Here is a 72,089-nt window from a genome sequence, read left to right as displayed (position 1 = left end):
GTAAATGTATCCCAGCACGGAATACGGACGTAAATGTCCGGGCTTCAAGTAATCCACGTAGGGAACCAAAAGAGACGCAATAAACACAATTGTGTTTTAATCGGCCTTCTAGGGGTAAAGCACGATTATTTATTGGCTCGATCACAAAAACCATGAAAGGTAACAAAAGGTAATATGCTGCACAAGCCGGCAGGAACTGTCGGCCACAGACGCTCCAACTGGACGCAGGTAAGATCCTCGCGGCTCCAATCGACGAGCTCCGGGACTCGAAGGATACCAGGATGGAATACCACACAAGGCCGCCAGGAACGGTCGGCCAGGAGCGCCAACACGAAGCAGGCAATATAGGACTCACAGTTCCAATCTACGATCTCCGGGAATCACTCGTTCTCTTCCGGAATCACTCACTCGTACAATCCATAACTATAAACGATCAGCACCACTCGCTGTCGTGAGGCGTAACGAAAGTCCCCTCGCCTCCAGGCCTCGAACCTCCGAGCTGCGTCCGTATCATGAGATGGCGGCCGCGCTCTCTGACCCTCCACCAATCACGTCCCGACTCGCCTCCCAATCGCGTGAGGCTCCAACGAGGTTACGTCAGTGGTGGGCGGGGCACTCATTTGGGTGAGAACAAAGGTGGTTTCACCGGGGGTTTCTCACAATATATATATATATATATATATATATATATATATATATATATATATATATATATATATATATACACATATATATATATATATATATATATATATATATATATATATATATATATATATATATATATATATATATATATATATATATATACATACATATATACATACATATATACATATATATATATATATATATATATATATATATATATATATATATATATATATATATATATATATATATATTGATACGGTTCTGAGATTTGTATGTATGACATCATTAAAGGTTAAAGGTTTGCCCCCCATAGTTAGTCCACAAGCAACACGTAGGCCCACTTAGAGTATTAGTTGTGTCATAGTATGTGTAAGAGTAGGCCATTTCCCTAGTAACATCTGCGTTGTGTAAAGAAATGAGCTTAGGTCCTTTTCATTTTGCGGCCACCCTCTAATTCCACCGATGGGCAAACTCGATCCCGCGTCCCATTTTGGCCCATCCCTCCGTGCATTACGCTTTGGCTGCCAGCAGCATTCGCTGCCCTTGGTTTGCTCGAAACTAGCCCAGTAACACGAGGTAGGCCTAAGAAGAGGGAGGAGCGCGGGGTCGAGGAGGGGCGGCGACAAGGAGCACGTCAGAGGCGATGACGGTAAGGGCACCCAGCCAACCAGGGCTCTGAAGGCATGGCGTGATAGGGCGTGGTAAGGGCGAGTCTGGCAAATTCCAGAGAGTTCACTGGGCAGGGCTATAAAAGGCAGCACACAAAGCCCTTGAAGAGGACTTGCTCCCAGAGGACTGACCCAGAGTTATGAGAGAGGACTGATGAGAAAGGACTCGGGGCACTCGTATGAAAAGGACTGGCGTGCACACGACAGTATTGAGAGGATTTGTCGGAGGACTTGAAGGAATTGAGAAGCGCATTGTTAGCGCCTATTTGCTTATTACGTACGCAGCCACGCGAGTGATTAACCGCCAGAGCCCAGCCCTACAGTTCGCCCGTTCGCCCCGTGTTATCCCGTGCGCGCCAACGACACGCGGAGAGCTCCTGCCGTCTACTATTCATCTACTTCGCGGTGCGAGCTGGGGACCGGAGCGAGCTGCCTGGACGCCATCCCTGGACATGCTGACCTGTTCGTCTGCATTCCCCGTGTGAGTGTCTGTGTGTAAGACGGGCCCGTTTGTCCAGGGAATAAGTTAAGACTGTGATTAAGGACTGCACTGTGTCTCCTTCTTCTGATTATTGTACATCGTGTAAATAAATCTTGTTATTCCTTATCTTCCAATTAGACCGTTTCTGTGATTTCCATCATTGGGTAAGCGTGGCACGAATAAGAACCGCTTGGATCGGGGTCTGGTCATTGATAACGGCTCGGGTCATGGGTTCGCTACCACTCGGCGTATCCACCTACACCCGTGATTCGGGCGAGGCTTATCTCCTCGTTTCCGAGCAGCGCGAGTAATTAGGTATTAGTGATTAGTCCTACGACCCTATTTCGCCCTGTCCGGGAAGGACGTCATAGGTCCCGGGTCCCGTCGGCTCGTCAAAGACAAGGGGACTAATCCCCCCTTGGTAAGGGGAAAAGGCCGGTGCTGAGATCCGCAACAATATATATATATATATTGTAATGGTTAGAGCATCCGCTCTGTTTTAAAAAGATCAGAGAGGTCACAGTAAAGTTTCGTTCTGGGACTGGGGTCCTTAAGAGTAGAATAAATAAAGATCTGACAAAAAACAGGTGAAAGAAAAATGGAAGGACAATACCGAAACTCTATGCAAATGAGATAGAAATATGATTGCAACCTTTGAAGAAAGAGAATATGAGCATGAACCAATAGTGATAGAACATGAAGTACGTAGAGCCCTGAAAAATTTGGCAAATGGAAAGGCACCAGGTGCCGATGAAATTCCAATATAACCCTAAGGTAGTTGGGCAAGAGGCAATCATAATTTTAAGAGGTCTCTGCATACATCTGGAGCATGATTGCATGGCCTAAAGATGGAAGCAGTCGGTCTACATACCATTGCCAAAGAAAGGGGAAGAAAGAGAATGTTCAAATGACCGAACCATTGCGTTCACTTCACATGCCAGAAAGTCTTGTTGTGGAAATGACCTCTCGGGGCTAATAATTCATGTATAGATTAGAATAGTTACTTCCAGTCGTGTATGTTTTTGTGTATGAATGAGGTAAACCAAACTGTAATAGGAATATGCGTCGATTATTGTATAGACAGCCTGTTGTCTCTCCTCCCAATGTCTGTTTTTAAAACCGCTTCTTTTGAAAGTCCTTTTTAAAATGTTTTATCTTCTGCAAATCTGTCCTTTATGAGCATTAAAAAGAGAGGCCGAGTGGGGCAGTTTTGGCATGCAGGCCAGGCCTGGAACATTTGGACAGCCCGAGAAGCTAAGTGGTGGGGCTTCACCTTGAGTGGCACTGGAACCACGGATGGGAGCATAATGGGCAGTCCTCGGTGACATCAAGGGACAAGGCATTGGCCAAGATAATAAAAGGGCTGACAGTCTGCAGCATCAATCTCATCTGGTCTTGGATTCTGCTGGAGAGAACATGCCATATTGGAGAGCCCAAACGTGGAGTCTGTACCTTCCACCAGCCCAGTCTGTTTTTTGTCCGCCCTGAAGAGGCTGCCACAGCTGAAGCTGGCTCTCCCGCAGATGCACGGGAATGGTGTGAAAATATCGTGATGTTTCAATGTGTTGAACGAATTTGGTTTATAAATGATCCGGGTATTTAAATTATTAAACACCCTTATGGCAAGTCCAACTACAACTACAACAACAACGAGAGAGAGAGAGAGAGAGAGAGAGACAGAGAGAGAGACACAGAGTGAGAGAATGAGTGAGTGAGGGAGAGAGAGAGGGAGAGAGAGAACAAGCAAGCTCCAGTACAATGCACACTCATCAGTGTCTGTCAATGGGACAAGCAGAATGTTGTTGTGGTTCTGACCTTTATCTTGAAAGGATGATTCATCTACAAATTCAGACTTCACCTTCACTTCAACAATAAAACCTGAAACAAACCCCAAAAAAAATAATCTAATTTAAACAAAATAATGGTATGGATTAATCAAAATACTTTTTCAAATTCATCTCGGAGATTATAATAAATCGTCGGACAATAAATCGGAAATTTTAAATTATAATAAATAATAAATCGGAAATTATATAAAACTCAGGAAGTGTTCATTAGAGCACAAACTTTTAGCTCACACGAGCCTCCATTTTGTATACAAAAATAAAATAAAATAAACCCACGTCCCAAAGTGCTGGATATCACGACGAAGTTTCCTTTTCAGGATTTTGTTGAAACACAAAATAACACAGACGGGCCCACACATTAAAGGCTTACACTCCATCTCCACATAGAAAATCATTGTCATGGTGCTGTTGTGTGTGTATGTATGTATGTATGTATGTATGTATGTATGTATGTATGTATGTATGTATGTATATATATATATATATATATATATATATATATATATATATATATATATATATATATATATATATGTATGTATGTATATGTGTATATATATATATATCTATATATATATATCTATATATATATATCTATATATATATATATCTATATATATATATATCTATATATATATATATCTATATATCTATATATATATATATCTATATATATATATCTATATATATATATATATATATATATATATATATATATATATACACTGTCTCATCCCTCGCTATATTGCGCTTCACTTTTCGCGGCTTCGGTACATCGCGGGTTTTTCTCGCTAGTATATGTAAAATTATATATCGGATTTTTCATTATATCGCGGGATTCTGCGGCCTATAGGTATTTTTATTTTTTTAGATTTTCATTATTTTTGCGGTAAAATAAGCATTTTCTAGCCTAAAAATTTAATAATAATATAAATAAAAATATAACACATTAATTAAAACCTATATTAAAAGAATATTACAGTAAATCGAAATAAAATACGCATTATAAATGAGTAGACAAAGAATCGCGCGTATGGAAAACCAAGCTTGGGTTGCTTGCGCTAGTTTGCCCAGATGATTTCGTACGCGGCACACTATTGGCAGATGGATGAGACGCGACCAATCAGAGCATGCTGTTCAGTATCCTGCGGTGTTGTGTTTTTGTGCATTTTGTGTAAAATTGTGAAGTTGTTTCAAGCCCTACGATGACGGATAAACGTTCTGCGTCTTCTACGGGTTCTGGCACTGAACCTAAGCGCCAGAGGAAGATGCTTAATATCGTAGAGAAGGTGAAACTCCTCGACATGTTAAAGGAAGGGAGAAGCTTTGCGGCTGTAGGCCGCCATTACGGGCTCAATGAATCTACGGTCCGGTACATTAAGAAGGACGAAAAGAATATAAGGGCGACGGCAGCAGTGTCCTTTAACCAGACAGCGAAAAGGGTGGTAACTTCACGCAATAAGGCCATTGTAAGGATGGAGTCTGCATTGGCCCTTTGGATCAGTGACTGCAGGAAGAAGAATATCCCACTGGATACCAACGTTATCCGTGAGAAGGCCAGGCAGCTTTATGCCAAGTTTGCTGAAGGCGCTGGCGACGACGACCCCGAATCCGAACCATCGACCGCATCTCCCACCAAACCAACCAAATTCAATGCCAGCAAGGGCTGGTTTGAAAAATTTCAAAAACGATTTAAGCTAAAGAGTCCTGCATGGTCCTGCATGGAGAAGCTGCTTCTGCTGATAAAGCCGCCGCCGAGGGGTACGTGAACGAGACGTTCAGGACGATCATCGAGGAAGGGGGTTATAAGCCTGAACAAGTTTTTAATATTGATGAGACAGCCTTATTTTGGAAAGGGATGCCGTCTCGCACTTTCATCATGATTGAGGAAGCCAGAGCCCCTGGATTTAAGGCCCACAAAGATCGGGTGACTTTAGTAATGTGTGGGAATGCTGCGGGCTTTATGATAAAGCCTGGTCTTATTTATAAGTCCAAAAACCCAAGGGTCCTCAAAAACAAAAATAAGAACCTGCTGCCAGTGTATTGGATGCACAACCAGAAGTCCTGGATTACGAAACTCCTCACATCGGATTGGTTCCACCAGTGCTTCATTCCCGAGGTCAAGCTTTATCTCGCAGAAAAAGGACTCGAGTTCAAAGTGCTGTTGCTCATGGATAATGCAGGAGGTCACGCGCTCGACCTGTCATATGATGGCGTACAAATAGAGTTCTTACCGCCAAACACCACATCGCTGATACAGCCCATGGATCAAGGCGTCATTCTTGCATTTAAGGCACTTTATACGTGAAACACCCTGCAGCACTTGGTCAAGGCTATGGACTCGGACGAAAACTTCTCGCTGAAGGCGTACTGGCGTGAGTACACCATTGCAACGTGTCTGCAAAATATTCAGATGGCCATAAAGGAGATGAAGACAGAAGCTTTGAATGCCTGCTGGAAAAAATTGTGGCCAGAAGTAGTCCACGATTACGTGTACAAGGGTTTCTCTCCTGACGAAGTCCACCACTCTGCAGTAGATAAGGCAGTGAAGCTGGCAAAATTACTAGGAGGAGATGGCTTCAACGATATGACTCCCGATGACGTTGAGGAGCTGCTCGAGACCCACTCAGATCCGTTAACGGATGAAGACCTGGCGGAGATGACGAAGTCAGCAAGTGAGGAGGAAGAAGAGGAAGAAGAGGGTCCAGGGGATGAAGAAGAAGAAGGCCTATCACTGGAACGCCTCACAACCCTAGTAAGAATGGCAAAATAACTTAAGGAAAGGGCTGAAGAATGGGACCCCCAGATGATTCGTTCGTTGAAGTTCAGAAATGTAATCGACGGAGGCATTGAAGTCTATAAAAACCTCCTCGCCCAGAAGAAAAGGCAGCGCCAGCAACTGCCCATCACTATGTTCCTCACCCGAAAAAAGAAAGAAGACACGCCTACGTCTTCAGCACGAAAAGAAGTTCCGGACGACGACGAAGATACTGCACCACCTGACGAGGCGCCTGCTGAAGTGGCGCCTTCAGAAGAGCTGTAATGCTCTTCTTTGCTGTGCAGTACAGTAAAAACTATTATTGATATACTTACCCAGTATCTATTACAGTATTTTCAAATATACTGTACAGCTATATATACACGTACAAATATTTTTCTAATACATAAGGATGGGTCTCAAAAGTGTGTTTAAGAGTGTAGAAAGGGTTTATAAGAGAGTGGGAAAGGTTTATAAGAGTATGGGGAGGGTTTTTAAAGGCTTAAAATATATAAAATAATAAAATAAATATATGGTTTCTACTTCGCGGATTTTCACCTATCACGGGGGGTTCTGGAACGTAACCCCCGCGATAAACGAGGGATGACTGTATATATATATATATATATATATATATATATATATATATATATATATATATATATATATATATATATATATATATATATATATATATATATATATATATATATATATATATATATATATATATATATATATATACATATACAGTGAAACCTTGACTTACGAGTGCACCAACTTACGAGTTTTCCGAGATACGAGCCGTCGCTCGGTCGATTTTTTGCTTTGTGATGCGAGCCGAGATCTGAGTTACGAGCGAGCAAGCTTGGATATAAAACACGTAATCGTCGAAAAACATGAGCGAGGTGTGCGTGTTGTCGACTTGGCGAGGCAGTACGATCGTAGTACTTCTATGATATGTACGATTTTGAAGCAGAAGGAGTCGATAAAGGCTATAATGCCAGCCAAGGGCGTTAAGATTATTTCAAAGCTCCGGACCTCTGTCCATGAAGAGATGGAGAAGTTGTTGTTTGTGTGGTTGACGGAGAAGCAGCTCGCAGGAGATACCGTGACCGAGAGCATCATCTGTGAGAAGGCACGAGACATTTACGGGGATTTGGTGCAGCAGACGGCGGGAACATCAACGGACGAGGCATCGGAAGAGTCATTCAAAGCCAGTCGGGGATGGTTTGATAATTTTAAGAAGAGGACCGGCATTCACTCCGTCGTCAGGCATGGTGAGGCAGCAAGCTCGGATGTGAAGGCAGCTGAAGATTTTATTATAACTTTTGCCGAACTGATAGAAGCCGAAGGATACATCCCCCAGCAAATCTTCAACTGTGACGAGACAGGGCTCTTCTGGAAAAAGATGCCGAGGAGGACGTATATAACGGCAGAGGAGAAGAGCATGCCAGGCCACAACTTGTTCAGAGTGCCGGCGATAGCTCGCCTTCTCTTTGTGGAAGACACGGTGAGATCCTTAACATCCAACAACTAATGGGACGCAAACGGGGCGCCCAGTTTAGCGGTACACACATTGATGAATCACCCTGCCTGTGAAACACCGACATGACAGGTTTAGCTGGGTCGGGATTCAAACCCAGGCTGGACAGTTTAGAGTCAAGTGTGCGTACCTCCAGTCCAGGCCATCCTGCCAACTTGTATGCTGCATACAGGTGAAATATAAAGCGCGAGATATTTTTATATATACAGTGGAACCTTGACTTACAAGTTTAATTCGTTCTGTGACCGAGCTCGTAACTCAATTTGCTCGTTTCTCAAATTAAATTTCCCCATTAAAATGCATTGAAATGCTATTAATCCGTTCCAGCCCGCCAAAAACCACACCAATTTTTTTTTAAATATACAGTATATATAAAAATATCTCGCGCTTTATATTTCACCTGTATGCAGCATACAAGTTGGCAGGATGGCCTGGACTGGAGGTACGCACACTTGACTCTAAACTGTCCAGCCTGGGTTTGAATCCCGACCCAGCTATAACCTGTCATGGGTGAATCACAGGCAGGGTGATTCATCAATGTGTGTACCGCTAAACTGGGCGCCCCGTTTGCGTCCCATTAGTTGTTGGATGTTAAGGATCTCACCGTGTTTTCCACAAAGAGAAGGCGAGCTATCGCCGGCACTCTGAACAAGTTGTGGCCTGGCATGCTCTTCTCCTCTGCCGTTATATACGTCCTCCTCGGCATCTTTTTCCAGAAGAGCCCTGTCTCGTCACAGTTGAAGATTTGCTGGGGGATGTATCGTTCGGCTTCTATCAGTTCGGCAAAAGTTATAATAAAATCTTCAGCTGCCTTCACATCCGCCTCACCAAGTCGACAACACGCACACCTCGCTCATGTTTTTCGACGATTGCGTGTTTTATATCCAAGCACATCATCCTCTTCTTCTTCTCAGTTATAATAAAATCTTCAGCTGCCTTCACATCCGCCTCACCAAGTCGACAACACGCACACCTCGCTCATGTTTTTCGACGATTGCGTGTTTTATATCCAAGCACATCATCCTCTCTTTCCTTGGCACTCAATTTCTTAGGACCCATGGTTAAAACTAAGAAATTTTCCAAAATAACCAAAATGCGAAAACAAAGCAGCAGCGATATACGGCAGAGATACTTGCACGGCAAGATAACCACGTGACCGGAACCCACCTGGTGGCGGGTAGCGTAAGCTCGTAACTCAGATCTCGGCTCGCATCTCAAAGCAATAAACCGCCCGAGCGACGGCTCGTATCTCGGAAAACTCGTAAGTTGGTGCACTCGTAAGTCAAGGTTCCACTGTATATTTCAAAAAAAATTGATGTGGTTTTTGGGGGGCTGGAACGGATTAATAGCATTTCAATTCATTTTAATGGGGAAATTTAATTTGAGAAACGAGCAAATTGAGTTACGAGCTCGGTCACAGAACGAATTTAACTCGTAAGTCAAGGTTTCACTGTATATATATATATATATATATATATATATATATATATATTACGGTGGAGCTTAAAAAATTTAAAAAGACGAAATTTTTATTTTTGAAAGTCGTACCCCCTTAATCTGTTCCATATAATATAGAAACACTGTATAAAACGTTTGAGCACTAAATTATTATGTTTAGGGGTAGCTCAAGGGCCGCAAAGATTATGAAAATTATAAAAATTCAACGAATTACGAGTATATCAGACTATATCTTAATTTATTTTAAACAACACACTTGAACACAGTATTTATTTTTGAACACGTTAATAGTGAATTCTTTGTTCAGTTTCTGACAGAGTTCATAGTATCAGTCTGACAATGTCCAGCAAACCCCAAATTTATTATTTTCATGGCATCATGGCTTCCATTTCATGGAAGAGAGTGACATCACATACACAGGAGTACAGTGTATGTTTTCTGCTATCAGGGTACATTCTGCGATGGTCCTCGACAACTTGCAGCAGGAATTGCAGCTGAGTTTCATCGCGGGTTATCAACCCACTGTACTCCTGAATGAGTGCCACTCCACGTTCAGCGTAGTCATTGACAACTTTTAGAGAGTTGACTGTTTCTGCAGCCTGCTTGTAGTCGTCTCTGTCATCCCACAAGTCCGGATCAACCGCGAGAAATCCATCTGGAAGTTCCATCATTCGCAGAAGTTTCATTGACCTTGCTGTGACGAAATCTTCCAAGTTCTTGTCCTTGAATGAATCAAGAGCAACAGTGATTCGCTTGGAATGATCCTGATCTTGGTCTTCTTCATTCTTCATGGCACTCACCATCAGTCTCTTGGTTGCCGAACTGACCCGACTGTCGAAGAAAGCCAAGCTAACAAGTTCCTGTGACAAGTACCACACGTGATTGGAAAACTTGCGTGATGTTGACTTTGAGATGGCTGGATAGATTGATGAGTATTCAAGCAGTGACTTCAGCAGCAGCAGGTCACTGTAAGGAGCACCTGATGCATGAGGTGCAGAGATCCAGGCTGTCAGGTAGACACGTACTGTGAATACACACACATCACGTAATCCTCTCTTTTCTGCAGGAGTCAGTTTGAATTGAGCCTTGAACATCCAGATCTTGAGACAGTATATTACTTTGGACATCCAGCGGGCATGGTGCATTGCTCCGGGTGACATGAATCACACTCCTCTGGCAGGAGCAGCACCGAGAAAGACAATCACAAGTTCCAAGAATTCTTTATAATCATCTCTCGGCTGACTCTGTTCAAGATGCTTGTTGGCATAATCGATAGTGCCTTGCTTTATGTCTTCCACTAGACTTGCCACATCATCAGCTGCAATCCCTGGTTCATATTTGGCCGTGTCTATGAATCCCCAGTATTCCAGGAAGCGTTTGAAGAGTGGAACCTCGGGAGAAGATTTGGCTCCCAATCCCATACACACTTGGAACACTGCACCAATTATCAATTCCATAATGTGATGCCTGCAAGCTAGTGACAAGAGCTCCTTCTCAAGCTTCTGCTCTAGGAGGACACAGGCACCAGCGATCCGACCAGTGTTTGAGCTGGTCGTGTCAAAACACATAGCTCGGATGCTGTCGGCTACGCCCCAGTCTTCAATGGCTCCAAAGACAGCAGCAGCCTGAGCCTCGCCTGTTCCAGATGGAAGCTTGGCAACTGTGAGTAGCTGAGAAACTCCTTTCCCTGAAACCAATACTGGCAGGCGATCAACCTTCTCTTTTCCAATTAGATCAAGGATCAGTTTGCCGTCCTAGTGAACAACAAGGGAACAACAAGGGGAACGTTACCCTGAAACTCCGCCTTTATATTTGCAGATCTCTGGACTCGGTGTTGTACTCTTTGTCGGCGAATTGAGTCTCTGTTTAGAGCAAGTTCATCAATGTTCTGTCTCAAGCTTTTGGCAGTTTCTGTTATAACAAAAACGGCTTTGCGGTCTGACACTTTTGTGCGATCTAGAGCGGCTGCGAGTTCTTCAGTAACGACAGTTTTTCGCCCCCTCTTTCTTTTTCGTGTCTGAAATGTGATGCCTCCAGCAGCTCCCTCACTTGCATTGTCCCCAGTTTCCATCTTTTCACTATCATCTGCTGAGCTGTTTTCAGATTCAGAACCAGATGAAATCAGTTCAGCTGTAGAAGCTGCTAACTGTTTCATTTGCTCCATTCGCTGTCGCCTGGCAAGCATTTCCTCCTCTCTTTTGGACGCCGTTTTCTCCTTCGCAGCAAGCTTTACATCTACTCCAGCCAGCGACCCCCTTCTTCCCTTTTCTCGCTGGGCTAACAAGAAATCCTTGTCTTCTTGTAATACTGACGTATTGGTCAGAGCATCAGCGTGAGCGACATCAAAAAGGTCTTCAAGCCTGGAAACAAAAGCCGACTCTCTCGCGAGTTGAGTTGGTGACGTTCGCGCTTTGTTCTTTTTCAGAAGACGCCATTCTTCAAATGTCTGCTCAAGCTTGGTTTGGCAGTTTTGATGAGCTCTCATCAGGATTCTAGCTTTCTTCCAAAAGTTAGCTATTTCCGTGATGGTAACATCCGACGATTGTCTTACGGTCTCCTTCAGATCGAGATGGTGATGTAGGAAGAATCCAAGAGCCATACGCAATGATGGCAACTTGCTGCCACTTAATTCAGTCACAGAGTCGCCAAGGAGATACAACTTGGTTTGAGATCTTGTTGCTTTTTCCACAGATGACATTTTCAATCAGATATGAATCTGAAAGAAATAGAACATAGCATTAAGAAATTAAGAATCAAGAAAATTCAAACAGTTCTATTAATAACTGAGCAGTGAGCACAATGCCTCAAGCAATTACACAAACATACTGCTGCAACAGTGTTGCAGCTGTTGCTTAGTCAGCATAGTCAGTCCATTGAGTCCAAACAGTAAACAAGTCTGAACATGTCTGGAATATAAATTCATGGAAAATTTGCATTATCAATTTATCAGCAAAACAATGGGATTTGGATGATTGGTTGGATATAATAGATATGAACCAGTTTTTTTTTTTTTTTTTTTTTTTTTTTTTGTATACAAGATCGAGGCTCGTGAAAGAGCGAACATTAATCACACAGAAAGACAAACAGACACATAAAACAAATAACATCGGGAGCGGTAGACAAGATGGGGAGAGAGTGGGAAGGACACAAACACAACATTTGAGAGCAGGGACCGAGAGACATGGAGACATCGAGAGATCTGTGGGAGGGAGAGGGCTTTGGGGGGGAGGCATGAGAAGGGGGGGGGGGGGGTTGGGAGAGGTATAAACATATGGACACTGCCAGGACTTCCAGGAAAGAAGTTGGAATTTCAAACAAGGTGGATCTGGGGTGAATTAGCGGGGGTAGAAAAGATCAAGGTTTTGGATGGGGGAAGATAAGAGATGGTGGTGAACAGCTGTTTTAAAGACCTGGAGGGAGGAGTGGGATTGAAGGGAGTGTGGGAGTTTGTTCCAGAGGCGGGAGAAAAGAGGAATGAAAGAGTGAAGGTGAGCAGAAAGCCGAGATTTCGGCAGTTTAACCATCAGAGGGTTGCTGGCAGATCTTGTGCGACCTGTAGGAATATTTGGAGGACAGAGCACAGAGAGAGCTGGGGGAGCAAGGCCGGAGAGGAGTCGGTAGAAGACAGAAAGACCACCTACCTGCCTGCGGTGAGTGAGTGAAAGGCCCTTAGAGGTAGCTTCATCGCGGGAGATTCCAATGATTTTGAAAGCTTTGGATTCAACAGCGTGAAGCCGGGCCAGGTGTGAGGCAGAAGCACCAGCCCATAGGGGAGAACAGTATTCCATTGAGCTGCGGATGAAAGCCTTGTATGTGGTGAGGAGCTCAGGTGTGCCGAGGAAGGACTTCGCACGACGGAGGATGCCCAGTCGGCGACTGGCTTTGGAGGCCAGCTTGGAAATGTGGTTTTCCCAAGAAAGATCATGGCAGATAGTGAGACCCAAAAGCTTGAGCGACAGAACTTCTTGGAGAGGATTGTTGAGAAAGTAGATGGGAGGGTTGTCCAGTCGTTCTTTTTGGAGAGACATAGTAAGAGAGTGAGATTTGTCAGGATTGAAAGACATGTTCCACTTGTTTGACCAGTCTGTGATTTTGTCCAGGTCTTCAGAGAGTGAGGAGGCTGCAGACTGCCGATCTGAGGGAAGAGGTATGGAGCGGCAGAGAGTGGAGTCATCAGCAAAGAGATAGAGAGGATTTTCCAGAGAGTCGGAGAGATCATTGATAAAGACCAGAAAAAGCACAGGGCCCAGCACACTGCCTTGGGGAACTCCAGCCTGAACAGGAAGGGGAGATGAGAGAAATCCATTCAGGGCCACACGTTGACTACGACCAGAGAGGAAGTCCGCAAGCCATGCATGGAGATTTCCATGGATACCATAGGAGGAGAGTTTGGTGAGCAGAGCTGGGTGCCAGACCGTATCAAAGGCACGTGATATGTCAAGGGAGACAGCTCTGATTTCCTGTTTGGCATTGAGGACCTCCATCCATTGTTGAGACAGCAGAAGCAGCATGTCCAGAGTAGAGTGACCTGGTCTGAAACCAAATTGATGATCAGAGATCAAGCCATTGGAGAAGAGGAAAGATTTCATATCCGAAGCAATGATGGATTCCATGACTTTGCTGATAATTGGGAGCAGGCTGATTGGTCTGTAGTTGCAAGGATCTGTTTTTGCACCTTTTTTGTGTAAAGCGGTAATGTTAGCTGATTTCCAGGATGCTGGCAGATGACCTTGAGCAAAAGATAGGGTGAAAAGAACAGCGAGAGGGTGAGATAGAGCGGCAGAGCAGGATTTTAGGACCCGTGGGCTGATGCCGTCTGGTCCAGTTGCAGAATCAGAGTCGAGGTTTGACAAAAACTCCTCCACCTTGTCAGGAGAGAAGGACACAGAGTTCAGGAGCAGTTGGGTTCGACTGGGAAAGGTGGGAACAGAGAGAGATGGGTTTGGGACTAAGCATTTTGAGGCAAACACAGAGTTGAGGCATTCGGCTTTGTCACGTGCGATGTCAACTGTGTGGCCATTTGAGGTAAGGGAGGGGATGGAGGGGGAACAAACACCAGAAACGGATTTGACCAGACGCCACCAGGATTTGGAGGAAGGAGACAGGTTTGAGAGTTCATTCTTGAGTGAGGAGAGATAGTGCTTCCTGGCACGCCTGAGGGTAGACACACACTTGTTCCGAGCTTGGTGGAAGGAACTGAGATTGCCTTCAGTTGGATTAGCCTTCCAAGAGGCAAAGGCAAGTTGTTTCAGGGCAACTGCCTCCCCACAAGATTCAGTGTACCATGGACGGGAGGAAGGGTAAGACAACTGAAGGCGAGATGGGATAAATCTGTGCATGAGAGAGATCAGTTTGCTTTGGAAGAATTCCCAGGAAGAATTGATGTCAGAGGCAGTGGAGATGGGAGACCAATCCAGACGATTGATGGCTGCTTGAAGACCGTCCCAGTCGGCCTGAGTGAAATGCCAGACTCGTCGACGCTGAGGAGGCTCTCTGAGAATGGCCAGAGAGATGTCCACTTTGACAAGCACATGATCAGAAGAACCGATTGGAGCAGAAGAAGAGCAGCAGACATTAGCAGGGAAGTTTGTCATAACCAAGTCTAGAAGAGAAGATACTCCATTGGCTGAGATCCGGGTCGGGAAATTGACAGATTGTGTCAATCCCAGTGAGTCACAGAAGTCCTTTGCTGAGGTGCCATGACTGGTGAGAGAGGAACCCACACCCAACCAGGTGGCATGATGACAGTTGAAGTCACCACAAATGAGGAAGAGAGAGTTGGGATGAGTGGATAGAAGTTGGTCCATGTTGTCAGACAGTGAAATGTAGATGGAGTCATCACTGTTTGGGGGACGGTACAGAACACATATGAACAAAAGGTGGGAGCGGAGAGGGAGCCGTAGCCAGAGGTACTCCTGGGGGTGAGGTGGAAAGAGGGCAGTGCAAGGAGAGTGAGGAAGAGAGTTTTTGATAAAGATAGCCACCCCACCACCAGGCCGAGGCTCAGGTCTATCATACCGGAGGAGGGAGTAACCAGGAAGAGATATTAAGGAATCAGAGACATCTTGAGGGAGGAAAGTCTCTGTTAAGCAGATCAAGTCTGGATTGTCAGAAGCAACCTGTATGGAGAGATCAGTCAGGTTTGAGCGAAGGCCCCGGATGTTTGAGGTCCATACCGTTAATGAGGAGAGAGGGGGAGCATCAGGTACAGGACAGGGGAGGGGAGGAGTAGGGGAAGATGAAGGATGAGAGGGGGAGGTAGGGAGAGCAGTTGATAGTGTGTCAGATATTGCAGAAGAGTTCCAAGAAAGGGAAGGATGAGGAGGATGAAAGTTTTGATGGTGAAGGGATGAGGCACAGTGAGGGGTTGTTTGAGGGGGGGGGGCAGAGGAAAGTAGAAGGTTTGGGGGGGTGGAGGTATGAGATAGAAGGGAGACGAAGTGGGGAGGAGGCAGCTTGGAGGAGGAGGGGGGAGGAGGGAGAATTGGAGAGGAATGGTATGGGGGGAGAATTGAATGGGAGGGGTTGGGGGGGAGTTTTTAAGGGGAGGAGTGAGGGGGGAGTTTAGGAGGGGAGGCGCAAGGGGGGAGTTTTGGAGGGAAGGGGCAAGGGGGAAGTTTAGAAGTGGAGGGACAAGGGGGGAGTTTAGGAGTGTAGGGGCAAGGGGGGGGATTTGGAGGGGAGGGGCAAGGGGGGAGTTTAGGAGGGGAAGGGCAAGGGGGGAGTTCAGGAGTGGAGGGGCAAGGGGGGGGATTTGGAGGGGAGGGGCAAGGGGGGCGTTTAGGAGGGGAAGGGCAAGGGGGGAGTTCAGAAGTGGAGGGGCAAGGGGGGAGTTTAGGAGTGTAGGTGCAAGGGGGAGGATTTGGATGGGAGGGGCAAGAGGGGAGTTTAGAAAGTGGATGATTAATGAAAGATGAACATTGATAACAAATTGGGTTTGTTGTGATTTTCAAGTTAGCAATCCGATTCAGAACGATGGAGGAGGGATGGAATGAATGTGAATTTAGACCATGTAGTGAGGGAGACGTATAAGATATTGAATTTCTTTTTTTTGACGTGGAATGAGTTGGAGAGGAAATTGAGAAAAGCCTTTTAAATAGGAAGAAAAACAGCGTGTTGTAATATACCACTGAAATAAACACAGAAGGGGAAAGGTTAAACATATTTAAATAATATTTAAACAGAACTGTGAACAATCTTCTATGCACAAAATACCAACGGGGGGAGAGCCGAGAGGGACCACCACGAGTCACGTGAACAGGGCAAACGGTGGATGGCAAGGAGATAATGGGGGCGGGGCGAACAGCACACCTGGACAGAAAATACAGGATGAGACAACAGTACACGTGGAGAAAGGAAAATAAATGTTTTTGGTTTTTTTTTTTTTTTTTTTTGGGGGGGGGGGGGTGGGGATTTAGAACGTTAGACAGAGTATTATGTTCGGGGTAGAAGGGAAAAAACTAAGAGCCAAGCAAAACACGCTTAAGTTAACAAAACACCGACGGGGGTACAACTACAAGGCCACACACGAGGAGCAAACACGATTAATTAATTACGAGTTACAGGAAATTCAAACCAAAACTAACTATAATCAAACAATTACGCATGGACGATAAAATAACGAGTTGAAATTTGACAATCTATCTGGGGAAATGGGGGAGAAACACGTGGTCGAAGAACGAACGAACGAATAAGAATGAATAAACGAATGAGCACAGAGAAGGTAATGTCTTATTTTTTTTGTTTTTTTTAGTTGAGATTTACATAAGGAAGTAGGCTATGGGGTGAAAAGACTGCGAAAACAGAGAACGAAAGTTATTGGTTTCACAAACGACGGACCACTGAGAGAAAAACAAAGCCTCAAGGTTGTACAGTGTTCACTGTACAAGGCCTCAAGACACGACACGAATTAACACGATTTTCAATACAGGTATGAAAGATTTGCACCGAAAATCTTCGTCGGGACAATATATGTACATACACCATAAAATAAATACAGTTATAACGAAAATACAAATGGGAACAATTACTGAACTTCGATTTCGATGGAGAGCGTGTAGAGCTGCGAATAAACGAACCCTCGCCAGCAAGACCAGAAACGGAAGTCCACCACAATGATTATGCTTCTATAATCTGTGATAATATTATACCATGTTTATACACCCATTGTGTCTGTGATTCTCTGCAAAGCCTGTGATAACTTCGTTTTTATTTTCAAATAGTGTTCTGTGATACACCTATGTACAGTGTTTACTTTTAGATACTATGGTGATAAGCGTTCCCAGGTCAGCGCTACATCTCATTTTAGCATATATTGTCTAGCAGACTCTAGCTCAACGAACATTTTACTCTTTTATTATAACAGATATTGTGTATGTACAATGTACATATTACTACTGTAATTATTTATTTAATGGAGCACAGAGTTTTATAACTTAAAGGTTTTATCTGTGTTCCCAGTAATTAATTTTACCACAATGATTGCATGTTGTGTGTATGATGATAGGAGAGAGTGTCAATTTACTTAGTAGTTAAAATTGGGTTCTTAATTTATCAACAGAATTAATCTATTATCAGTAGTATGCGAAATAAAAGGGCGGCCGCAGCTTTGGGGTATCAGAAACTTTACCATCATTGAGTTACCCCTAAATATTGTTCAATTGTGCTCATATTTTGCCTGAATTTTTATTTCATATATAGGAACAAATTGAGAGGGTAAGAGGATCATATTTCAAAAGTTCAAAAATAAGCTCCACCCTGACTTTTACACACATTTTCAATATATTTGCCACTTTTACACACATTTTCAATATATTTGCCACTTTTACACACATTTTCCAATAGATTTGCCACTTTTACACACATTTTACAATATATTTGCCACTTTTACACACATTTTACAAGAGATTTGCCACTTTTACACACATTTTCCAATATATTTGCCACTTTTACACACATTTTACAAGATATTTGCCACTTTTACACACATTTTACAAGATATTTGCCACTTTTACACACATTTTCAATATATTTGCCACTTTTACACACATTTTACAAGATATTTGCCACTTTTACACACATTTTACAATATATTTGCCACTTTTACACACATTTTACAAGATATTTGCCACTTTTACACACATTTTCAATATATTTGCCACTTTTACACACATTTTCAATATATTTGCCACTTTTATTATATATATATATATATATATATATATATATATATAAATATATATATAAATATATATATATAAATACTGTATATATATATATATATATATGTATATATATATATATATATATATATATATATATATATATATATATATATATATATATATATATATATATATATATATATATATATACTGAAACGCAAAAGAAACTTACCACCTTTGAAACCTTTAAATATCAACAATAACACTGCGTGTAGTAAATGTGTGAACTTATTTGTGGACAATAGTGTCCTCACTGTCAGACAAAACGGTCACGGATGGTCACTTGAACCTTCAATGGTCACTTCATAGCACAGCTGTTTGAACAGCCGTTTTTGACTGTCAGTGATTAGCCAAGGGGTACGGGATGATTTTAATGAGCTGCACGTGATGTCTTGATATTGGCTTTAAAAAGGCCAGTGCAAAATGGGCATTTCAATCAACATGCCACGATTGTCAAGGGATCAACGGCAGCGTGCCCTGGGCATGCTGCAAGGCGGACTGAGCTACCGTGACGTGGCACGTCGCCCTTGGCTGTTCACACCAGACGATATCGGCCCTGGTGGACAGAGACACCCTCCACAACTCTGCAGATGATAGACCTCGATCAGGGAGGCCAAGAGTCACCACTGCAAGGCAGGACAAGGCAGATGGTCCGAAGTCACCTGCGGGATCGATTCCGTCCAGCATCCCGCACTGCGGCAGAAACTCTGGGGCGTGCAAACCCACGGATCTCCAATGATACTGCACGAAGACGACTGCATGACTATGGTCTGACTGCCAGAAGACCATACAGAGACCCCGTGATGACGGCTGCCCATCGCCGCAACCGACAGAGATGATGCCAGCAGCATCAGCGGTGGACCTTGGCGCAGTGGAACGAGGTCGCTTTCAGCGATGAGTCAAGGTTCTGTGTGGACAGTCCTGATGGGCGTGAGCGTGTCTGGAGAAGAACTGGCGAGCGATATGCCGATTGTTGCGTGCGTCAAGCCAACAGGTGGGGTGGCCCAAGTGTGATGGTGTGGGCCGCCATATCAGCCGTCATCACGGGGCCTCTGTATGGTCTTCTGGCAGTCAGACCATAGTCATGCAGTCGTCTTCGTGCAGTATCATTGGAGATCTGTGGGTTTGCACACCCCGGAGTTTCTGCCGCAGTGCGGATGCTGGACGGAATCGATCCGCAGGTGACTTCGGACCATCTGCCTGTCCTGCCTTGCAGTGGTGACTCTTGGCCTCCCTGATCGAGGTCTGTCATCTGCAGAGTTGTGGAGGGTGTCTCTGTCCACCAGGGCCGATATCGTCTGGTGTGAACAGCCAAGGCGACGTGCCACGTCACGGTAGCTCAGTCCGCCTTGCAGCATGCCCAGGGCACGCTGCCGTTGATCCCTTGACAATCGTGGCATGTTGATTGAAATGCCCATTTTGCACTGGCCTTTTTAAAGCCAATATCAAGACATCACGTGCAGCTCATTAAAATCATCCCGTACCCCTTGGCTAATCACTGACAGGTCAAAACGGCTGTTCAACAGCTGTGCTATGAAGTGACCATTGAAGGTTCAAGTGACCATCCGTGACCGTTTTGTCTGACAGTGAGGACACTATTGTCCACAAATAAGTTCACACATTTACTACACGCAGTGTTATTGTTGATATTTAAAGGTTTCAAAGGTGGTAAGTTTCTTTTGCGTTTCAGTATATATTGTTACGGGTTTTTAGAACCTTCACTTTGTAAATTTAGTATTAAAATTCCTGTGTACATTTCCCCTTTTAATTGGCTGTTAATTGAAATGAGTGCACCGTAGCTAGTCCATATACATGCACGTAGAAAATCATATACCCTTCGAAATAGTTATTTCCTTATTATGTGTATTAGCTTCAGGCTCTGTCCTCCCATTAATTGACCCTGCATTGCACCGAATTGAAATAAGATTGGATCCCTCCGACGCCCCCATGGCCTCTTCAACGTGCCAGTAACTTTGGGTGGGGTTATTGGCATCCCCATCGCCCCAAACTCCATTACACACGCGGTCAAGCCCCACGAACAAGGGCGTTGCCCGCCCCTCGTCATCAGAAGGTGGAGCCAGGAAAGCCCCCGAACGACCAACCACAAATCAGTGGGTATGGCTTGGTAGGGCGTGTCATATAACCCGTGCCGTGGCGCCGACACCCCCACCTCAGATGATTGAGGGAGAGAGATGCGTCAGGGGACAGAGGAGAGAGCGAGTTCTGAGTGAGGGAGCACACACTGAGAAGTTCTGTGATAGGGAGGTGCATGAGCAAGGAACACCAGTGGGGAGGATTGTTCATTTGCTTGGCGCGAACGTCCTGTGACGAATGAGAATCGGCACACCCTGCTCGCAATACCAACCAGCACTGACGGCAACTGCCGGAACCTACCTCCAAAAGAACAAGTGCGTGCACGCAAACCCCGACGTCGTGCCGTGACCCTCGGACCTCCCTGTCGCCCGTTCTGTGGACCACCTGAACCTCTCATCCCTCCAGCCAATCCTACCTGCAATTCCCCAGTCGTGTGAGTCTGCTCATCGTCTGTCCTCTGTGTTGTCTGGGGTATAAGTTAAGCCTGTGTAGATAAGCTAGAAATTGCTCTGTGTCCTTCTGACCCTTCCATTTTCCTTTATATTACTTTGAGTGCTTTTCTTCTTTTAGTCTGGTGTAAATAATAATAAATCCTGTTCTTCCTACCTTGCCTTCTTTCCTTCACATCCGTTCGTCCTTGTCTTTTCCATCATTGAATACCTGTGCACGATTTGGCCAACGACTAGGAATCGGGTCTAGTTTCTGTTAATGGTTCGGGCCGCGGCTGCTAATCCGCTCGGCAAATTAACATCTTGTCCGCGGTCTCGAACGAGGTTGCTCACCTGCCTCTCTGGAGGGAGCTGGGCAGCTTCAGGACTCACGTCGGTCAGTTGCAGACAAGGGGACTAATCCCCCCTTGGTAAGGGGAAAAAGGGCCGACGGAGAGATCCGTAACAATTGGTGTCAGGAGCGAGATTCGGACCTGAAGTGCGCTTAGCGCACTCAAATTACGAGTGGCATGGATAGTCAAGGCGATCGGGTGCCGGTGGGGGTAGAGTTAAAGGGGGTAGAATCGACCCAGGACCCCGGGGAGGATTTGGGAGTAATGGAGGAGCGCAATACACATTGGGTTGTGGGGGTATCAGGTGCACAAAATGGCGACGCCGCGCACGAGGTTAGAGGCGCACAAAATAGCGGCGGCTCGCTGGTGGCAACAAGAGCCAAGCCCGCGGTACCAGCGGGTTGGGACCTGCATTTACTCATAGAGCAATTACGAGCATCTGTAGAAATGCAGAGGGCCAAATTAAGGGCAGAAATGGGAGAAGTGGGGGACAAATCCGCCCGGGAAATAAAAGGGTTAAAATTAACCCAGGACCCCAGGGAAGGAGAAGGACAATTGGTAATGGAGGGAGCCGATGAGAAACAGTAGAGGGGGTTGCAGAGGGACAAAATGGCGGCGCTTTGCACGCGGCGACGAGGGCCGCACCCGCTGCGCAAGTAAGGGCTGGGGACATGCAAGCGTTAATGGCACAATTCATGTCGGAAATCAGGCAAATGAATGACAAGTCCACCAAAGAAATTCAGGAAGTGAATATTGGCATGAATAAAATGAATGGTAAAATAGATATCCAAGGGGAGCAATTGGGAAACTAAATTAAAGAAATAACTGAGGGACTGGCGAGGGACAGAGCCGCATACGAGGTAGGGGAAGCTGAGAGGGAGGTTGACCGCAGGATGGGCGAGAGGGTCCCAATGGTGCACGACGAGGTAACGCGGATCGAGAAGCACTGGTTGAGCGAAGCGGAGCAAAGCGCGGGTAAAATGACGGGTATAGAGATCGCGACCTGGGGTATGGGGCAGCCAGCGACCGCTGAGGTAGAGAAAATTTTATTAAAGCCAGCGGTCGTTGAGGTGAATAAAGAAAAAGTAGTGGTGGGTATAGTTGAAATTGAAAAGACGACGGAGGTAGCCCGGGAATTGAAGGGAGAAATGGATTATGTGCAAAGTCCGTGCTCACACCTTGATGCTGTGCTTAATCCTTATAAAGATTTGCAGGTGGTGTTGGAGCGAAGAAGAAGAAGCGCCCAGGTGAGTCATGCTGTGTATTGTGCGGGGAGATTTTGCAGGAGGATGTTTGGCGCAGAAAGAATTTTCTGCGCGCTTGGGATCGAGGAAGCATCCGGGCGTTGGTGAAGGGTCCCCTGTGAGTGGAAATGGCACGCATGTGAGGAAAAAGTGTGCGTCAAAGAGCGAGCGTGTTGTAAAGTATGGGAGTGATACCGAGTGCGAGAGCGAATGCACGTCGGAGGGTCTGTGTGAAACAGAGTGTACGGAGTGTGACATGGAGAGTGAGTTGGTGGTGGAGCGGGTGCGAGAATGCACACCTGGAATGGTCGAACGTGTGCAAGAGTGTACACCTGAGTTAGTGGTGGCGCGTGTGCAGGAGGGCACATCGGAGCGAGTTAGTGGGTGGATGCAAGAGTGCACGCCCATGGTGAGTGTTACGGAGGACATAACGGAGGAGAGGTGTGGAACGAAGTGTGCAAACGGCGAGTGTGTGCAAGAGGGTGTGCGAGAGGTGTGGTGTGTAACAGGGAGTGCGGTGGTGGAACGGACGGAGTGTGTGGAATGTACGGGCGGCGTTGGAACGCCGGGTTTTGTGAGTGTGAAACGGGTCGCGTATGCGAGTGAAGCATCGACGTTGACCGGGGCAGCGTTTAGGGCGACGGATAGCGTGCGCAGTGCGCTTTGTTGGATGCGAGGCCCCGCACGGTCGAGTCCGGGTCTTGTCGGGCAAGGCGACCGGTCCGGTTCAGGGACAGGTTGGAGGAAGCGGAACAGTGCCCCCAGGCGGGGGCGGGGTTCCGACCGGGCGAGATTGAGCCATCGGGCCGGAGGCCGCAAGGTTCCGCGCCGAGATGGTGTGTGGAATCTCGGCCCAACCAAACCGCCTCCCTTGAACCAAATGCCGGACGGATTCAACCTGCAGGTGACCAAACCACCCGAATTCATTGCTCGGCTTTGCGAAGCCGAGTTTTAATGATGTGACGACACAACGAGGCTCAGATATAGCGGACTGTGATGATGATCGTGTTGTGGATTCGAAATTTTGGGATAGGAAAATTTTTGATTGGCTGGAATTTGATGAGCAAAATTTAGAGTGGAAGATGCCCGATGTGGAGGGATGGCAACTCTGCCATCCCTCACAACGGGGCACATGAGCAATAGTTTTATGGGGTTTGGCAGTGAAAACTAGCCCGGGAGGGTTAGGATAATGTATAGGGACCTAGAGATGACCATAGGTAACGGTAGAGGTAAGTAGCAACATTGGACAGGTAGTCAGGGACATAGAGAGGTTAGTATGGTTGTTAATGATGTGGTATGTGCTTAGTTTAAAGGAAAGACGGGGAGCACCAAGTTAGCAGGCAGGGCACCAGGTAGGTCAGATGATGCCGTGTGTTTGAGAATCGAAAGTGTATGAAGCAGCGCATGAGGAATAATTGTGATTGTGAGTTGTATTGAGCGTGAAAGTGTATGGAGCAGTGTATGACTGAGTAATGGTGATTGCGTGTTGTGTTGAGCAAATGGTCCTGGAGGAAGGAGGGTGCAGGAAGCACCAGGTGTGATTGCACAGGTGTGCAAGTGAACAGGTGTATGGAGCAGTGTGTGAGTGAGTAATGGTGATTGTGTGTTGTGTTGACTGAATGGTCCTGGAGGAAGGAGGGTGCAGGAAGCACCAGGTGTAGGAGTGATGGCACAGGTGTGCAAATCCAGGTGAGCATGGTTGTGTGGAATACATGGAGTATGGAATGGATGGTGTAGAGTGAGTATGGTGGAAACTGTGGAGTGGAGTGGATGGTGCGAAGGTGTGTATGGGGAGGATGGACCCCATCACGAATACCCGGGGAGGGTAGTTTAAGAGTTAGGTAGAGGGAGTAGGTAAATTGTGGTTGGATATTGGCATCTGTGGTGTGTGTGGAAGAATGGTGTTTGGATGGGTGCATTAGTAACGTGGAAATGGCTGGGCGTGTGGCCTGTTAGTGTGTGTAGTTAAATGGGCACTCCGCCACTGTGAGGATGTCGGCCAGGTGAGGCCGCAGGTGGGCTCTGGGAGCCGGTAGAGTTGTGGATGGGGCCCGAGGATCCGGAGGACGGACCCGGGTAGCCCAGTGCCAGAGAGGGCACTGAGTGGGGAGAGCGCCAGAGGGCCTTCCCCAGGTAGATAGGTTAGGGTAAGGAGCAGGTAAGCTCGGAGGCAACTGCAGTGGTGGAGGTGTGCAGGTGGGTAGACCTGCTGGGAGAGTGCACTCTGGTGCGTTTATGGTGCTTTATGGTGCTCTTTGTTGGTGCTGGTGCATCGATGCAGCGCAGGCTGTCTCCCCCCCCCTCCCCCCCCCCCCCCCCCCCCCCAAAAGAACAATCACAGGTCCTGGGTTAGTTTTGTAAATACAATTAGCGTCAATTGTAAATAATGCTCCCCACCGTACATGTTTAGTTTGAAAACAATTCCGCAATTCGGTTATCCTGTGGGCGTAAATCTGTTAGGGTGCAATGCAGCAGAGGGACATATTTATTTGTGTTTTAAAACTGTCGCACTCAGGGTCAGGTTAAATGTAGAGGGAATTACACCTACATGTCACACTAAGTAAAGTTTTATAGGCCCGAGGACGTGCCTGGAGGATGAGGGTGCAGTATTGCGGATTTGAGAATCATGTGTAATTGTTGTAAATATCACCCTCTAAGTAGTGTAATGAATTCTTGTAAATATCTCCGTTTGGTGTGTAAAGGTCAAAGGTCGTCCTCCTAGTTAATCCATATACATGCACGTAGCAAATCATATACCCTTCTAAATAGTTATTTCTTTATTATGTGTATTAGTTTAAGGTTGTGTTTCCCATTAGTTGACTCTACATTGCACCGAATTCAAATAAGATAGATTCCCTTTCAATTCCCCATTTGTCCGCAATTGCCAACTGCATTCGCCCTCCATTGAACACGCGGTCGGTTCGGAGAAGAAAGGCGTGTCTCCGCCCTCGTCATCGGAGGGAGGAGTGAGCCAGCCCCGATCAACCAACCAAGGATGAGGGGTTTGGCTTGAGAGGGCGGAGAAAGAACAATCGGGGAGGTTCGCGAAGATTTGAGGGTGTGGCCTATATAACCTGTCACGCGATGCCCCCACCAGAGATGATTGAGGGAGAGAGATGCGCGCAAGAGTTCAGTGAGGGACTGCTTGGTTAAAGAGGTGAAGGGCGAAGTCATTGAGGGAGCCAGAGAGTTGAAGGAGCCCGAATAGAGAGCTCTGGGAAAGGAGACGCTGTTCCAACCAGCCTTGCCACGACAAGCTCCGACGTGTTGCTGCGAGCATCCCGGCCGTGTGGACCCGAGTGCGGAGGGGCGGCGGCTGCTCACTCCCGGCCCGACCATTCTCCTGCTCCAACTGAACCTTCCTCTCCTTCCAGCCATTCGTTCCTGCCTTCATTCCCCATTCGTGTAAGTCTGATTGTCATCTGTTTTGTGTGTCTTGTCCTGGGGTTTAAGTAAGTCTGTATAAGCTAGAAATTGCACTGTGTCTTCTGGTCCTTCCATCCTTCTGTAAATTATTTTCGTATCTTTCCTTCTCCTTGGTTCCTTTAATTGTGTAAATAGTAGTAATAAATTATATTTGGTCTTCCTACTTTTGCCTTCTTCTTCTTCACATCCGTTCGTCTTTGAGGTTTCCACATTGAACACAGGTGCACCTGTGGCGCGATTTTGGCCAATGTTTCAGAATCGGGTCAGTTACTTGCTAATGGTTCGTGCTGCGGCTGCTAATCCGCTCGGCAATTAACATCTTGTCCGCGGTCGCGAACGGGGTTGCTCACCTGCCTCTCCGGAGGGAGCTTGGGCAACTTCAGGACTCACGTCGGTCAGTCATACACAAGGGGATTAATCCCCCCTTCTTAAGGGGAAAAGGCCGACGTAGAGATCCGTAACAATATATATAATATACATATATATTATATATATCTAAATATCTATAAAGCTCAGTTGACTTTTTGCTCCACCAAATAACAGCGAAACAGAGTTGAGTAAAAGGGTGAACATTCTACAGATGCTGTGATAAATAACTACCTCGGTCGGTTTGAATGTTTGAAAGAGAATAGACGTCTGGATCAATTTTTGAATTAAATTTAAATCCCGATTTATATATATACTAGCCAAAAGCACCCGGCATTGCCCGGGTTCTTTTTGAATGGATTTACTACTATAATTCAGCTTTTACTCGTGGCCGTAGAAGATTGACTACTATAATTCAGCTCAGCATTTAATTGCGAAATGGGCCCAGCCCGGCCGAGGCAGCCTCGACCGGCCTCGCCACCGAGCCTAAAACCTTCCCGGGGACCATCCCGACATTTTTTGTGTCAGAGGTTTCCTCCTATCTTCACTGTTCAGGAGATTAGCGCATGCAGATGAACAAACAAACAAACCAAAACTTTCTTTATATATATATAGAAGAAGAAAATAAACAAACGTGAGTTGTCTGTGTGTGTGTCCGCGTTTTATTCAGAGATGGCTGAACGGATCTTCATCAAACTTTCAGAGGTTCATCAGTGAGTGCCTGGGAGTGTTCTCGGCAAACCAAAAATTTTTTTTTTTTAAAACACCGCCTTTTTTGCCAAAAGGCAGTGCCGAAGCCTTTATAAATCAATGACAGTTATACACAAGTCCACATTCGTATAAATACGTACAAAACAATTACCAGACATTTGAATACAAATAAATCAAACAATTCCGGAAGTGTACGAAGTTGGTAGTACGGCTTCTTCTTCCTGATCGGCATCACACTTAACTCAGAAACGTGAGCCACATTCACTCAGAAACGTGAGCCACTCCCCTTCCTCTCTTGCCTCCTCCCTCCCCTCCCCTCACGCCACCCCTCCCTCCCTCCTCCCATCCCTTCCGCCCCCCTCCCCTCCGCCTCTTAGGGGCGAGCTTCCGTCTATTAGGTCCTTTGGGCGGGGCGTAGTCCAAGAACCTACTTGCTTGCAGTTGCTGGTTAATGTTGTTTAAAGGTGGATTTTCATGGCCGGCCGTGGTAAATGTAAAAAGGTTTTTGATGGCCGGCCTTGGCAGAAAAACATAAAGGGAAGGATTACAGGGGGGTAATCACGTACTGGGGGTAAACCAATCTTAATCCCTACACTAATTAGAATGTCTTAACCACCCCCCCCCCCCCCCCCCACCCTCCCCGCTCCCCCATTTGGACCACCGATAAGTAGCGGACGGCCAAAGAGGGAGAGAAGCAGTCGCACCACCTTGCTTTCTCTATCTATCCTGGCACTAGTTGGAGGCAGTTGCATTTCCTCCTTGTTCCGGCTTGGTCGTGGGCATGTGGTCTGTGGTTCGTGTGCGCTCTTGGGAAAGGGCTGGTGAGAAACAGCGGTTCGGAACAGTCGGAACTACAAGGCACAGGATCGACGTCGGTGGTGGACTGGGTCTGCGTTGTGTTTCCTCTGGACGTCGAAGAGCACCACTCCATGCCATTTTGTGCGTTTCCCGTGTGGTGGTTGGAGGCGACGAGTGACTGGCAAGCCTTACCAACCATTTGGGGATGCAAAGCTTAGTTCCGGCCGATTACAAAAGCATTATTTATTTTATTTTACTTTCGTTTTCCCCTCGTTTGTATACGAGTGAGTGGAGACGTTTCAATTATTAATTTTAGTTTTTACCTCGCATTTCATTATTACTTGCATTTATTTTCATTCAATTATTATTTGTTGAATTTTACTTTCCTTGTATTGTGGATTTTGCTGTCCAGGCTTTGTGTTTGTGCTTTCGGATTACCCCTGCGTGTGTTACCGATCAGATAAGACTTCGAACCTTCCCGCGCGTGTCACTACTGCCAAGTTGGGTATACGCCTTGGAGTAAAGCTCGTTTCGGCCATTCGTCCTCTCGGGGTCTTAACCCCTGGGACACGACAATACTATAAAATTTATATTAAGAGAGTAATAAGCACAGCGAATAAACCCAATCCACTTTTTTCCTGAGGCCATTTGTCTTACCAACCACGGTTTTGCCAACCATATGGATTTTCAAGAGCGCAAATCCCCGTGGTTGGTGAGGGATTGCTGTATGCTGTATGGACACTGCGTGGGGTATTATGTTCTGTTAACTCTCGTTACAACTGCGTTTAATGACGTAAATAATTGTAATAAATAAACTCAGTACTCGTGCCTGAACCCTGATACTACACCATAACTACCCTGCAATAATAATTATTTTTAAAGTGTTTACATTTTCACAACCACAGGCAGTCATCAGGTACTTGGAAGTTACAGCCTATAGGCCTGGGTTTCAAGTATCTCCCAGTGTGACACATCACAGGATGTTTTTCCAATCACACAAAATAAATATATAAATATTCAGGACGTCCTGGAAAATGCTCGGGATAAACATTAACATTATTACCATTTGGAATGTGATTGGTACTCCCGATTTGTATAAACTCAAGTAAACAAGAATGGAGGCATGAATAACATGGCTTGGATTTTCATAAACAATTTAATAGTTACGTTTGTGGGGGGTAGGCATGAAATACCTCATCGGAAAGTTCAGAATGTGTAGCTTTTAGGATTGACCGTGTGACGCGAAGAAGAAGAAACCCATCTCGATGTACATAAGCAGGGTACATGTTCAGGTTAAGAGTGTTTGCATGCTGGGGCTAATAATGCCCCATAAGGAGGGTGATTTTGTGCTAATTAATTACAGGGCTTATGGTAAAAAATTCCCCTGTACGTGCTTGCCTCCCTGTGATTTTTCCCTAGTGTTCTTATAAAACTCATCCGGTCAGGCAATGGACTCATTTGCTCACCACGCCGCCAGGTCCGACAGACCCAGCACAGTTGTCAATCGGCAAGTAAACCCCGACATCATCCTAGCATTCCCGAACAGAGATTAGGCTCCGCCCCCTGACGACTCGTAACGAGGAGATCGACGCGCGGCCATTTCACCGACCGACCGGACCTGTGACGCCCACCCAGCCCTCGTTGAGGCCGGATCTAAGTGGCTGCACGACATAAACATTATTTATTTTCTTTTACTATTATTTTCCCCTTGTTCGTATCTGAGTCTGAGTGGAGGGATCCTCATTTAGGAATTTTAGTTTACCTTACCTTTCGTTGTTCCCTTGCATTATTTTAATAAACCCATTATCTGTTGCGTGTTACCTTGTGTTCTGTCTCATTTAGTCGTGGTGGATTCGAGCAAGCCCAGTGAACTCCGTGCAGGTAAGCCCTTGCTACAGTCCACCCCGCGCGTGTCACTACTGCCAGGTTGGGTATACGCCTCGGAGTAAAGCTCGTTTCGTTCATTCGTCCTCTTGGGGTGTTAACTCCAGGGACATGACAATACCAAACTTGATTTTTCATTTATACTTTGGGAAAAATAAGAAGTACCGGATATACAGTGGTAAAGTTTACTCTAGATTGTATTATCAAAAACAATAAAACTACATCAACGATGTGTTTGTGGTTCAAACCTTCATCTTGAGAGAATGAATCATTGACGAACTCGGACTTCACCTTCACTCTCGCAATAAAATCTGAAACAAAAGCAATCAATTTAAACCAAAAAGGGTTTAAACAAGTAAAACTACATTTAAAGGACTCTGCCCATTTGCCAAATAAATAAATAACATATCCATCAAAAAGTATAAAAGTTTAAATTAAAAGTTCCATCAAAAAGCCTTTATCACAATATTGTTACAGTTGGCAGACTAATTCCAGTTGCCTGGTCTGAATCCCGACGAACCGTGTTAAAAGGGTTACGTCAGCCAACTGATTTGGGCGCTCTGAATAGGGTTTCAGGCGTGTTTGTCACGTTATCATATTCGGGTGAAATGCCAAAGCCAGTCAGGTAACGTGCTAATTGGTACCGTGCGCCCGATAACCCCAATGAGCAATCCTATTGGAGATCACCGGACGCAGTTACGGTGTCATACTGGGCACTAATCGCCCATTGAGACCGGAGCACTGGGCACTAAATCAATCTTCCAAAATCATCAATTTTCATATGAAAAATCATCAATTTTCATCTTATTAACTTGACCATTAAACAGCAATTACATAGTGCATCACTGAATTGGGAAAGCAACTATTTTTGAGGTAAAACGGTCAAAGGTCAACTCGAGATCAAACTAATCACATCAATTTTCACTTGAAAAATCATCAATTTTGATCCGATTGACCCAAGCTTTGATCAAGATGGTAAATTTTAACCTTAATGAAATAGACAATATTTGATGTATCCATGGCAACTTTTTATGTTGGGGAGGGGTAGATTTTGCAAGTATTGTGCTCTGCATGACGTCTTCTCGTCTGTCTGTCTGTCTGTGACTAAGATGTCTCAAAAAGTTGTGGACGGATTTGGACAAAATTTGGTGGAGCGGTTGGGTATGTGACAAGGACGAAATGATTAGATTTTGGTGACGATCCAGATCGGGATCTGATCTGAGAGATTTTTAAGTGATTCTTCACCATTGAGATATGGCAAAAAACGATAAAAATCAAGATATCTCAAAAGGTTGAGGATGGATTTAAGACGAAACATGGTGGACAGGTTGGGTGTTTCACAAGGACTAATATATTCAATTCTCATGAAGATTTGAATTCAGATCTGGATCAGGCCATTTTATTTTTTAAAAATTTCAGTGATTCCTCAGTGACAGGGCCAAGAACTGTATGTATCATGATATCACAAATAGTTGTGGACGATTTATGACAAAACTTGGTGGATGAGTTGGGTAAGTGGCAAAAACAAGTAATTCGATTTTGGCTCAGGTTCGGATCCAGATCAGGCCGATCAGTGGGATACACAACGTAAACTGTTCAGCTTGGCGGCGGGGTATGCTCTCTACCGATTGTTGTTCTAGTTTATATTTAAGGCATCCGGAAGGGGAGCACAATCCTATGAGACTTTGCTGTCCTGATGCATCATTCCAAATTTGGTCCATATCCGTCAGGTAGTTTGTGAGATGTATTAGTTAAATATTAACGGATGTAAGTTACGTACGCAGGCAAGTACCCATACAGACGGCCGGCCGGACACTGGGACCCATCAACAACAACAACACCAGGCATATTAAGGCCATTTTCCTTGCTAGAGCGGGGGTTAGCCTTGCGGTCCCCATGACAATGTTCTCCATTTTGCCCTATTTTCTGCATCTCCCCTTGTTAACCCCGTTGCCCGCATTTCTTCTTCGACCATCTTTAGCCAAGTCTTTCTCGGTCTTCCCCGTCCTCTACTTCCTTCTACATTCATTTCCATCACTCTTTTCAACCAGTCACTTTCATCCTTCCTCAACACATGACCAAACCATCTCAACCTGTTTCTCTTCACAGCATCCATAACAGGCTCTATTCCCATCATCTTTCGCAATTCATCATTTGTCTTCCTCTCCCTCAACGATACTCCACACATCCACCGAACCATTCGCATTCCCACCCTTTCCAGCCTTCGTTGCTGCTCTACGTTCATTACCCATGTCTCACTCCCATAAATCATAACACTTCTCACACATGCAGCATACACCTGTCCCTTCAGCTTCAATGACACTCCCCTCCTCGTCAGCACGCCATTCAGTTCCCGAAACTTCTTCCATGCACATCTCACTCGAGCAACGGTTGCCGAGTCTGATCCACCTTCTCCATTCAGCATGTCTCCAAGGTAACAAAATGTTTTCACACCTTCCAGCTTCACGCCATCTCCAAGATCCAACTCAACATTTCCTCCATCTGCAGCTCCCTCTGTGCACACCTTACACTTGAATGTAGCTGCCACACTGGTTAATGACCCTCTCGAACCACTACATTTTTGATGAACCCACTCAGCGCACATTGTACATTGAATGGAATTCACTCCGACACCCTTCCTACACACAGCACACGGCCACTTCCCAGTTCTTTCCACCTCACCACATGCTTTACCACTTGCCATCACCTTCGTTTTTCCGATATTCACCTTCAGACCTTTTGTCTCCATACATTCCTTCCACTTGTTCATCTTCTCCTTCAGTCCATCCATACTTTCTGCAATCAACACCAGATCATCTGCATACAACAACTCCCACGGTAAACCCACCTTTACGTTCTGAGCCAGCACCTCCATCACAGATACAAATAGTGGTGGACTTAGTACCGACCCCTGATGCACTCCCACCTTCACCTCAAACTCACCACTGTTCCCGTCCTTCGTCCTTACAGCTGTGCACGCTCTTTTGTACATTGCCATCACTACTCTGATCAACCATTCCTCCACTCCTAACTTCCTCAATGCCCATGTCACTACTTCACGTGGAACCCTATCGAATGCTTTCTCCAGATCAACAAACCCAAGAAACAACTTCTTCCTCTTCTCCATGTACTTCTCCTGCAACTGCCTCACAATAAATAGCGCGTCTGTCGTTCCTCTTCCTGGCATAAATCCAAACTGCATTTCATCAATCTTCACTTTCTTCCTTATCCTCCTCTCCAACACCCTTTGCAATACCTTCATTCCATGCTCCAATAACTTTATCGCTCGATACGAGCTACAGTTCAGAGGGTCACCTTTCCCCTTGTATAGAGGGACGAGGGTACTCAGTTCCCAATCCACTGGAATGCGGCCTTCTTTCACCACCAGATTGCAGATCTCTGTCATTCTCTTCACACCCCAATTTCCCGCTGCCTTCAACATATCTCCCACAACTCCCGTCGGCCCTCCCGCTTTTCTACTCTTCATTGCTTTTATCGCTTCCTCAACTTCCTTCTCGGTTATCTTCTCTGCCGGTCCTAAAACTGGGTTACTCTCTATGTTGCCATCCCATTCATTCTCTGCATTCAACAGTATTTCCATATATCTCTTCCATCTTCCTTTAATTCCATCTGGGTCCACAATGATTTGTCCCACTTCATCCTTCAAGCAACTCACCCCTATCACATCACACCTCTCTTTCGCTATCTGCTTTGCAATCCTGAATACCGCTCTCTGACCCTCTTCCGAATCCAAGCGTTCTCCAAACATTTTCCTACATGCCTCCTGTGCCTTTGCTACCTCTTTCTTTGCAGCCTTCCTGGCTGCCTTATAACTTTCATGCTCTGCTTTTTCTGCTCCCGCACCCTTCGCCTTCTGCCACTCCTTGAACTTCTTCCTCTTCTCGTCAATCCTCTTTCCAACTTCATCATCCCACCACCATGTTTCCGAGTGCCTCGGTGGTCCTTTTGTCCATCGACATACCTCACCAACGGCTCCCAACAGACTATCTTTCATTGACATCGAACCACTTTCAAGCTCAACCACATCATCCTCTACCCTACTCGGCCTCTCTTTTAATGCCTCCCTCACTGTCACCTCTTTCAACCTCCACACCTTCATTCTCGGTTGGTACTTCACCCGCCGAGCTCGCCTCACACCTTTCACCCTTATGTCGCAGACAACCAAGTGGTGCTGTGAAGGGACCAAGTGGTGCTGTCACACTGGCACCCATCCAATTAAGTTATTTCGGAGAAATAACCTAAAACTTCTCTCATGGTTCATTACACCATGAAAGACAAGATAGAACAGAACTTGTGTTGTTATATGTCTGGAAAAATCCATAGGGAGGCACATCAGTTATTCCCTAAAAATAAAATCCTGATAAGCCGAAGGCAAATCATCGATTTGTCGGTAGTGTCACAATGATTGAAACCAACTGGAAGTGTTGCTGATATGAGATGGATAATGTTTGTGGTTGCGGTTTCTTCCCCCTTATCGGACATTCCAGGACCCACAGGATTTAATAGTTCTTCCCTCATCTTCGTCAACAACGGACTGCCATTATAATGATTACACGGTAAGTTCCGCACTCTTTTACCTCAGTATGACACAGTAAGATCTGATCTACACCCTTTTACCTCAGTATGACACAGTAAGATCTGCACCCTTTTACCTCAGTATGACACAGTAAGATCAGCATCCATTTACCTCAGTATGACACAGTAAGATCTGCACCCTTTTACCTCAGTACGACACAGTAAGATCTGCACCCTTTTACCTCAGTACGACACAGTAAGATCTGCACCCTTTTACCTCAGTATGACACAGTAAGATCTGCACCCTTTTACCTCTGTATTATACGGTACGTTCTGCACCCTTTTACCTCAGTATGACTGTATGACACAGTAAGATCTGCACCCTTTTACTTCAGTATGACACAGTAAGATCTGCACCCTTTTACCTCTGTATTATATGGTACGTTCTGCACCCTTTTACCTCAGTATGACTGTATGACACAGTAAGATCTGCACCCTTTTACCTCAGTATGACACAGTAAGATCTGCACCCTTTTACCTCAGTATGACACAGTAAGATCTGCACCCTTTTACCTCAGTATGACACAGTAAGATCTGCACCCTTTTACCTCAGTATGACACAGTAAGATCTGCACCCTTTTACCTCAGTACGACACAGTAAGATCTGCACCCTTTTACCTCAGTATGACACAGTAAGATCTGCACCCTTTTACCTCAGTATGACACAGTATGATCTGCACCCTTTTACCTCAGTACGACACAGTAAGATCTGCACCCTTTTACCTCAGTATGACACAGTAAGATCTGCACCCTTTTACCTCTGTATTATACGGTATGTTCTGCACCCTTTTACCTCAGTATGACTGTATGACACAGTAAGATCTGTACCCTTTTACTTCAGTATGACACAGTAAGATCTGCACCCTTTTACCTCTGTATTATACGGTACATTCTGCACCCTTTTACCTCAATATGACAGTAAGATCTGGAAACCTTTTACCTCTGTATTATACGGCACGTTCTGCACCCTTTTACCTCATCATGTGATGGACACGGTAAGTTATGTATCCTTTTATATCTCAGTATTACACGGTAATATCTACCATTTTAGCTGAATATTACACGGTAATCTCTGTACCCTTTTACCGCAGTATTACACGGTAACTCCTGTACAATTTTACCTCAGTTTCCCCAACTCAGATCATCGTGAGATTCCCCATTTAAATTCGTTCCTGAAAGAGTACACAGCACGGTAATGGTAAGTAGAGCAAGGTGTGGAGAGAACGACACGTACCGGGTCCCGGGTCCTCATCCTCAGGTGGACCGACCGTGGACCCGCGATCTGAGGGAGAATCTCCCGGAACGACCGAGTTTCCTCCATCGGAACCGCTCGTGGATCCCGGGGGGTTCGATCTGTGATCTTCACTGGAGACATCTCGGTTCATGGCGAATCGGAGGGGACTGTAGGGTAGGAGGTAAAGTACGGCACAATGAGGTCGGGTGAAGTAAAGTACGGAAAAGTACTATAAGGTGGAGTGCAGTTGAATGATACAAAACATGTATTCTCGTAAAAGTGAACCACGTGCCGCGTACCTTCTCCAAACGATCTTATTCACGATTTCAAGGTGGCCGATTCGCCACGTTAATCACGTGACCTCTATAATTGGGACGACGTGTGGTTTAAAAAAGAATAAAATTAATCATTCTTCAACTGATCATTGCAGCGTTTGAAAAGGAAACCCATTCCCTCATCGGGGTTGCAGAGAAATCGAGTTCTTATACACTATGAGTAGCGACATGACATCCCCAACGATTGTGGTCAAGGACGCCATTTTGTTTCCATCCATTGCTCCTTGGTGTATATTTTACAAAGAATGATGAGCACACGATAGCTCATCATTCTTTGTAAAATGACAGAATGCTGTGCATTGAAGGCACAGATCGATCAGAAAGGGGTTTTAAAGGGGTTTGATTCCCTGCAGATGCCGGAAGGAAATTTTTTGAGGAAAATCAGAAGAATTGATGACAAATCATGAAGATCCTGGCAAAATTGCTTGTAGGTAAACAAGCACGATCGGGAGATCTGTGGAAGGGAGAGGGCTGGGGCAGGGTACACGGGGACGGAATAAACACGATGAACAGAACTGGGACTTTCAGGAAAGAAAACGGAATTTGAAAAAGGTGGATTTCGGATGTATTAACGGGGGTAGAAAAGATCATGGTTTTGGATTTTTATTTTTAATGTAAGATCGAGGCTCGTGTAAGAGCGAACATTAATCACAAAAAAACATAAACGGACACATAAAACATATAATGAAGGGGGCGGGAGACAAGATGGGGAGAGAAGGAAGCACACAAGTACAACAGCAGAGAACAGGGACATCAGGAGATCTGAGGGAGGGAGAGGGCTTGGGGGGAGGAGGCATGGGAAGGGGGGGGGGGGGGTGGGAGAGATATAAAACATATGGACACTGCTAGGACTTCCAGGAAAGAAGTCGGTATTTCAAAAAAGTGGATCTGGGGTGAATTAACGGGGGTAGAAAAGATCAAGGTTTTGGATGGGGGAAGGTAAGAGATGGTGGTGAACAGCTGTTTTAAAGACCTGGAGGGAGGAGTGGGATTGAAGGGAGTGAGGGAGTTTGTTCCAGAGGTGAGAAAAAAGAGGCCCTCAGAATCTGCTTCATCGCGGGAGATTCCAATGATTCTGAAAGCTTTGGTTTCAACAGCGTGAAGCCGAGCTAGGTGTGAGGCAGGAGCCCCAGCCCAGAGGGGAGAGCAGTATTCCATTGAGCTGCGGATGAAAGCCTTGTATGTGGTGAGGAGCTCAGGTGTGCCAAGGAAGGTCTTCGCACGACGGAGGATGCCAAGTCGGCGACTGGCTTTGGAGGCCAGCTTGAAAATGTGGTTTTCCCAGAAAGATCATGGCAGATAGTGAGACCCAAAAGCTTGAGTGACAGAACTTCTTCAAGAAAGTGGATGGGAGGGTTTTCCAGACGGTCTTTTCAGAGAGACATTGTAAGAGTGTGAGATTTGTCAGGATTGAAAGACATGTTCCACTTGTTTGATCAGTTTGTGATTTTGTCCAGGTCTGCAGAGTGCGGAGGCTGCAGACTGCCGATCTGAGGAATGAGGAATGGAGCGGCAGATAGTGGAGTCATCAGCAAAGAGAGAGAGAGGATTTTCCAGAGTCAGAGAGCTCATTCATGTTCACATGCTATGGTGCGTAACATGGTTAATTATGTGCTGTATGTAGATGTATCGGACGCATGGTCTGGCAGCCATAATTATTAAAACAAGCGTTACGCCTAGGTCCCCCGTCGGTGAAGTGATGTGAGTTGACAAAGTGGAAGACTCAAGGTGGCCATCTTGGATTTTGACGTGGCTACCCAATTTTCAATGGCGTTCTTCCTTATGCCTAGATACACCCACACACCAGATTAGAAGTTGGTACTTCGCTTATTTTTCAAGATATTCCGCTCACAAGGTTCAGACATACATGGCGGCGGCCATCTTGGATTTTGACGTGGCGACCCAATTTTCAATAGCGTTCTTCCTCATGCCTAGATACACCCACACACCAGATTAGAAGTTAGTAGTTCGTTAATTTTTTCAAGATATTTCACTCACAAGGTTCAGACATATATATGGTGGCGGCCATCTTGGATTTTGACGTGGCGATCCAATTTTCAATAGCGTTCTTCCGTTATGCCTAGATACACCCACACACCAAATTTGAATTCGGTCCTTCGCTTACGCACGCACGCCCATCCACACGTACGCACGGACGGACGGACGCACGGACGGAGGGGAAAACCATAGTCCCCCTTTCGCTCCGCGGTGCAACGGGGGACAAAAAAAATTAATCTGGGTTCTTTTTGATATTTTTTTTTTTTGAAACGTTTTAAGCTATTGAAGTCAAATCGATTGGCACATTTAAAATTTCAACATGATAGGTCACAGGTTGTGGCAGCCAGAGTGATTTAATTATTTGAAGAAGAAGAAACCTTACCATTTTATCTTCTCCAGAATGGCTTCCATCCTCACAAGATCGATGTGAAACTTCACGCACATGATCAACGAGTGTTTCGGAATATAGTTTGATAATTCAAACGACATTGGTTGTATTTTCTGGCAGCCATTTGAAAAATTATTTTAAATCCGAGTTTTTTTTTTTTTATTCCTTTGAATTTAATTTTTTTAATCCAATTCTGAATCCGGTTTTTTTATGACGACGTTATGTGTCACATGTCCCATCAATGCGGGGTCGTATCAAAGTGTGGTTGTTAGAGGTACCTCGAGGTGTTCTGAATGAAATTGGGAGAAATCTGGGGAAAAATGAACATTTTAAAAATCTGGGGAAAAAGGATTGTGTCCCTGCTGCTGTTTTGTGGGATGCATGCATACTATATAGGACCTCTTTGAAAGCTCTTCCCAGTGAGGGGGGGAGGGAGGAGTGCGGGGAGTGGTGAGAGAAGGAGAGAGGAAATAGAAAGTGGGGGAAGGGGGATGGAGGTTCGCGAGAGGAAATGGAGGGGGGAGTTATGTCGTAACTACTTTGGAAGCTACTTTTAAAGCTTTTGTACTATATAGGACCCCTTTGAAATTGTGAGAGAAGGGAAGGGGAAGTGTGGGTGTAGAGGTGGAGAGGATAGAGTGGGGGGTTAGGGTGGAGAAGGGGAAGGAGGAAGGGGTGGGAGTCTGGAGGGATGAGGCAAGGGAAGGGGTGAGAGGAGGCAGGGGAAAGGGTGGGAGAAGTTGCCCAGCAACGCCAGGTACCTATGCTGGTATGGATTTTTATCTTGCCAAAACGAAGTTTTTGCAAGATGTATCAGTCAGCTTGTATGTTTGTTTGTTTGTTTGTTTGTTTTTTTGTTTGTGGTTAATCTTTTTTCTTTCACGTTTAGATCACTCTGTAGACCACAGTTATTATTGGAAACTCCTGTAACTTCGCATATCAGAGTCCTATAGAGATACCCTTCAGCACACAAAATTTTGAAGGTCAAGGTCAAAGGTCAAGGTCACTTTGTGGTCAATCATGGAGGTCGACGAAACCCTTATTTTTTGAGTAACTTTGATCGGATCGTCTCCAAACTTCATGGGAATCTAGTATATGGTCCGGCGCTCAGCTGATTAGTTTTTGGTGGCGATCGGCCTTGACCTTCATGGTTAGCGCTGGAGGTCGAAAATTATTGACCCCAAGGTCAAATTTTGAAATCGTAGGTACCATATCGAGTAATACCTCATATGAATGCCCTTGATGAGTGCTTCCCAGATCTGTAAACAGTTTGACGCTATGACGTCATTTGATGACGTCATGACGAAAAAACGGAATTTTCATGAAAAAATTATTTCCTCAGTTCTCATCAAAATCTTTCAATATTTCATGTGCGTTGGTCATGAAGACATACTATTCACCATACGAAATTATTAAGGTCAAGGTCAAATGGCAAGATACGGTTCACCCTGTGGGTGACATATGTTCATTTTATTTTTTTATCACCCATGACTCATTGGAAGGAAGAGTAAAAAAATAAACAACCTTTTTCCACCTATATGAGAAAATTTAAACTAACCTCGTACATTTAAAATCATTTAAATACATCAAGTGGTTTGCAAAATATTTCAAACAATGATATAATTTTATTTCAAATTTTATAACGAAAGAAAATCCTCATTCAGGCCATGAAGGAGATTACAAACTTAATCCTTATCAAAACACGTCTCTCAAATATGTCATTAAAGAACACAGGGCAGTCAAATCATTAATTTAAAACTGTTTCCAGAAGAAATCAAGTGAAAATTTAAGGCCTGAAAATTCATTTGACAGGAGGAAGAAATTTGTGCCTGTCTTGCGGAACACAAGCGTTGGATGCTGGAAAGAGATACACAACGTTCCTCATCCAGATTATTTAGACAAGACCACTTGTTGTTCTTGACAAGTGTCAATATTAAGAAGCTGACCTAATTTTATCTGCGACGTGTCGCAGGTCTACATGAGCACTGCATGGTTGGTGTTGCTGTGTTGTAGTTGTTGTTGGGGATCCATTTTTTAAATGTTCGCCTCTTGGTCGGGCAACTGCTGGAGCCCACCTTCATTTGTTGCTCGACTCCACCTACCACGGCACGAGATGAAATAATATGGCCTCCATCTTGGTTTTCTTGTGGGCCTAAGATATCAGGCCTGTAGGCCTCTGCTGATTACACACTGCCCTGGTTTGTTGCGTCAGATTTCCATTGGCTTTGTTCGAGTCGAGTTTTACTCACGATGAGGGTCCCCAAAAATATAGTCAAATGTGCAATAAAAAATATTAGTAAAGTTTAATCTAGCCCGTCAGCACACACGGTACACTCTTCCCTAAAAAAAAAAGGTAGCGTTACGTAATCATTGAACGGCCCCAGATTGGGGTTAAACAATCCGTGGCCGTGTGATGAATCGGCTTGTTCTGACGTAACCGTGGTGGAGGCTGACATGGATGAGAGGTGTCCAGTTAATCTTTTAAGAGCGCATTAAATGTTTCCCAATCGGCCTGTTTCCAGATTTTGTCGCATGATGGACCCAGTGCGGTCATTCCTGTTTGAATCTTCCTGCTCTTTTGTTAGTCTCCCAGTTGGCGGTGTATATCTGTTATTTTGTTTTGTATATTGCTTTCGTTTTCTTTGTAATAATTGGGGTCACGTTTGTTGCTGTTTGGATTTCATATGGAGCATCTTCTATTCACCCCTGTTCTTGTTAATGTTTTTCAAGGTGAGTTAGAGATACCATTTCTGGCTTATTGTCTTCGTGTTTGTGTCCAAATTCAATTTGGCAATCTGTTGAGCCTTTCACGCACTCAGCCCGTCCTACACTCATTGTTCTGTGCACTTGTTGAGCTCCATCAATCCACCACGTCCTTTTTGTCTCAGCAGTTATATTCTCAGGATGCACTGATTTTTGTAGAACATTTTAAGGATAGTGAGAAGTTTCCTTGTTTTGATATCTGGGTTGTTGATATCCAATTGTGGCCAGTTAACGATTATGCAGCCATCTTGGGATACTGAAACTGTGAGTTGGTATATGGCTTTGATTCTGCTTCTTGAAATATTTTTTTTTAGAATTTGACTCATTCTTCATAGCTATTCTTTGGCAATTGTTTTGCGCATTTGTTTATGACATATTTAGTGGCCCTCTTCTCCTCTGAGGTATTTGTATGATGCCTCATCTTCCAGCTCATGTATTATTGTTCTGAAGTCAATATTTTTGTTCTCCAAATTTGTTGGTTTGCCTCTTACAAATGTGCACATGGCGCTTATCTAGATCAAATTCCATTTGAATGTCGTCTGCATGGTATCATTATTGTACACCGCTACCTTCCAATTCCATCTCCAGGCGCTACCTGATGTCATCGCCGGACACCGAAAGGGAGTAATCAGTTTTCACTCCGTTTGTTTTATTTCTTGTTTATTTGTCCGGGTGATATGACAGCCATCCTTTGAGCTAGGAAGCTGAAATTTGGGCACAATCATGAGCATGTGCTTTGACAAAAACAGAATTTTTAATTTTTGATTAGTCAATTAATTACTTAATTATTATCGATTTATTAAGTATTTATTTATTTTCTTTCTCATCCGGGCAATATCTCAGGCACCCTTTGAGCTAGGAAGCTGATTTTTGGACAACAGTGACCAAGTGTTTTGGCTATCGAGGATATTTTTGATTTCTTGATTAACCAATTCATGGATTAATTATTCATTGATTAATCAATTAATCGATTATTTATTATTTTGTCGATTAAATATTTAATTAATTTTCAAAAAGCTACATCCTCAGGTGAAACTCTGATGGTGTAATTATGCCATTAGCCAATTGATTAAGAAATTAATTATTTTATGATCATTTATTTATTTTAATTATGCAATTAATCAATCAATTATTGTACACCTCTCCCAGGTGTTGAATGATCCCGGTGTGTACCCCGATTTAGAATAGGTACACCGTATCCCCGCAAATCGTAAGAAGCGACTAAAGGTTGGCGTCAGGAAGGGCATCCGGCCCTAAAAACATTGCCTCAAACAGGGAACCATGATTGTCATGGGCCCCACAAGGCTAACCCCTGCTCTCGCGGGGAAAAATGGCCTTAAAAACGATCATTCATTCATTTTCCCTCCCAATACCGTCTCGATGTGCCATGCATTGGAGGATATGTTATTTATTTATTTGGCATGTGGGCAGTGTACTTTGAATGCATCTGTACTTAAACTAGTTTTAATTGTTCTGTCAATTTTTCGTCGTCCGGTGGAAAGAGTTTTAAATCATCAATAAACAGTAGATGTGTCACCTTTTCTTATGCTTTGTACATTATTCTGTTGGAAGTTCTGATGTAGCCATGTCCTTGCTCATAAATGAGGTTGCTCAATAGGTCCAGAGGCAGACAATATAGGAGGGAAGAAAGGCTGTCACCTTGGAGGTTGTATCTTCACTGCTGGTATATCAATTTTTCCCTCCTAGTGGTGCAATATATTTTCATGCACTCAGGCAGTACCGATTTGTTGTACAAAAACATCATGCACAAAAGGAACATTTTACAGTCCATACAACGTTCTTTCTGTGACATTTGATTTTTTTCTCGTGTATTTTTTGATGGCTAACCCCCGCTCTAGCAGGGAAAATGGCCTTAAAATGCATGTTGTTGTTGTTGTGTATTTTTTGATGGCGAGATAAATATGACGAGCAAGCAAATGCCTTGTTGCACACAGGACACCTGAACTGCGACTCTCTTGTGTGTATTGGTTGGTGTCGAGACAAAGATGAGGAACAAGTAAACACCTTGTTGCAAACAGAACACTTGAAGGGCTTCTCTCCTGTATGTATTTTTTTATGTCGAGATAAATTTGATGAACGAGAAAAACACTTGTTGCATTCAGAACATGTGTATGGCTTCTCTCCAGTGTGTATCTTTTTATGCATTCGTAAAGTTGATAAACGAGGAAAGGCCTTGCTGCAAACAGGACAATTATAAGGCTTCTCTCCCGTGTGTTTTACTTCATGACATTTCAAAGATGACAGCCAATAAAATTCCATGCTACACACAGTGCACTTGTGTGGCATCTCACCGTTGTGGAATGCTTGACATCTCTTTAAAGATGCTAATGAGCCAAACGTTTTCTTGCAAACAGAACAATTGTGCGGCTTCTCGTTCCTCTCGGTTTTCTTGAATGTTGTATTACAATTGTTGTTTTTGGTTGGAACACGTTTTGATTTTGGTTGCTGACAGGTCTGTGTCATGTTCTGATTGAAAGAAACTTCTTTGTCAAATAACTGAGAACTTGACTTGGAGCAAGAAACCATTTTCAATTGATTTTCTGCAAAGACAATTCAATAAAGCATTAAAAATGTGAATCATGCAATGTTAAAATTATTCATAATGTATGTACTCTTTCGATCAAAAATTTGTCCTACGTCTGCACTCGTCTGTCACAAGCAAAAACTACATTTGAAGTATTCCATAAACAGCAGACATTAAAACCTTCCCAATAACTAACTTGGTTGTTCTATCTGTGTGCTTTTATTTGTCGACATGAAATATTCAACTTGGGCATCATTCGCAAACAAAGGCCAAAGTGTGCTGAAGAGAAGTGCATGGTCCACCATATGACAAGGAACAAAAAACTTGTTGCCTGGATTATTCACGACGACCAAGAGTCCGCCCAATGAAGGGCTTGGAAAAGAACGAGAGAAAGCGAAAACTCACTCTTCTATCTTTATTATAAAACAAATCAAACTAGAAAAATTAATTTTGACGTGAATGGGGTCGCTGGATATGTCTTTGCTCGTGTTAACTCCCAACCAACAATTATGTTTGATCTTGATTACAAGTCACATGAGAGAGATAAGCATTGTCGTGTTCACCGGGGATTAAAATTTGTCCTACGTCTGCACTCATCTGTCACAAGCAAAACTACATTTGAAGTATTCCATAAACAGCAGACATTAAAACCTTCCCAATAACTAACACGACTAACTATAACATAACTATAACACGACCAATAAATTAACACGACTGGTGATGGATGGCCAATCGAGCTTTAACTCCAAGGCGTTCACTCAAACTATGGTGGTGCTATTTATACGAGTGAGGGTGTAGTGCAGGGCAGCGAGCTTACCTGGACGGGCAGACGCGGCACGTGGTTATCCGATTCCCACAACAAATAAACGGACAAGACAAGGAATTAAAATTCAACAAACAATGGTTTAATAAAAATAAATGCCAGGGAACAAAGAAATGTGTAAAACTAAATTCCTAATTGGGGTGCCCCCACATGGACTCATAAAACAGACACAGGGACAAACAAATGAAAGTAATAAAATGTGTGTGGTGCGTTTGCCTGCTACTCCGCCTGGCGTCCGTGACCATCCGGGGTCGTCATAGGTCTCGCGTCCCTGCGCGGGAAAACACGCATTGGCGCCAAGTCCGTTCATCCGCCAGCCGCCGACGTGAAGCGAACAGGCCCTCGCTCCTTCCTCGCCGTCCGCTCCACAAGGCACCAAGTTGAGACAAGAGAAGGATGCATCCCCCAAGAGTGTGCACGAACTTCGACTGCCTGCGATGCTAGCCACAGCCAAGAGAGGGACATGCGACTGCACGCTATGAAACCCAGAGCCAAGAGAGGAAATGTGACTGCTTGTATGAACACCAGGAACCGAGAGTCAAGAGAAAGACGTGCGACTGCACACTGTGCCTGCCACGAACCAAGAGAGATACTTAACAGCACGCTTTTCAAACCCAGAGCCAAGAGAAGGAAATGCGACTGCTTGTATGAACACCAGGAACCGAGAGAGAGAAAATGGTGGGACGTGTCCTTTTTGTTCCTCGTGCTGGAACGTTCTATGATGACGTCCGTGCATGCTCCAATCAGCGAGTGCCATTGCATCGCTCTACGGCCACAACCAATCATCACCTCTAGGGGCGGGGCTTCACGGCCCTTCTTGCCAGCCCTTGTGATGACTCGGCTGGTGGCATCAGTGGTAGTGTTCGAATATCCGGATCCAGTCGCTTTAGTTAGTGCATTTAGCATAGGTGCGGAGTGCATGGCTGGTGTTGCAAGTGTCATAAGGAAAAAAGGGAAAACCACAGAGGCAATTTACATACAGGGAATTATTCCCTATAGCCTAGCTAATTAGCATAGCTCCACCCCTCACCATGGAGACAAATATACGATCATACGCGACATGCGGGCCTACTTAGTTACAGGAAGGTTTCTACACGGCATATGGAGCAAAGGGGCAGATTAGAGGGGGCACATAGACCCCCAAAGGGGCAGATTATTTTTAAAGCCGTGAACACTTTGGTACATCACGGGTGATGAAGGTTGTGGTCAAGTTTCATCGGAATTGTATGTGTAGTTTCGAAGAAGAAAGCAAATACCTATTTTGGGGGGGAAACACCCCTTCCTCCCTCCCCCCCTTCCCCCCGTGGACCTCCAAACGGGCAGGGCAGATTTTTTTTATGCCGTGAACAAACTTTGGCACATTACGGGTGATGAAGGTTGTGGTCAAGTTTCATCGGAATTACATTTGTAGTTTCTGAGAATAAAGCAAATACCTATTTTAGGGGACAAACCCCCCGCAAACACCCAAAGGGGCAGATTTTTTTAATGCCGTGAACAAACTTTGGTACATCATGGGTGGTGAAGGTTGTGGTCAAGTTTCATCGAAATAGTGTGTGTAGTTTCAGAGAAGAAAGAAAATGTCTATTTTGGGGGGGGTCAAACCTGGATCCACTTTGACCCCCCAGTAAATCCCCTTAGACCCCGATTTTTTTAATGCCGTGAGCAAACTTTAGTCACAACACAATAAATATAATTTGTGCCAAGTTTGGTCACAATACTGTTACGGCCTGAAGCACCACCAAGCCAAGCCTTCAATCACACTGTCTTTATTTATGGATTATCACACGAAAATCTCTTCCTACCCAAAAAACCAAGAAGGGAGAAAAGAGGGAAAAACCCGAATAGGCCGGTCCAAGAGTAGGCCGGTCCAAGAGTAGGCCGGTCCAAGAGTAGGCCGGTCCAAGAGCAGGCCCAGTGGTAGGCCCCAGTGCAGGCCCAGCATGAGAGGGTAGGAGTAGGCAAGTCCACGAGTAGGCCCCAAGGCAGGCCCCAGTGGTAGGCAGCAAGAGTTCGATCAACGTCACCCTTCAAGTAGAGAGATTGCAGCTGGACACTCCACAACCCCCAAAAAAGCACTCTGCCATAAGCCCTCCTCCAAAATGGCCACTCACTCCTTTGAATCACCTTCCTGGCCACTCCCCTACCCCACAGCCAATCATAGGCTTTATACACATGGACCAAACCACTTGGTCTAACTCACAGGGGTGTGTGGGGGGAAGGAAGAAGAAAAAGGTCACAAACCGTAACACCTCCCCCCCTTAAAGAAGAAAACTTTACCCCAAGAAAAGTTTTCTTTTACAAAGCCAGGATAAACAGTGCAAGCATAAACTTAACCCAGCATAAACAGTGCAATTAACAAACAGCCATCTCTCCTTGTGACATTTACAGGCATCATAGCTCATAGTACCTTTTAAGCATAGTAACGTGGCACACCCAGCGGGGTAGTGAAACTAGCACGTCTCCAGGCCTAAAATTACGAGCTGTCGTATTCAGGTCAAAACGGGCCTTCATTACTCGCTGAGATACTTTCAAATGTTCCTTGGTGACATTGCAGGCGGTGGTAAGTCTTTCCCGGAAAGTACCTACATGGTCCCGAAGGTTAGGGTTCTCCGTCTCTTTGAGGAATCTCTTTCACTACTGGGGAAACACAAACCCTATATTGCCAGCCAAATCATTTCCCAATACGAAACTAATACCCTCTATGGGGAGAGTGGGGACTATTCCTACCATCACGGGTCCTGTGACCAAATCAGACTTCAAGTTCACCCTGTGTAAGGGGACTGGGACATAACGACCTGCAATGCCCTGGATTAAGGCACTCGCTTTCCCCGAACTACTCAAAGTCAATGGTAAAACGGTAGACAACATCAATGACTGGGCGGCCCCAGTATCCCTCAGAATAACTACGGACTTGACTTTCCCGTCCCAAGACACTTGGCCCTTTGACACAAAGGGTTTATAATGGTTCTGTACAGGGCTCGGAAGGTCCGCAGTATCCTCAGCCTTAACTGAAAGGGCACGATCCCTGTGGCTGTCCACTTTCCCTCTGACCGGTCCTCACTAACCCCCTTCTTGTTATCCCAGGTAGTCCCGTAATGAGGAAAACCAAGGCCTCTCTTATGAGTAAGTTCATAATCATCTGCACCAACAGCAGCTTTTTTCAACTCACCAACCTTATGATCCGTAAGGTGTGACCTAATGTCCAAGGGGATACTGTTTCTAAACTCTTCCATCAAGATAACCTCCCTTAGATTACCATAGGTCCTATCCACTTGTAGAGAATGATACCACTGATCCTTGTCCCTCATTTCCTTGTCCCTCGCAAATTCAACAAATGTCTGCTCAGCCTGTCTTTTTAAGGTTCGGAACTTCTGCCGGTATGCTTCCGGAACTTGCTCATAGGCTGACAACACAGCCTTTTTAACAGCCTCATAATTCTCTGACTGATCCTCCGACAGAGCTGAATACACTTCCTGGGCTCTCCCGATGAACCCACTTTGTAGTAGCAGGGTCCAGTATTGTACGGGCCACTGAAGACGTTTTGCTATCTTTTCAAAAGACAGAAAAAACGTTTCCACCTCCTCCTTGTTAAACTTGGGAACAAGCCTAATGTTCCGAGCCACATCAAAGGAACGGGGGAGATCATTTTGACCCCCACATGAATCGATGGAAACCGGTTGGGCCTGTCCCACCTGAATTTCTAATTTTCTTAACTCAAACTCTCGCTGTCGTTCTTCTTTTCCTCTTTCAAACTCTCTTTGCTTTTCTTCCTTTTCTCTTTCAAACTCTCTTTCCTTTTCTTCCTTTTCTCTATCAAACTCTCTTTGCCGTTCCTTGTCTTCTAACTTTAGTCTGAGCTGTTTTTCTTCTGATTCTATCTGGGCCAATTCCAAGGCTTCACTCCTCAATCTTACCCCTGGTTCTAAACCCATGTGACTGACAATAGCCGAAACAATCTCCGCCTTTTTCATACAAGATGTCCCACTAACCCCAAGATGATCAGCTACAGCTCGTAAATCTACCTTACGTAACAGTTCTACATCTTGCACCGACAGCCCCTTCTTCTCCACAAATTCCTTCACTTCAAAATCCATCTCCTCAGCCATGGTGTACGACTGCAGTAAATATAGAAGTATCAGCACCGTAAACAAAAGTCAAATTATCTGCCGATGAGGAAACTTACTACTGCGAAAAAAAACAAAAATCCAAGACAGGTATCATGTAATCCAGATCCCGGACGAGCCCCCAATTTGTTACGGCCTGAAGCACCACCAAGCCAAGCCTTCAATCACACTGTCTTTATTTATGGATTATCACACGAAAATCTCTTCCTACCCATAAAACCAAGAAGGGAGAATGGAGGGAAAAACCTGAATAGGCCAGTCCAAGAGTAGGCAGGTCCAAGAGTAGGTCGGTCCAAGAGGAGGCCGGTGCAAGAGTAGGCCGGTCCAAGAGCAGGCCCAAAAGTAGGCCCCAGGGCAGGCCGTGGTAGGCCCCAGTGCAGGCCCAGCACGAGAGGGTAGGAGTAGGCAAGTCCACGAGTAGGCCCCAAGGCAGGCCCCAGTGGTAGGCAGCAAGAGTTCGATCAACGTCACCCTTCAAGTAGAGAGATTGCAGCTGGACACTCCACAACCCCCGAAAAAGCACTCTGCCATAAGCCCTCCTCCAAAATGGCCACTCACTCCTCTGAATCACCATCCTGGCCACTCCCCTGCCCCACAGCCAATCATAGGCTTTATACACATGGACCAAACCACTTGGCCGAACTCAAAGGGGGGTGTGGGGGGAAGGAAGAAGAAAAAGGTCACAACCATAACAATACCATCCACGGTTTTGGAGAATAAGTTGCAAGTGTTTACGGACTGACGGACGACGCGCCATCGCATAAGCTCCCCTGAACTTCGTTCCAGGTAAGCTAACAAGGTACGTAAAACGTGCTTGGCACTTTAAAAATGCAACATGTGTCTTCGTTACAGAGACATGCTTAAGTGGTTGCACAGTGTACAAGCAGATAAACCCTCCGACGTGATGTTGAATTTAAGTGTGAAGCGAACAAAACAAGTAGAGCTGTGTTGAGTGTTCTGTGCTCGTCTCTGCTTACCTTCAAATAGCTGAGGAGCATTCTTCAGCTCCCTGGGAGGAGAATCACAAGGTTCCTGCTTTATACACTCATTGCTCAAAGCATCCAGGAAACTCTGAGAGAAATCATTTTGAAAATGTTCCACCTTTACAGGATACACTATACCTGCAAAGAAGGTGATCTCATGTCATTTAAAGGAAATAATATTAAGCCATCTCAACCAATCAAATTTGTCCCTCACACTCCAACAGTGGCATATCGAGATTCAGACAAAATTGTGACTTATGATCGGGAACACGATCACACTCAGAAATATAGATTGTGCCTGGTAACGCAAGGCAAGAGTTGAACCCTCCCCCCCCCCCCCCCTCCCAGCTCCCCCTAATGCCCTTTTATCAATACTATGTGGGGTATCATGTTCTATGCAGTCTCCAGCCCAAATTAGTGATTTTTTTTTGTTTGTTTTTTGTTTTTTGTATACAAGATCGAGGCTCATGAAAGAGCTAAGATTAATCACACAAAAAGTCGAAACCGACACACAAAACACAAAAAACAAGGGGAGAGGCAGACAAGATGGGGAGAGAGGGGGAAGGACACAAACACAACATTTGAGAGCAGGGACATCGGGAGGACTTGGGGGGAGGTGGGAGAGGTATAAAACATATGAATACCGCAAGGACTCTGGGGTGAATTACCAGGGGTAGAAAAGATCAAGGTTTTGGATGGGGGAAGATAAGAGATGGTGGTGAACAGCTGTTTTAAAGACCTGGAGGGAGGAGTGGGATTGAAGGGAGTGGGGGAGTTTGTTCCAGAGGCGGGAGAAAAGGGGAATGAAAGAGTGAAGGTGAGCAGAGAGCCTAGATTTTGGCAGTTTAACCATAAGCAGGCAGATCTTGTGCGACCTGAAGGAATATTGGGGGGACAGAGCACAGAGAGAGCTGGGGGAGCAAGGCCGGAGAGGAGTCGGTAGAAGACGGAAAGACCACCAACCTGCCTGTGGTGAGTGAGTGAAAGGCCCTCGGAGTTGACTTCATCGCAGGAGATTCCAATGATTCTGAAAGCTTTGGCCTCAACAGCGTGAAGCCGAGCTAGGTGTGAGGCAGGAGCACCAGCCCAGAGGGGGGAACAGTATTCCATTGAGCTGCGGATGAAAGCCTTGTATGTGGTGAGGAGCTCAGGTGTGCCAAGGAAGGACTTCGCACGACGGAGGATGCCCAGTCGGCGACTGGCTTTGGAGGCCAGCTTGGAAATGTGGTTTTCCCAAGAAAGATCATGGCAGATAGTGAGACCCAAAAGCTTGAGCGACAGAACTTCTTGGAGAGGATTGTTGAGAAAGTAGATGGGAGGGTTTTCCAGTCGGTCCTTTCGGAGAGACATTGTGAGAGTGTGAGATTTGTCAGGATTGAAAGACATGTTGCACTTGTTTGACCAGTCTGTGATTTTGTCCAGGTCTGCAGAGAGTGAGGAGGCTGCAGACTGCCGATCTGAGGGATGAGGAATGGAGCGGCAGATAGTGGAGTCATCAGCAAAGAGATAGAGAGGATTTTCCGAGAGTCGGAGAGATCATTGACGAAGAATGCACTGTTTGTTGGTCTTCAGTAAGTCATATATCCAACAAGAGGGATAATTGCTTTGCAATACATGTCCCCTACGAATGTGATATTTTCTAAAAACTTTGAAAAGGGCATAACTCTGAAAAATTGACAAAACACACAAACTCGAACTTGTTATGTAACTTATCATAATAAAGCCATGTACCAAGTTTCAGTTGAATCTATGTTATAAAACAGGAGTGTTTGTCTGTCTGTCCATCCCCAAACTACTCCCTCAGTTTTGGGGCTAGCCCCACCAAACCCCCTGTGGAACGCTTTGAGGTCCCAGCGGATGTTGTAAGGTCGGTAGGAGGTTTCATAAATTCCTCAATAAAATTATGATTTTGAAATCTACTCGATACGAACCTGCCACGAATCAGGAAGTGGACAGATGATGGCAATGAGCTGGTTTGATAATATCTCAATACAACCATCATTTTATATAGTATTTTGTTGAAGTATCAATTTATGATTGGAATGACGTTTGGAATTGAGTGAATACAATTACGATTTTGAATTTGTAATTCTATTCACCCAACTGTACAGGTCTGTATAACTGTGCATTGCAGCTCAGACACTGCAGTTACTGTACCATAATTGTAATATTGACCATTGCTCCCTGGAGATCCCTTGCCATAATAGTGCTGGTTTTGAAGAGCAACCTCAAGATGAATCCTTTCAGAGGATATTTGGGTTTTGGAGCGCTCACCCCTCAATGTTACATTACTCGCAAGCTAAGAACCTCCGCTCTGGTTCCATCTTCGATTATAACCCCAGCGAGGCGAAGTGCCCAGCGAAGATTGAGGCAACGTGTCCGTCATTTACTTGATTAACATATGTTTGAAGCAATGCAAAGCTTACTATCCGAGTTCCGAGCCACTGAGAGACTTCGCAAAACTTTTGCTAAAATTACTGAGCCGGTTCCAACCTGAATTTTGCTGCCGAGTCGCAGCCATAATGCAAGAGAATGTTCAAATAACCGAACCGTTGCCTTGATTTCACATGCTAGCAAAGTATTACAAAATATCATTCAACACAGAAGTCGACCTCTTTAAACGAGAAATGCCGATCGAGCAACCAGTTTTCAGAACAAGAAGGGGAACTGGAGATCAAAAAAAAAAAAATCTGAATTGGATCATGGAAAAAGCAAGGGAATCGTTTTTGAAATACCGACTTCTTTCCTGGAAGTCCTCGCAGTGTCCATGTGTTTGATACCTCTCCCACCCACCCCCCCATTCCCACGCCTCCTCCCACCTAGCCCTCTCCCTCCCACAAATCTCCCGATGTCCCTGCCCTCAAATGTTGTACCTGTGTGCTTCCCTTTCTCTCTCCCCATTTTGTCTCCCGCTCCAACTATCATATGTTTTATGTGTCAGTTTGTTTTTTTGTGATTAATGTTAGCTCTTACACGACCCTCGATCTTGTATACAAAAAAACAAGAGAAAAATGACCACAGTGTGGTCACCAGCTGCGACGTGTAGAATCATGAGGATATCTGTTGCAATATGCGCTACCAAATTCGACCAGTCATTAAATTATACGCATGCACTAACGTCTTTTTGTCTTTCAGTTCTGGTCTTGTCCTTTGTTTTGCGACGCAACATGCTTCATCAACTGATTACATATAATGTATGGACGTGAATGTTATTTCTGTTAATGTTAATTTATTAATGTTAATTCTGGGTGGCAGAGGGGTAATAATTTGGCAGAGGGATAATCTTACCTCATACCAACGCACGTCCGAGTGTATGCGCATGCGCTATTCAAAAAGGCACCCCAACAACAAGAACAACAACGCGGTCCTCTCATAGAGCTGCTCGTCGCAGCTAAAAACAAAAAAACACTTCAACACACCCTGCTGCATGGAGATTCAAAGTCGGAAAACTTACCTCTCAGGGGATAATGCATGAATCCAGGATCAACCATAAGCTTCCCATCAACCTCTGTAACAAAAAAAAATCATCCCATTGTAAGTTGATGTCTTCTCCATTAATGGGATTGCAAGTTGGTAACCGACTGATTCCGTCATTACCATCGATGCGTGAAGGTTTCCCACAGAAATTAAAATGTGTTGAATGAATTTGGTTTATTATCGAGCTGGGTATTTAAGTTATTTCACGGCGTTAAGGCAAGACCAACAACAACTTGAGAGAAAGGACAAGCTCCCATACAATGTACACTCATCAAAGTCTGTCAATGGGACAAGCAGAATGTTGTTGTGGTTTAGACCTTTGTCTTGAAAAGTTGATTCATCAATGAACTCAGACTTCACCTTCACTTTCACAATAAAACCTGAAACAAAAAAATCTCATTAAAACTAAACAACGGCCTTAGGGCTGGGATCAAAATTATATTTATCTCAAGAAAAACGTTAAAAATAAATTAAATCATTTAAAACGCGAGATGGGCATGAAAGACTTCACAAGTTCATGTGATCTGCAGTGCTGGATATTACTCTTAAGAGTTTCATTTTCAGTATTTTGTTGAAACGCATAAACAGAATTAAACAGACAGGCCTACATCTATATAATAATAGCGTAAGGACTCGACGTTGTTATCCCTTTTACACCGCACCCAGTGACCTGATGCCCACGGCACGAATGGATTTACGATCTACGAACCGCGCTCTTTGTTTATCACGTACAGCCATACTCGAAAAATCTGAATTAGCCGACGTTGGGGCCCAAAAGCATCCGATTAACTGCCGATACGACGCCATCTTACGACGCCATCTTATTGGCGTCTGCTGGGTGAAGGCGAAGCAAGCCGTCCGCTGATTGGACAGTCGAAGGCGACAGCAAACCGTCCACTGAGTGGACAATCCTGAGCATGCATTTGTGCCGGTGTCGTCGATCGCAGTGTTCGCTAACTTCATCAGGTGGGTTTACCATAATTTCTTCCAACTGCGCTCTTTGTTTATCACGTACAGCCATACTCAAAAAATCTGAATTAGTTGACTTTGGGGCCCAAAAGCATCCGATTAACTGCCGATACGACGCCATCGTATTGGCGTCTGCTGGGTGAAGGCGAAGCAAGCCGTCCGCTGATTGGACAGGCGAAGGCGAAAGCAAGCTGTCCACTGAGTGGAAAATCCAGAGCATGCATTTGTGCCGGTGTCGTCGATCGCGGTGTACGCTAACCTCATCAGGTGGGTTTACCAAATTTCTTCCATATACTGTGATTACAACGAAGTGAAACCGATCAGCAGCCCATCAGTATCATATAAAGCAATAAATACCAAGGCTTCAGCTTCTGAAAGCTTAAAACAAAGGGTACTTCACCGAGTGATGAAAAGTAGGCGTAGGCGTAGGCCCTACCTATCCAGTTGTTGTGTTTCCGTTGTGGCCATGATCTCAACAAATGGCGTAGGCCATGTGGCGTAGGGTAGGTCATGATCAGCCCCCCCCCCCCCCCCCCTTCGTTTCACCAACTCCTGCATCTGCCAACGTTCATGAGGCACTCTTCATTCTCATCTTTCTTCCTAACTCTTACTCGGAAAAGCAAATCCCCTATGCCATCCATAATGGTACGCTCTATCCATACACCACATCCTCCATTCCGTGGATGTTCCATGGGTTTCGGCTAGTACTGAAGGATTCTCCACAGAGCCAATCATGATTATGTTTTCAGGTTGTCTCCGTCCGGCTGTCCGTCCATCCGTGATAGGTTTTCGTTACCTCGATAACTTGAGAACAACTGAAGGGATCTTTGTCAAATTTGGCGCAGGTATGTATAATGAGGTAAAGGTGAACTGATTCGATTTTGGGGTCACGACATCAAAGGCCAAAGGTCAGAGGTCATGTTAGGTAAAAAATCCAGTTACCGCGATAACTTGTGAACCAGCGATGGGATTCTGACCAAATTTGGTACAATTATGTAGAATGATGTAAAGATGAACTGATTAGATTTTGGGGTCAAGAGGTCAAAGTCTGTAATAAGTCTATAACTTGAGAATGGCTGAAGTGATCTAATTCAAACTTGGTACAGGCATGTATGATGATATAAAGATTAACGCATTCGACTTTGGGGTCAAAGGTCAAAGTAAAAGTAAAAGTCTGTAATAGGTCTATAACTTGAGAACGGCTAAAGTGATCCAATTCAAGTTTAGTGCAGATATGTATAATGATGTAAAGATTAACCGATTCGAATTTGAAGTCCTGAGGTCAAAGGTCAGAGGTCATGTGAGGTATAAATGTGATAACTTGTGAACAGCTGAAGGGATTTAAATTAAAACTTGGTAAAGAGTGTCATTCTAGTTGTAATGATAATGGCTAATGATGTTGCTAAATGAAATTCTAAATTATATATTTGTTTATTTAATGTGGCAGTTTGTAGGCATGGCTTTGACATGACCGCTTCCCCTCCCACATCCCGCCTCCCCCACAACGGTTTGTAGTTGTGGCCTCAACATGACCCTTTCCTGCCCCCCCCCCCCCCCACCCCGCTCCCCCAACGGCAAACTTGAGGTTCTCACCAACTCCACCTCACATTTAATTTCCCTCCAGAGTTCGAAACAGTGAGACTTGTGTTGTTTTGTCGAGGTTTTCCCTTTCAAAAGCCTGAGGTGACATCCTTGTTTTGTTTGATTCTTATCAGAGTTAAACCTTCAAATATTTTTTTAAATTCCACCATTTCATGTTCCCCTGTGCAGATTTTTTTATTTATTTGACAAAGCCTCCCTCCCATCTGTAGACAATGGTTCCGATGTATTATTAATGTGAATTCATGAGAGACATATTGTCCTGGCCTGTTCATGAAAGAATTGGGCCAGGACTTCCCTACCTCCAAACTGACAAGAATGCGTGATTAAACATAGGGGCAATACACCTTGTGCTCACCTGGTAGAATAAACAGTATACTACACCGACTAAAGGTATTTTAAACCAATTTCAATGGTTGCTAGAAGACAAGGCAGCATGTAGAATCATACTAACATAATCATGTCTTTACACAAATAAACATAAAAATACCTATTTTGAAGGGGCAATCCCCCCCCCCCCCCCCCCCCCACATCCCAAACCTCCTCAGGCCTCAATTTTTCTGATGCCTTGAACAAACATTGGTACATCATGGGTGGTGAAGGTTGTGGTCAAGTTTCATCGAAATTGCGTGAAATTTCGATGAAATCGATTGTGAAAAGGGGAGTTTCAGAGCAAAAAGCAAATTCCTATTTTGGGGGGTCAAACATGGATCCACTTTGACCCTGGTAAACCCCCTTAGACGCCGTTTTTTTAATGCTGTGTACAAATTTTAGGCACAACACAACAAATATAATTTGTGCCAAGTTTGGTCACAATCCCTTCAGCGGTTTCGGAGAAGAAGTTGCAAGTGTTTACGGACGGACGGACGGACGGACTGACAGATGGACGGCGCGCTATCGCATAAGCTCCCCTGAATTTCGTTCCAGGTGAGCTAATAATTGTGGACATCGAAGAAAAAGAAGAAGAATCTCCTTTATCAATCTCTGAAAAGGACTTTATTCGAACATTTTCTGCCGTCAATGCCCCCCCCCCCCCCCCACTCCCCCAAACTTAACCATGCTTTAGAAATGGCACAATGCCCATTTTAGCTTTGAAATGTCCATTGATAAGGCTCAAGGACAATCTTTTTTACTCAACGACAAGTAATAAGGTACCCATGCCGGAAAACAATAAAACTACATCAACAATGTATTTGTGGTTCAAACCTTCATCTTGAAGGAACGAATCGTGAACGAATTCGGACTTCACCTTCACAATAACACCTGAAACCAAAAAAATCCATTTCAGGTCAACTTGAAAAGGGGGATTTTTTTTTTTTTTTTTTACAACCTTCATCACGATATTCACAAAGAAAAACCTTGATCACGATATATTACCAACAAAAACTCACTTGACAATCTCAAAGATATAATTTGTAACACGTCAGTCTCTTTGGAGCACGCACGCGCTGGGCTTTTCTGCCCAAGAATTGCTGAATGGTAATAAGCTGAATCCCACTTCCGTTTCCAGGTCGTGCTGATTATTTTTTGGTCCTCCGAGTGATCTGGTTCCAAAAAGCTAAGTGATCGTTCTGGATTTGTCTGTGTGGCTGTTGATTTTATGTTCTCTCTTTGTGGCGATTGTCCTTAATATGGAGTGCTTACTCCTGTGTATTTCTGTGCTCATTCTTTTTTCTTTTTTTAAAGTTTTGAGCCTTCCTGGTTTTTTTTCGTTTTTTTTCATCAACCGTTTCCCATACCAACTCACTGTGTCTTCATCCCGTCGAACACATTATTCACCACCCTCACTTTAATTCCTTCCTTATACCTTCTGTTTAATAAATAAATAAAAAAAAGTGAATTTTTCCCCTCTACTTCTCCCCTCCATTAATTCTTTCCATTTTATGTCAATTTAAATGTATAAATTCTTCCCACATACTTGCTTCCAAACACCTTTCTCTCAGTCTGCTTTCCATTCTCCCCTTCTCTCCACTAGTCAGGTTCACTATGTTTTTTCGTTCAAAATCATGGTAGATTAGCAAACCTATACATTTTTGGAAACGTTATTACATGGAAAATCTGAAAATCAATGTTTACATTTGCCAATTCCGACCAATTCGATTCGACCAATTCGACCAATCGACCAATTCCATTCGACCAATTCGACCATTCGACCAATCGCTTTGATCGACCATTCGATCGATTCGATTCGATTCGATTCATCGAATTCGATTCGATCGACCATTCGACCAATTCGATTTGCCAATCAATTTGACCGACCTTTGCTTGTGTGGAACGGACTGTGAAAACGATGCGGACTATATTGTCGGATACGACACACAGGACAGTGATGACGAACTCTAAATGGCATATTCTGTAATCGTGTATGTTTGATGCCATTGACTGCCTGTGTATATTTTGTCATTGACTGCCTGTGTAGATGTGAAGTTATACTGACTGCATGTGTATATATGATTTTGCTGACTGCCTGTGTATGTTTGGTGATATGAATTATTGTGACACATTTTGATGTTATTAACTGCCTGTACAAAATGATAACATGTATTTGATTATGCAACTTATCGCGAATATAAAGACAGTATTTTGCAATTCAAAACCTTTGATTCGTGTCTTACCATTCCCCATAGCACTAATTTGATACTTTCATTGGATTCCTTGTCCCTGAAAATATAGGTTTAGTATATTTTTAAAAGTTTTTAGGGTAATTAGAGGCAGAAATAGAACAAAATATGTATTTTACAGTGGCCATTTTGAAAATCCAAAATGGCCGCCATACAGGTATCTCTCCAAATGTAAACATTGATTTTTAGTTTCCTTATGCTATAACCTTTCCAAAAATGTATAGGTTTGCTAATCTACCATGATTTTGAACGAAATATAATTTATTGACATAGTGAACCTGACTACACCCCGACGTGATGAACAAACGCATGCCTCATCCACCATCACGTCAAAATAGCACCATCTTTTTTTGTGCCTTTAAAAATAATTGCCATCCCAATCCCAAATCTGATGATGTTGAGTCTCCTCGGGCAATGATGGCATTGCCTTTCTATGGCTGGTACACACGGGTAAGTGTGTGGTATAGACAGGGGTCGCTACTCCTCTCCGTCCCTCTGCTGGCCTTTGGGGAATTCACCCTCTTCCGCCCGTGCTGTTGGAGTCGACTGGACTCTCATCCACCAGATGTGCAGAGCCATCTGCCATTTAAACTGCATGGCTGCGGACCGTTACCCTGGTAAGGGGGGCTGACAGGTACTACACCTTGCCCACAGGTGACCTGTGATTATGCAAGGCAGGGGCATCTATCTCCCTGAGGTATTAGAAGACACCCGCATACCCATCTGTCTTTGTCTCTCTGCTCTTGGAATCCTGAAATCCAACCCTTTTATACTGTGTATGGCATTATGTTGACAATCTCCGAGGAGGGAGGGGTTCCCTGTAAAACAAGCGTTATGCTTAGGTCCCCCGTCGGTGGTGATGTGAGTTGACAAAGTGGAAGACGCAAGGTGGCCATCTTGGATTTTGACGTGGTGACCCAATTTTCAATAGCGTTCTTCCTTGTGCCTAGATACACCCACACACCAGATTAGAAGTTGGTACTTCGCTTATTTTTCAAGATATTCCGCTCACAAGGTTCAGACATACATGGCGGTCGCCATCTTGGATTTTGACGTGGGTTGCACCCACACACCAAATTTGAATTCGGTCCTTCGCTTACGCACGCACGCACGGACGGACGCAAGCACGCACGCACGCACGGACGGACGCACGGGAAAACCATAGTCCCCCTTTCGCTCCGCGGTGCGACGGGGGACAAAAAAACCTGAGGGGGGAGACCATGAAGACCCCTAAAACCCCGAAGAATCCGAAAACACCAACCCCTAAAACCACTTAAGACAATTTCAGACCCTAGGATCCATTAAGACCTTTAAGATCCTTTACGACCCCGAAGACTCTAAAGTCTAAAGACACCAAATACTCTTAAAGATCTCAAAGACTCTTAAAGACCCCAAAGGCTCTTAAAGACTCCGAAGACCCAAAATATCGATAAAGACCCAAAAGACCTTGAGGACCCGACCCAAAAAACCCAAAAGACCCCAAAAGTAACCAAAGGGCAAAAACCACACAAACACATCCTGGCGAGGGTCTGCAATCTCTGAATGTTTTTTCTTGTTCATGTTGTAAATAGGTCCGTATGGTACGTTTTTGTGTTGTTTTGAGTTGTAAGGCCTACCCAGTCAGGGAACGATCGAATACAATGGGAGCGTTAGTCAAACCATCCCCGTCAATCCATCACAATAAATGTGTTCTGGAGACAAGACCTGTGCAGGGATACAAGTGGATAATTACCTTGTTTTTGTTGATGTTATTTGTTGTAATATCAGGATTAATAGAGGCATTCTGTGCATGATTAATTTAATTGTAAAGAGAACCGAATCGGTCACTCTTACAACACTTCCGGTTCCTGAGAACGGTGCGTTGGTATGCTGTGAACGGTGCGTTGGTATGCTGTGAACGGTGCGTTGGTATGCTGTGAACGGTGCGTTGGTATGCACTGTGAACGGTGCGTTGGTATGCTGTAAATTGTGCGTTGGTATGCTGCAAATGGTGCGTTGATATGCTGCGAACGGTGCGTTGGTATGCTGCAAATGGTGCGTTGGTATGCTGTAAATGGTGCGTTGGTATGCTGTGAATGGTGCGTTGGTATGCTGTGAATGGTGCGTTGGTATGCTGTGAATGGTGCGTTGGTATGCACTGTGAACGGTGCGTTGGTATGCTGTAAATTGTGCGTTGGTATGCTGCAAATGGTGCGTTGATATGCTGCGAACGGTGCGTTGGTATGCTGCAAATGGTGCGTTGGTATGCTGCGAATGGTGCGTTGGTATGCTGTGAATGGTGCGTTGGTATGCTGTGAATGGTGCGTTGGTATGCTGCGAATGGTGCGTTGGTGTGCTGCAAATGGTGCGTTGGTATGCTGTAAATGGTGCGTTGGGATGCTGCAAATGGTGCGTTGGTATGCTGTAAATGGTGCGTTGGTATGCTGCAAATGGTGCGCTGGTATGCTGCAAATGGTGCGTTGGGATGCTGCAAATGGTGCGTTGGTATGCTGTAAATGGTGCGTTGGGATGCTGTAAATGGTGCGTTGGTATGCTGCAAATGGTGCGTTCGTATGCTGCAAATGGTGCGTTGGTATGCGGGAAATGGTGCATTGGTATGCTGCAAATGGTGCGTTGGTATGCTGTGAATGGTGCATTGGTATGCTGCAAATGGTGCGTTGGGATGCTGCAAATGGTGCGTTGGTATGCTGTAAATGGTGCGTTGGTATGCTGCAAATGGTGCGTTGGTATGCTGCAAATGGTGCGTTGTATGCGGGAAATGGTGTGTTGATATGCTGCGAACATTGTATTGGTATGCTGCAAATGGTGCGTGGGTATGCTGCAAATGGTGCGTTGGTATGCTGCGAACGGTGCGTTGGTATGCTGCGAACGGTGCGTTGGTATGCTGCGAACGGTGCGTTGGTATGCTGCGAACGGTGCGTTGGTATGCTGCGAACGGTGCATTGGTATGCTGTAAATGGTGCATTGGTATGCTGCGAACGATGCATTGGTATGCTGTAAATGTTGCGTTGGTATGCTGCGAACGGTGCATTGGTATGCTGTGAATGGTGCGTTGGTATGCTGCGAACGGTGCATTGGAATGCTGTGAACGGTGCATTGGTATGCTGTGAACAGTGCGTTGGTATGCTGTGACCGGTGCGTTGGTATGCTGTGAACGGTGCGTTGGTATGCTGTGAACGGTGCGTTGGTATGCTGTGAACAGTGCGTTGGTATGCTGTGAAGGGTGCGTTGGTATGCTGTGAAGGGTGCGTTGGTATGCTGTGAAGGGTGCGTTGGTATGCTGTGAACGGTGCGTTGGTATGCTGTGAATGGTGCGTTGGTATGCTCCAAACGGTGCATTGGTATGCTGTGAATGGTGCGTTGGTATGCTGTGAACGGTGCGTTGGTATGCTGTGAACGGTGTGTTGGTATGCTGTGAACAGTGCATTGGTATGCTGTAAATTGTGCATTGGTATGCTGCAAATGGTGCGTTGGTATACTGCAAATGGTGCGTTGGTATGCTGCAAATGGTGCGTTGGTATGCTGCAAATGGTACGTTGGTATGCTGTAAATTGTGCGTTGGTATGCTGCAAATGGTGTGTTGATATGCTGCGAATGGTGCGTTGGTATGCTGTGAATGGTGCGTTGGTATGCTGTGAATGGTGCGTTGGTATGCTGTGAATGGTGCGTTGGTATGCTGCGAATGGTGCGTTGGTGTGCTGTAAATTGTGCGTTGGTATGCTGTAAATGGTGCGTTGGGATGCTGCAAATGGTGCGTTGGTATGCTGTAAATGGTGCGTTGGTATGCTGCAAATGGTGCGCTGGTATGCTGCAAATGGTGCGTTGGGATGCTGCAAATGGTGCGTTGGTATGCTGTAAATGGTGCGTTGGGATGCTGTAAATGGTGCGTTGGTATGCTGCAAATGGTGCGTTCGTATGCTGCAAATGGTGCGTTGGTATGCGGGAAATGGTGCATTGGTATGCTGCAAATGGTGCGTTGGTATGCTGTGAATGGTGCATTGGTATGCTGCAAATGGTGCGTTGGGATGCTGCAAATGGTGCGTTGGTATGCTGTAAATGGTGCGTTGGTATGCTGCAAATGGTGCGTTGGTATGCTGCAAATGGTGCATTGTATGCGGGAAATGGTGTGTTGATATGCTGCGAACATTGTATTGGTATGCTGCAAATGGTGCGTGGGTATGCTGCAAATGGTGCGTTGGTATGCTGCGAACGGTGCGTTGGTATGCTGCGAACGGTGCATTGGTATGCTGTGAACGGTGCGTTGGTATGCTGCGAACGGTGCGTTGGTATGCTGCGAACGGTGCATTGGTATGCTGTAAATGGTGCATTGGTATGCTGCGAACGATGCATTGGTATGCTGTAAATGTTGCGTTGGTATGCTGCGAACGGTGCATTGGTATGCTGTGAATGGTGCGTTGGTATGCTGCGAACGGTGCATTGGAATGCTGTGAACGGTGCATTGGTATGCTGTGAACAGTGCGTTGGTATGCTGTGACCGGTGCGTTGGTATGCTGTGAACGGTGCGTTGGTATGCTGTGAACGGTGCGTTGGTATGCTGTGAACAGTGCGTTGGTATGCTGTGAAGGGTGCGTTGGTATGCTGTGAAGGGTGCGTTGGTATGCTGTGAAGGGTGCGTTGGTATGCTGTGAAGGGTGCGTTGGTATGCTGTGAACGGTGCGTTGGTATGCTGTGAATGGTGCGTTGGTATACTCCAAACGGTGCATTGGTATGCTGTGAATGGTGCGTTGGTATGCTGTGAACGGTGCGTTGGTATGCTGTGAACGGTGTGTTGGTATGCTGTGAACAGTGCATTGGTATGCTGTAAATTGTGCATTGGTATGCTGCAAATGGTGCGTTGGTATACTGCAAATGGTGCGTTGGTATGCTGCAAATGGTGCGTTGGTATGCTGCAAATGGTACGTTGGTATGCTGTAAATTGTGCGTTGGTATGCTGCAAATGGTGTGTTGATATGCTGCGAACGGTGCGATGGTATGCTGTGAACGGTGCATTGGTATGCTGTGAACGGTGCGTTGGTGTGCTGCGAATGGTGCGTTGGTATGCTGCGAAGGGTGCGTTGGTATGCTGCGAACGGTGTGTTGGTATGCTGCGAACGGTGCGATGGTATGCTGTGAACGGTGCATTGGTATGCTGTGAACGGTGCGTTGGTGTGCTGCGAACGGTGCGTTGGTATGCTGCGAATGGTGCGTTGGTATGCTGCGAATGGTGCGATGGTATGCTGTGAACGGTGCATTGGTGTGCTGTGAACGGTGCGTTGGTGTGCTGCGAATGGTGCGTTGGTATGCTGCGAATGGTGCGTTGGTATGCTGCGAATGGTGCGTTGGTATGCTGCGAATGGTGCGTTGGTATGCTGCGAATGGTGCGTTGGTATGCTGCGAACGGTGCGTTGGTATGCTGTGAATGGTGCGTTGGTGTGCTGCGAATGGTGCGTTGGTATGCTGCGAATGGTGCGATGGTATGCTGTGAACGGTGCGTTGGTGTGCTGCGAATGGTGCGTTGGTATGCTGCGAATGGTGCGATGGTATGCTGTGAACGGTGCATTGGTATGCTGTGAACGGTGCGTTGGTGTGCTGCGAATGGTGCGTTGGTATGCTGCGAACGGTGCGTTGGTATGCGCCGAGCCTGCATCTCATGTTTGTATCCTTGATTATTATCCCAGTAAAATAACTCAGAATTGGAATGGTGACTGCTCTGATCCATCTGCACCATCACACACAAGAATAACATTACAATGCAACATTTATGTTTTCACGTCTGTCTCTTTGTCCGTCTGTGAGCAGGTTATCTCAAACGGTTAGGATAAATTCGGACAGAACTTGGTGGACAGGTTGATTGTGCGACTTGGACGACTTGATTATATTTTGGTTCAGGTCCGGATCCAGATCGAGCCTGTCATTGGGATACAAAACGTAAACTGAAAAAAAATCGTAAAATCTTGAAAGTCCTGTTCTCTTTGGAAAATGAAAAGACTGGCACAGTACAGGGAGATATGGACAAGTATTACCTCAGTATTACACGGTAATCTGTTCCCTTTTACCTCGGTGTTACACGGTAATCTGTTCCCTTTTACCTCGGTATTGCACGGTAATCACTGTTCCATTTTACCTCGGTATTACACGGTAATCTCTGTTCCCTTTTACCTCAGTATTGCACGGTAATCAGTTCCCTTTTACCTCGGCATTACACGGTAATCACTGTTCCCTTTTACCTCGGTATTACACAGTAATCTGTTCCCTTTTACCCCAGTATTGCACGGTAATCTGTTCCCTTTGCCTCGGTATTACACGGTAATCTCTGCTCCCCTTTGTCTCTGTATTACACAGGAATCTCTGTACACTTTTACCTCAGTATTACACGGTAATCTCTGCCCCCATTCCCTTCGTATTACACGGTAATCTACCCACTTTTCTCTTCGTATTACACGGTAATCTCTGTTTCCTTTTGCCTCCGTATTACACGGTAATCTATGTGCCCCTTTATCTCATTATTACACAGTAACCTATGTACCCTTTTACCTCAGTATTACACGGTAACCTCTGTACAATTTTACCTCGGTTTCCCCAACTCAGATCATCGTGACATTCCCCATTTAAATTCGTTCCTGAAAGAGTACACAGCACGGTAATGGTAAGTAGAGCAATGTGTGGAGAGAACGACACGTACCGGGTCCCGGGTCCTCATCCTCGGGTGGACCGACCCTGGACCCGCGATCTGAGGGAGAATCTCCCGGAACGACCGAGTTTCCTCCATCGGAACCGCTCGTGGATCCCGGGGGGTTCGATCTGTGATCTTCACCGGAGACATCTCGGTTCATGGCGCATCGGAGGGGACTAAGGTGGAGGTGGGTCGCGTGCGGTACAGTACGGTATGGTACAGTAGAGTATGGTACAGTACGGTAGTGAGGAACAATGGTACAATCTGATAAACAAGTACAGACCGTGAGATATTCTGGTAAAAGTGAACCACGTGACGCGTACCTTCTCCAAACAATGTTATTCACAATTTCAAGGCGGCAGATTCTCCACGTTAATCACGTGACCTCTACAATTGGGACAAAATGTGGTGAAACAAGAATAACCGCACGATGGTCACAACCTTTGACACAAATTACGTATATATTTTAACCTCCTCTGTCCACTCAGCTCCCTCCACCTTGCTGTTGAACATATTATACAATTAACTAGCGGGGTCACCCGTGGGAATCCCACGGGCATGGATGTGTGTGACATTTCGACATATTGAGTTATATGCTGCACATTCATTTTTACAAAATGGTTACTGGCAAGTCATCAGATCCAGAAATGGTGTGAATTTAGTTATTTCACATAATATGTGACCCCTCACTCCTCTCCACCTGACACTCTCCTGTCTCCACCTGACACTCTCCTGTCTCCACCTGACACTCTCCTCTCTCCACCTAGCACTCCTCTCCTCTCCAAACCCTCACATCCCTCTCCTTTCCAATCCCTCACCTCTCCAATCCCTCACACTCCTCTCCTCTGCAATCCTTCACACGCCTCTCCAATCGCGCCTCACACTCCTCTCCAATCGCGCCTCACACTCCTCTCCAATCGCGCCTCACACTCCTCTCCAATCGTGCCTCACACTCCTCTCCAATCGTGCCTCACACTCCCCTCCAATCACTCCTCTCCAATCGTGCCTCACACTCCTCTCCAATCACGCCTCACACTCCTCTCCAATCGTGCCTCACACTCCTCTCCAATCGCGCCTCACACTCCTCTCCAATCGCGCCTCACTCGCCTCTCCAATCGGCTTTCCCCGTCTCGTTTCTCTCCTTTTTCTCCCGTCTCGTTCTTTTTCTTGCTCCAAATCGGCCCGTCGGAATCGGAAATCGGCCCGTCTCGCCCGTCGGCCCGTCGGAATCGGAAATCGGCCCGTCTTGCTTTTGTGCTTGTGCGTAAATAAATTGTGTTCATGACACCATTTCTGGTGTTGGGCTAGCGGCTAGGGTGCCGGCTTAGGATCCTGGGTTCGAATCTCGGTCGATCGCCGAATTAATGCCAGGGGGGTTGACTCAGCCTGTCATCCTTCCGAGGTCGGCTAATTGAGTACCAGTTCACTGGTAATTCCCTGTTTGTCGTTGAAGGCGGCAAAAAGGGTTGGCGTCAGGAAGGGCATCCGGCCGTAAAACATTGCTTCAAAAAGGGGACAAAAAAACAACAACTACCACGGTCCCCGAAAAGGCCAACCCCCGCTTTGCGGGGAAAAATGGCCTCTAAACGGTGGTTTTTACACCATTTCTGGATCTGATGACTTGCCAGTAACCATTTTGTAAGAATGAATGTGCAGCATCTAACTCAATATGTCGAAATGTCACACACATCCATGCCCGTGGGATTCCCACGGGTGACCCCGCAAGTTTGCATTGACGTTCGTCGATGGACTCGTTCGCCCGTCTCATTCGTTTTCTTGCTGCATCCTGTTCAAGTCTGCGTTCTTCATCGATCGTCTCATTCATTTTGGAAATAGAAGTTTCCACGCAGCGCATGAATTGTCACGATCCTCAAGAGGAATTTGTCTCGTAATCATCAAATGATAAATGGCAAGTAAATTATATTGTGGAAAATTAAAGATTTCAAATAAACCTATTTAAAGTGTATTCGCACATAACTAATTTTAAAAAACGAAGAAATATCTCTCGGTAATTTCCTGAAACATATTTTACTTCCGGCTAATAATGTTGAATTAAATAAAAACGAAGAAATATATGTCGGCATCATTGTTGACGTTTTTGTGACGACTGTCATCAAACGAAAAAGTAATATATCTTAACGGAAAAGCAAAAGCGAATTTTTAATATATATCGACACGTTGCCGTCGGTGTCATGTTGGGCGGTGTATGATACACCATGACGCGATTTTTAAAAATATATCTCTGCATTTTCCCGCGTGTGTGGAATGTTCTCAATTATTGCTGACACCGAGTCCAAAACCATCGATAAAAATGAAATCATATGGTGAGTTAGATTGGAGATAAAGGCGTGAGAGAGACTCAATGGCCTTGAAGTTGAAGTTACAGGCGTTTGAGAATTCATTTCGTTCTATAAACGGCAACTTTCATTGGATTTCCTTCCCGTTTTTTTTCAACCGAGTCGAAAACTATGTTAGCGACTGTGAAAAATGAAATGATATATCGAATTTTTAATATGTATCGACACGTTGCCGTCGGTGTCATGTTAGGCGGTGTATGATACACCATGACGCGATTTTAAAAAATATATCTGCATTTTCCCGCGTGTGTGGAATGTTCTCAATTATTGCTGACACCGACTCTAAAACCATCGATAAAAATGAAATCATATGGTGAGTTAGATTGGAGATAAAGGCGTGAGAGAGACTCAATGGCCTTGAAGTTACAGGCATTTGAGAATTCATTTCGTTCTATAAACGGCAACTTTCATCGGATTTTCTTCTCGTTTTTTTTCAACCGAGTCTAAAACTATGTTAGCGACTGTGAAAAATGAAATGATATATCGAATTTAAAATAGATATCGACACATTGCCGTCGGTGTCATGTTGGGCGGTGTATGATACACCATGACGCGATTTTAAAAAATATATCTCTGCATTTTCCCGCGTGTGTGGAATGTTTGTGGAAAATTAAAGATTTCAAATAAACCTATTTAAAGTGTATGCGCACATAACTAATAAAAAAAACGAAGAAATATCTCTCGGTAATTTCCTGAAACATATTTTACTTCCGGCTAATATGTTGAATGAAATAAAAACGAAGAAATATATGTCGGCATCATTGTTGACGTTTTTGTGACGACTATCATCAAACGAAATAGTAATATATCATAACGGAAAAGCAAAAGCGAATTTTTAATATATATCGACACATTGCCGGCGGTGTCATGTTGGGCGGTGTATGATACACCATGACGCGATTTTAAAAAATATATCTCTGCATTTTCCCGCGTGTGTGGATTGTTCTCAATTATTGCTGACACCGAGTCTAAAAGTAAAACCATCGATAAAAATGAAATCATATGGTGAGTTAGATTGGAGATAAAGGCGTGAGAGAGACTCAATGGCCTTGAAGTTACAGGCCTTTGAGAATTCATTTCGTTCTATAAACGGCAACTTTCATCGGATTTTCTTCCCGTTTTTTTTCAACCGAGTCTAAAACTATGTTAGCGACTGTGAAAAATGAAATGATTTATCGAATTTGATTTGAAATAAAACTGGGGGAGAGCAAGACACCACGGGCCTACAAAACAGGACTCAAAGCTATGCGAGTTAATAAAATGGTGGATATTTGTTTATAGCCACTCCCAGAATGGGTGGAGCTATGGGTGGAGCTACTCTGCAAACCGAGTAAGCCACACCCCGGACAGACACCCAACAGATAGACAGACAGACAGACAGAATCATCTACGGCTATTATAATATAGATCTCTGAGGATTTTCATGGTTTGTTTCAATATCAGTTACAAGTCTGATGGACAGGTGGGTCTGGTTTCAGGTAACATGTCTGTCCCGTGTTCCAATGTGAATGAATAAGATTAGATAGAGCCGGGTCTGTCGCATGTTCCCATGTGAATGAATAAGATTAGATGGGGCCATGTCTGTCCCGTGTTCCCATGTGAATGAATAAGATTAGATGGGGCCGTGTCTGTCCCGTGTTCCCATGTGAATGAATAAGATTAGATGGAGCCGTGTCTGTCCCGTGTTCCCATGTGAATGAATAAGATTAGATGGGGCCGTGTCTGTCCCGTGTTCCCATGTGAATGAATAAGATTAGATGGAGCCATGTCTGTCCCGTGTTCCCATGTGAATGAATATGATTAGATGGGGCCGTGTCTGTCCCGTGTTCCCATGTGAATGAATAAGATTAGATGGGGCCGTGTCTGTCCCGTGTTCCCATGTGAATGAATAAGATTAGATGGGGCCGTGTCTGTCCCATGTTCCCATGTGAATGAATAAGATTAGATGGGGCCGTGTCTGTCCCGTGTTCCCATGTGAATGAATAAGATGAGATGGAGCCGTGTCTGTCCCATGTTCCCATGTGAATGAATAAGATTAGATGGAGCCGTGTCTGTCCCGTGTTCCCATGTGAATGAATAAGATTAGATGGGGCCGTGTCTGTCCCATGTTCCCATGTGAATGAATAAGATTAGATGGGGCCGTGTCTGTCCCGTGTTCCCATGTGAATGAATAAGATGAGATGGAGCCGTGTCTGTCCCATGTTCCCATGTGAATGAATAAGATTAGATGGAGCCGTGTCTGTCCCGTGTTCCCATGTGAATTAATAAGATTAGATGGGGCCGTGTCTGTCCCGTGTTCCCATGTGAATGAATAATATTAGATGGGGCCGTGTCTGTCCCATGTTCCCATGTGAATGAATAAGATTAGATGGAACCATGTCTGTCCCGTGTTCCCATGTGAATGAATAAGATTAGATGGGGCCGTGTCTGTCGCATGTTCCCATGTGAATGAATAAGATTAGATGGGGCCGTGTCTGTCCCGTGTTCCCATGTGAATGAATAAGATTAGATGGAGCCGTGTCTGTCCCATGTTCCCATGTGAATGAATAAGATTAGATGGAGCCATGTCTGTCCCGTGTTCCCATGTGAATGAAAAAGATTAGATGGAGCCGTGTCTGTCCCGTGTTCCCATGTGAATGAATAAGATTAGATGGAGCCGTGTCTGTCCCGTGTTCCCATGTGAATGAATAAGATTAGATGGAGCCGTGTCTGTCCCGTGCTCCCATGTGAATGAATAAGATTAGATGGAGCCATGTCTGTCCCGTGTTCCCATGTGAATGAATAAGATTAGATGGAGCCGTGTCTGTCCCGTGTTCCCATGTGAATGAATAAGATTAGATGGAGCCGTGTCTGTCCCGTGTTTCCATGTGAATGAATAAGATTAGATGGAGCCGTGTCTGTCCCGTGTTCCCATGTGAATGAATAAGATTAGATGGAGCCGTGTCTGTCCCGTGTTCCCATGTGAATGAATAAGATTAGATGGAGCCGTGTCTGTCCCGTGTTCCCATGTGAATGAATAAGATTAGATTGAGCCATGTCTGTCCCGTGTTCCCATGTGAATGAATAAGATTAGATGGAGCCGTGTCTGTCCCGTGTTCCCATGTGAATGAATAAGATTAGATGGAGCCGTGTCTGTCCCGTGTTCCCATGTGAATGAATAAGATGAGATGGAGCCATGTCTGTCCCATGTTCCCATCTGAATGAATAAGATTAGATGTAGCCCTGTCTGTCCCGTGTTCCCATGTGAATGAATAAGATTAGATGGGGCCGTGTCTGTCCCGTGTTCCCATGTGAATGAATAATATTAGATGGAGCCGTGTCTGTCCCGTGTTCCCATGTGAATGAATAAGATTAGATGGAGCCATGTCTGTCCCATATTCCCATGTGAATGAATAAGATTAGATGGAGCCATGTCTGTCCCATGTGAATGAATAAGATTAGATGGAGCCGTGTCTGTCCCGTGTTCCCATGTGAATGAATAAGATTAGATGGAGCCATGTCTGTCCCATGTGAATGAATAAGATTAGATGGAGCCGTGTCTGTCCCGTGTTCCCATGTGAATGAATAAGATTAGATGGAGCCATGTCTGTCCCATGTGAATGAATAAGATTAGATGGAGCCGTGTCTGTCCCGTGTTCCCATGTGAATGAATAAGATTAGATGGAGCCGTGTCTGTCCCGTGTTCCCATGTGAATGAATAAGATTAGATGGAGCCATGTCTGTCCCATGTGAATGAATAAGATTAGATGGAGCCGTGTCTGTCCCGTGTTCCCATGTGAATGAATAAGATTAGATGGAGCCATGTCTGTCCCATGTGAATGAATAAGATTAGATGGAGCCGTGTCTGTCCCGTGTTCCCATCTCAATGAATAATATTATTTTGTGGGAGCTGTGCTCGCACGATAAAATCGGACAAAATGGACGACGCCAGGATTTAAGTTTCTCTGAGCTATTTATTCCCAGCTCACTCAAACGAACTCCAAAGCACTGAATCAGCCCATCGAACGGGCGGCAATATATCTATCTATAATTCCAGTAATCTCTGTACGTTTGTACGTCTGTACGTCTGTACGTTTGTCTGTGACCGCTGTTTCTCGACAACTACCGGTCCGATATACTTGAAACGTGCCAGGTATATTGCTGGGGACCCGAGGATGTGCCTTTTCAAGGTTTGAAATTAATCGGACAAGTACTTACCGAGCTATGGCGATTTAGCCGTTCGCCGTTCGCTTTGCCGTTGCGAATGGACCAAACCATTCATGTAAATAGAGGGGGGGGGGGGGGGTTCTGTGGTCGTTCGCTTTGGCTTTGCGAATGGACCAAACCATTCATGTAAATAGAGGGGGGGGTTCTGTGGTCGTTCGCTTTGGCTTTGCGAATGGACCAAACCATTCATGTAAATAGAGGGGGGGGTTCTGTGGTCGTTGCGAATGGACCAAACCATTGTTTTTTTTTTGCAGTTTTTTTTTTTTTTGCAGTTTTTTTTTTTTTGCAAGGAACGGGCACCCACGTACGGGCACGTCCTAGCTTATATATAGTACGGGCATGCCCTAGTATCAGAAACTCAACACACAAAAGCCACACCTCTCAGGCGGGGCGTGGTATGCAAATAGATAAGCCACGCCTCTCAACGGGGCGTGGTATGCAAGGCAAGCGTTCGCCCG

The 72,089-nt window shown here is 45.0% G+C and overlaps 1 protein-coding gene across 1 annotated transcript; it reads right to left on the bottom strand.

The window, feature by feature from the left end:
• Positions 1 to 42,938: 42,938 nt before the first annotated feature.
• On the bottom strand, positions 42,939 to 65,392 carry LOC137428165 (uncharacterized). Its single transcript, XM_068118123.2, has 6 exons — positions 65,078 to 65,392; positions 56,981 to 57,037; positions 53,524 to 53,586; positions 53,184 to 53,237; positions 49,724 to 49,867; positions 42,939 to 43,815 (listed from the first exon to the last, which is right to left on the bottom strand). The coding sequence occupies exons 1-6, from the start codon at positions 65,226 to 65,228 to the stop codon at positions 43,016 to 43,018; spliced, it is 1,269 nt and encodes a 422-aa protein (XP_067974224.2). The 5' UTR covers positions 65,229 to 65,392; the 3' UTR covers positions 42,939 to 43,015.
• Between the last annotated feature and the right edge of the window lie 6,697 nt (positions 65,393 to 72,089).

The sequence above is a fragment of the Myxine glutinosa genome, chromosome 5, assembly GCF_964187855.1.
Source record: "Myxine glutinosa chromosome 5, kmMyxGlut1.1, whole genome shotgun sequence".
In the NCBI taxonomy this organism is placed as follows: domain Eukaryota; kingdom Metazoa; phylum Chordata; class Myxini; order Myxiniformes; family Myxinidae; genus Myxine; species Myxine glutinosa.
Note: the sequence above shows the minus strand (reverse complement) of the source record. Positions and strands in the feature narration are given on the sequence as shown.

Coding starts and splice junctions, on each gene's coding strand:
- LOC137428165 (XM_068118123.2), bottom strand. CDS start 65,228: ATGAACCGAGATGTCTCCGGTGAAGATCACAGATCGAACCCCCCGGGA. Junction 53,238..53,523: donor ATCAACTTTTCAAGACAAAG/GTCTAAACCACA, acceptor TTTTTGTTACAG/AGGTTGATGGGAAGCTTATG. Junction 43,816..49,723: donor TGCTCCTCAGCTATTTGAAG/GTAAGCAGAGAC, acceptor TTGTCTTTGCAG/AAAATCAATTGAAAATGGTT.